The 72,089-nt window shown below is 47.5% G+C and overlaps 1 protein-coding gene across 1 annotated transcript; it reads left to right on the forward strand.

Moving 5' to 3' along the window:
• Positions 1-15,437: 15,437 nt before the first annotated feature.
• On the forward strand, positions 15,438-40,291 carry LOC144098035 (calcium-activated chloride channel regulator 1-like). The gene is made up of 4 exons (XM_077630601.1): positions 15,438-15,513; positions 38,878-39,105; positions 39,680-40,000; positions 40,286-40,291. The coding sequence occupies exons 2-4, from the start codon at positions 38,911-38,913 to the stop codon at positions 40,289-40,291; spliced, it is 522 nt and encodes a 173-aa protein (XP_077486727.1). The 5' UTR covers positions 15,438-15,513; positions 38,878-38,910.
• The last annotated feature ends 31,798 nt before the right edge of the window (positions 40,292-72,089 follow it).

The following is a 72,089-nucleotide window of genomic DNA, read 5'->3' on the forward strand; positions in this document are numbered from 1 at the left end:
AATCGCCGACACCCAAACAATAACTCTCTCTAAATAAGGACACCGCGTGCGAAATGATGCAGCGAGAACGCTGTCACGCTGTGTCAAATGCAGGCTTCGCACCAGAAAACTGCGAGGGCTGGAAATGTTCTGCTAAATTTCATTGCTTTCCGCCTGTATCATACCATGTGCAGAGCCTTTTCTTTCTCGCCGTTCTATCTAGAGCATCACAGTGTGACAACGGGCCTTGAAGATATGTGTGAAGCCATAGAAAAGGTCTACAGCTGTCACAAGAGTCCTCTGCGTGGAGCCGTGGTCGCCTAAGTATGCCTGACGGAGAAAATGTGACATCTTTGACATCGAAAAAATATTACATCAGTAATCATGATGTCCCCCATGCTAACCAGAAACCTCCGAGTGATATGAAAGCCAGTTATCTAGTAAATGTCAATTACCGTAGTTATTTTGTGCGCATCTACGAACTTATTCGCGAACGACAAACAAATGAGGCACAAATAAACGAAGCTGACGCTCACATTGTATCCTTTAAAAAATTTCATGAAATAATACCTGTAAATAAACAATTTAGCAGCTAGCGACCCTTCATAGCAATTCAATCTGAACCGCACAAAACGGAGTTTGACATGAACTCTCAATCTGGCAGATAATACCAGCTCAGTACGTGAGGTTTCCGAGAAAACCGTTGTAATTGTGTAAGTTCTATGGTGAAACACCAATATCCCAATAATTTTTTATTTTTCCTACATCACCTTTTTGTCAGTCGCAGAAATATCCCACCAGCACAAGGAAAGAGTTGTGGGCTGTTGTTTTCCATTGACGGCAGTGTATGTAAATAATTATTTTCTGAAAAATCCGGACCGGAAATCTATTATCAATTCTACAGCACCGCTCTGGCCTTTCTAATACAATGTTTGCAGCATTCCGGCTGGTTCGTGAGTGGGCTCGCTTCCGGTATGGCGTGTTCGATGAGTTCGGCGAGTCCGGAAGTGAACGCTACCCTGCCCTTTACTGCAGGAACGGGAAGGTGAGCTACGTCATCAAAACTGTGCCTAATATATTTTCACTACCTTTGAAATTTTTATCGCTTTATTGCCTACATTATTCCTCCAGTACAAATCTGTATGTCAGACGCATCAATAAGTATTCACAAAATGTACACTGCTGTTCGTCATAAGCAAAAGCGTTCCTAAAGAAATAATTTTGAGCACAAAGCCTATCGCAGTTATTCCTTGCCAACATATATCCAGTAAAAACCTCCTTTATTTGTTAATAATCCCTGCTTTTCTAGGTTCTGGCTACTGGCTGTGGCATCGGAGAGTTCATTATGAAGCCTCCAGAGGGCACCGCTTGTCGTATGATGCCTGGGTGCCGCTTTGGCGTCGACTGCTTGGTCGAGTTCACACGCGACAAAGAAGGGGATCGAAGTGCATCTATCATGTCCGTACTGGAGTCGACTCACGTGAGTACAGTCCAGTGCATGTTTTGGAAAGAGAGGAAGCAGTACATCAACTGCCTCTGAGTTGGTTATGTTGCCACTAGTACTGAATTTAGGACGCCTGCGGAAATACTGGGGCCATATCTAGTAACTACGCGTTTCACTGCCCATTTACTTGCTCATCTTCCTTTGGTGAGCGCCTTCCCGGTTCCGCAGGCCCGGATGGACCGCGCCATGCTTGTCTGCGTAGATAAGCTCATGGCGCGATTTAAACATACAGCGGCGACATAATGGCGATTAAGGCATTACTTCAAAAGAGAAAAACAGCACAGCCCACCGTTTCTTAGTGTCTGGCCGAGCGGCGCCAGCGCAAATATACCAGCGAGCACGGTGACGATTGGACATTACCAACAATCGTTATCGGCTCTTATGAGCGACGCCCTTCTCCAAATCTTCCTTAACCCCCTTCAACTTATCACGATAAACCGTACGTCACGCAAATTCAATAAAATAAAGCTGACAATAGATGACAGTGCCATGCCCACAGAAACCAGCGCAGACATGCACAGAACACAAGAACAAGAAGTACCAAAGGACAGAGCACAGAATTTCTTCAATGTGTGAGCATATCGACTCCTTCCAAAACGCATGTATCGGCTTCAACGCTGAAGGCAAAGAAAATTTCCTGAGCAGTCTCAGTAATTCCGGAGCTGACAATCCTTGTCCGGCGGAAAACTTGGGACTTCGGCTCAGCAAGCGCTGTACGTCCCCAGGTAGTGTGACGCCTTCCATGAGATACAAAGGGCTTCTGCTCGCCGGTTCCTCTTGGGCACCAGTGTTCACAGGTGCGGAACCATAAGTGCCACGTTTTAAGCTGTTCTTGTACGCGCCGCAGTATTTGTTTGCGATTATGGCTCCCATTTTACTCGACAGTGTAAGGGTACCATTCTGCATAAAAGCCGGTGTCGACATACCGTCGTCGTGGTTGTTACCGAAACATCCGGATTCGTCAGAGGGCCAGCTATGAAGCTTCCATATCCCGAGGCGGTTAGACGAGGTTCGCGGTGCTCTGACAACTTATTCAGTGCCTTTAAGCGACTATCGAGTCAAAGTTACGGGAGCAACCGCGAGCAATGCGCCAAGTGCCGGGGTTATCGGCAGCAGTCTTCCTATTCGCCTCGTTCGATTGCAATACGTTCTAACCGCTTAACCGCGCCTGGTACAGTTCACCGCCAGGATCCCATCCCCTTGATCGCGAAGGCTACCGAGCGCACGCCGACCGCGGCGGGTCTTGCTTCGAGGGAAACAAAAGAACGATAGTCAGGCTGACACAAAGAAGACATAACGTCAGCAGAAAAAAAAATACGCTAAGGAATCAAGGTCGGCCGACTCACCAGTAAGGTTACCAGTGAACGTTCGCCCGAGCTAAGGCAAGGGAGAAACTCCCAGGCCGGACGGGACGAGCTGGCAGGAGAATGTTCCCACCACGAGGACTCGCCCGGCTTGCAGAGGGCGGAGCGCCGCGCCGAACAGTCCTTGCACGTCGAGTTCCCCAGCCGAAGAGAGAGTCCTCCCCGCGTGCGCACGAACCACGCCGTCCATGGCGCTCGTGTCGCTGCGATGCAGGCGCCCTCTCTTCGTTAACTAACAAGGGAGGATGCATAATTGCAATGCACACCAAAGGCGACGAGTCCCCCCCCCCCTCCCTGCCTTGAATACACCAACGCGCCTTAAAGTACATGCTATGTAGGAGTCTGGAAGTCTCCTTGTATTCATGCACTTGAAGAAAGTGTTGCAGTTGAGGTTAGGCGGACAGCGTCCCCGCAGACTTCCGGGGTGTTCCGACGGCTGCGTGAAGGTCTCCGCTCGGACGACTCTCATTCTCCGGGGGCCACGTGTCCGCCGGGCCGCGAATAAAAGACCGGTTTAAACCGCAGGCAAAGATTCTGCAAAAGTCGCGAGTATAAAAGCAGCCGGAGGTGACTGCTGACTATCTCGCCACGGCTGCCCCAGATGGATGCGCTGAATACAGTAGGATACAGGCAGCTCCATCGCAGCAGGCGGCAGCGAGACGAAGTGCACAGGACAGCCTTGATGGCTCCAGGGGATCTGCAAGATTGCCGAAACGCTATACCCGTGCTTTTAACGTAGATCACGGGACGGGAAACGCCGGCCGCAAAGGCCTCGTGGTGTAATTCTTAACTCACAAGCACAACGTATCGGGTGCTTGTGCAAACGCAAAGTTCGAGTGAACAATGCCCCTTCTTGATTTACACGAGAGTGCTCATTTCGTGCTGGGTTGCAAAATAGGTGTGGTTGCAATCTGCGCCCTCTCGCAACACCACGGTCCGGTAGTCGCGTCTTTTCTGACGTAGTGCAGGCAGCTCCGAAAAGGCTGAGGGCTAACTATGACTCTGATAACGGCGGTCAACAAAACGAATACCTGAAAGGGTTACGCGCGCGGGACCTACCCCGGTCACTGCAGGAAGCAGCTTTTGAGCGGTAGGCGACTACCGTATCAGGCGGCGTCGGAACGCGTGATGCCAAGTTGCAATACCGGCGAGCTTGTAGCGGCATCCGTTACCCCAGGCCACGCAGCTCCCGGAGCCGCGACTCCCAGAGTCGAAAAAGCGGATGTAGAGAAAAATATGTCCATAAAACTCTGACCATTCACACGGCTTCCGTACACACTCCCTTCTGGCTCGGCAACTCCCTCGATGCGGACCAAAAGGTTCTCGTACTTAATGCTCTGTGAAAAAAAAATTGGAAGAAAAAATGTGCTGAACATGCAAAAAAGTTCAAACATGCCTCAGTGGAATTGAGCTCGCACTCAAGAAAGAATGCGCAGGTCCTAGCGATAAAAATTCACAGTAGGCCTAGCACATACCAAGTCCGGATAAAGAGCATTCCTCGAACCGAACAGACAGTCGTCCTGTGTTCTAAGAGCAGGCTTCACGTTGGGGGCCCAATGTGAGGTTGTAATAGGGGGTAAATACGTTCTCCCCGCTTAACCGCGGCTGACACAGATAAAAACCTCGCGGACCCCACCCAGGGATCGCGCGCGCTACCGAGCGCACTCTGACCACGACGGACCTTTCTCTGAGAGAAGCAAAGGAAAGAAACTTTGGCTGACACTAACAAGACATTTATCGCTCCAACAATAACGCCAGCTAGCAGCAGAATGTGCCAAAGAATCTAGGTCGTCAGACTGACCAGCAAGGTTACGAGCGAACGGTGGCCCACGATAGGGTAAGGGAAAAATACCGAGCCGGACGGGACGAGCTGGCTGGAGAATGTCTCACCACGAGGCCTCGCCCGGCTGGCGGAGAGCGGAGCGCTGCTCCGAACAGTCCGTGCACGTCGAGTTCCCCAGCCAAGATAGTCTCCCCCGCGTGCTCCGCAGTAATCACTCCGTCGGTGACTTTTGTGTCGCTTAAAGTCACTGGAGTTGCAGTGAATTTAGTGTCGCTGTGACGCAGGCGGCATCTCTTGTTAGTTAGGGTAAGTAATTAGTGAGGATGCATCGAGGGAAAGCAAACCATAACCTTCATTTAAGCACGCGGCAAGCAGACGATTCGCTTTCCAAGAGCCGCTTCTCAAAGTGCTACGCAGCAGACCCATAGCTGTATCCCCTCACCCTTGGGCTGCGAGTCAGACATGCAGCACTAAGGCACGCAGGCACGTTCGAAAGGCTTGGTTAATGCGGGGCTTTATATTCATGTCTTTCACATAATGTTTGTTGCGGTGCAAGAGTAATCTGTGTCTGTGTGCGCAAGAGGAACCGTTGCCGTGTCCTGTTCTCTTTAAAGGCTGAGCTTGACTGTCGCCTCAAGTGTCGCAATAAGAGGACACGCTTTGTATTCCATCTGTAAGGATGTGCTTCAGGCTCTGCAACTAGCTTCTGTTTCCTCAAAGCATTTGAACCTCTTAATGATTCGCTTTACGGTGTTCAAGCTTGCATCTAACCCTCAAATTCGAAAATAACGAAATAAATCGCTGCGCTTAACGTAACTCCCGTAAAGGCTCGTTCGCTTCCAATACCCCGTTCCTTTCGTCCAGATCGACTGAACGACTCAATGAAATAGAAAACAAGAAGAATAGTGCTAAATACACCCCATTATTTGCATTTCATGGAGTTGCAATTTCTTACTCTTGTAGCCTTTCTAGATTAACTCGCATGTATTTACATTTAAATGTTTGCGTAATTCTGCGGACTGGAAAATGTGCTAATGGCAGAAAGTGGAATGTGCATCACATTCCGCATTTCAGCTAACAAGATCAATCTTGCAAAGCCTCAATTAACGTTGTGTTAAATAGACGTTAGGTAACTAGAATGGAAAAATTTATTCAAGAAATCAATTGTACCCTTAGCAAGCAGCAGCTAAAACCGGATGGTCTCCAGTTCAGGCAGGATGCATTCGTTTTTCTAAAGTTCCCTCTACGATTGTTGCTTAAAGGGGCTTTTTTACCATGCAATTTCAATCCTACATAAAAAAACACCATTTTGTTAATCACGTTTGCCTGAATGGAAGAACTAAATATCAATGGATCAAGACATGAGCATTTATCTTCTCAGTGCGTGACGCCTGACGCGTGCACTACTGAATAATATCGCGACTAAACAAAGGATTCGAGTTATCGACCCAATACTGTAACTCGGAGTAGAATTTGATACCTTCGCACATCAATTTTTCAGTGTGAGGTTCTCTCGATTTCTCTCTGTGCTAGGCTTGTAAGGCACTGTAGGCTAGTAAATACTAGAGGCATTGTAATGGAAGCATTAAAGGTAATGCTCCATTCTTCCAATGCGCAAAAAATCTTTCCTTTTTGAAGTTTGTCCATCGCTCGCATCTAGTAATTAAGACTGCTATAGAAAACCAATGGCGAAAGCTTTTGACGACAACAAAAATTTCAGTAGCGAAAAAATGCAACTACCCCCATGGGAGAGCTGCAGATGCATTGTAACCGGGCATTCTTATGATTTATGCAAAAATTGCGTTCGTAAACAACTTCGCGTTGAAAAATGCACTTGTCCAAAATATCTGAGTATGATGCCATCTAAACTCTCCCTTTTCTCACTCGCCGTCCAAAAACAAAAGAAAGCTGCACTCTCATTCAACAGAAACTTTGGCGAAAAGATTTAGACACACTCGCACCAGTTGTGACGTAGGAGTATCCAGCCACTAGGTCAAGCTCTAACAGTGGGAAAACATGAAACACGTGGCGTAATTGCGACTTGCGATCACTGAAGCTAAATTGCGTCGTTTCGGCAGCTGCTCAATCTGAAAACAATGTGGCGTGTTTCAAAGGGTGCGCTACTTGTTAGAATAAACTTCTATATTTAAATCACAGGGCGCTGATTCGTTTGTGCAGGCAGTGGTTATTTCTTGCTCGTTAGTTTCGACTGACCAAATTTACATGCGCCTTTGAGACAGAACATAGAAGAAACTTTCCGATAAACTTGGAATGCCAGGATAAGCAAAGAATCAGTAGCGTCCATTCAAATTGAAGACGGGCCATTTTGGGTGTCTGCGACAGATAGGCATGCCTTCTCTGAGGTTTATCGATGTACACTGATTGGCTCCATGGCTGGAGCGCTCAGCTCTAGCAGCTTCCTCGCTTAAGTAGACGGTCGTTATTGTACTGTGCGCAATAGTTTCTATATTTTACCGCCTTTCCATCTTGCCCTTTGCTAACTAGTTTTGTTTCATGCGCGCAGGACCTGCAATTCTGCAACAACGAAAGCCACAACGCAGAAGCTCCCAACGAGCATAATCACCTCTGCGGCGGTAAATCTACCTGGCATGTCGTCTCACACAGCGAAGATTTCAACGGGTTAGTCCGAAGGAGTTGTCGCAAAGATGTTTAGGCCTTATCGATCAAATGAAAATTTGTCACGTTGTCTTCACCTATGAAAGTGACATTAAATATACCGCTTGCAAAGAATATCTTAATTTTCCAACTAATTAGAAGCTACTTTCAGAACATGAAAATTCTAAATAAAAGGTTTTTGAGCTCAAAGCTATGTTTCTGGGATAAGTAGCTAACAAGCTGCGTGGATACAACAGCCTCGCAAGTCTCATGAGACTCAATTCTCGTCTTATTGTGACGCTGATGTGGCCGTGCCCTCCTCTCTTTCAGACTATTTTTCAGAGTGTCTTCTGGAATATCATTAAGCTAAGGCTTCATCTTATAAAAGATGTGTTCAAATTTTGTGCCTATGCGTCCCGAAGACAATATGATGAGTGATGTGAAACGAGTTTAAGAAATGCAGACAGCAGGGGGAAAACAAAGCGTCTTTATTAACACACTGCTATATATTAGGCTTAGTCGTTGGGTGAATCCCCGTTTCCGGAAGGCATTGGCAGGAACTGCCCTCGTTGCTCAATCGGCCAAACATTTGAAACCGTCAGAGTCCGCGTCGGATGGGCTTGCTTCTCATTGGCCGATGGATAAGTCTTGGAGGGGGGAGGGGCATGTTGGGGCTGGGTTGACAAGCCCATACCACTCCGTAGATGTGGCTGGGCTCTCTCAGCTTTGAAGGAATTCAGGGGTGAACTCATTGGAGTACACACTTCTTCAGGAGTTGTAGTGTGATGAATGTGTCATTTTGTAATCTACTGATTGTGTTCTCCGTGCTTCATAAAGTTGTAATAGCGTTATCACGTTTAGAGATTTCGTGGGGTCTGCTACGACTCTTGATCATGGCGCCACCTGTGGCAGCAACTACTCATCACGTTTCGATATTTCGTAAGGTCTCCTACCGGCTGGATCGATGGAAGGTAGGAGCATCCCCTTTGAAACGGGGCAGTGGTAGTTGCCACCATGCTGTTTTTTCGTTTATTTTTGTTTAACTCTGCTGTAAGTTGTAAATACCATTTTCTTTAAAATACGTCTTCCTACACTTTAAAACTTATGTCACCTCTCTGCTTTTGAGCCAGCAATCCTCCAGTCGCTTTTTGCTCATTTCCACCGCAGATTTATTTAGATGACTATTGTTATCTCCAAACCCTAAAGCCTCAGGAAGAGTGACTGTGCCTGCATTGACATCGGGAAGGATACCATAACATTTTATAATACGGTGTTCTATTGTTTCTACAGATTTACCACACACAGCACATGTGTCATCTTCGTTAAATTTCTTTTTTAGCGGCGCGTTTTAAGACACCCTGACCTAGCTTCAAAGAGGAGGGCACTGCCTCTTGAGTTATCATAAAACGTTTCCTTCCTGATCGGCCTTTTCCAGCATCGATATAGTTCGACACTATGCTTCTTTTTCATTGAATTTATCCAACTTTAACCTTCGATGTTTCTAACCTGTCTTTTAATGCTCTTTCTTTCTCCTTCCTCGTCTCTGTCAAACTTACTGGCCGGCTTTCTCGTTCGTTTCCGCCCCTGTGTGTCAACGCTCTTTCTGTACAGGTACTTAAATACCTTAGCTGCCCACCTGTTATAATCCAATTTCCTCAGGCGTTCTTCGTATAGGACTTTACTCTCAGCTTCCCGTGCTTCGCCCGTTGCCCAGCCCATATCCCCTGTACTGCCTCGTTTGTGGTTTTCCCGTGGGCACCTAGTGCTAATCTCCCAACAATTCTCTGATTTACTTCTAATCGCGACTGAACTTCAGCCCTTAAGCATAGAACCGCATTCCCGAAAATAAGCCCCGGCACCATTATTCCTTTCCAAATACCTCTGAGGACTTCATACCTGTTGTAGCCCTCCAATGCCGTATGTTTCATCACCCCGGCATCTATTCGCCCTTTTGCTATGAGAGACTGTTCGTGCTTTTCCATGTACATATGCCCTTCGTTTACCCATACCCTGAGTTATTTGTATTCGGCCACTCGGGGTATTTCATGGCCTTGTACTGTAAGCTCCTGATCAGTTGTGCCGTTGAAAACCATCACACCCGACTTAGTTGCACTAAAACTGAAACTTAGACGGTCTCCTTCGTCTCGACAGCAATTCACCAAAGTTTGCAAATCTTCCTGGCTATCTGCTAACAGTACAATATCGTCCGCGTACTTTAAACCCGGTAGTCGTTGCTCAACAACCTTTCCGCCTAATGTGTGCGACAGATCATAACCTAGATTTCTTCCTTGTAGCCTTCTATTCATACTTATTTATTTATTTTATTTATGTACATAATGCAGACCACAGTTAGGTCCAAGCAGGACGGGCACTGTACAGAATGAGTGAATCAGAAAAATCACATGCCAACTTGCAGTTTACAAAAAAAACATGCATACAGTTACAAAGCATGGCTCATGTCAAATATGCCAATGTTGGTCCGTGGGGGGCAGAGAGTTCCAGTCCGCTATTGTGCGTGGAAAAAAATAAAATTTGAACACATTTGAGCGTGCGAACTATGGTGCTAATAGGCTGGTGCGATAGTGGCGGGTGCTTCTTGCGGGCTGAGGGAAAAGATATAATGACGGTTCAAGTCCCAACTTACGTTTGAGCAAGAGGGAAAGAAAATCTAAACGGGTACCTTCACTAACATGCCGTCTGCCACCTTAGTGAACCTTTTCGACGACACTCAAGGCGGGGGGGACACCATGAGACTGCATTATTTCGGAGGGTGAATCAGATTTGGAAAATTTGGAGAACACAAACCTAACTGCCTTCCTTTGTATTTTTTCAGTCTTCTTTATGTTGGATGCCGTATGCGGATCCCAGACTACACACGCGTATTCGAGTTTTGGCCTGATCAAAGACAGATAACTAAGAAGCTTTACGTTGGGAGGGGAATTCCGAAGTTTGTGTCTCAGGAAACATAGTTTTCTGAACTCAGATGAACAGATGTTGTCAATGTGGGCGTTCCATGACAGATCATGAGCGATTGTCAAACCCAAGTACTTGACCGAAGTAACTTCCTTAAGCGGGGATGACCCAAGAATATATGCATGTTTTATCGGATTCCTTTTACGAGTAATGCAGAGAGAAACAGTCTTGTCCGGATTTAAAGCCCTCCCCCAACGACTGCACCAGTTCACTATATTAGTGAGGCTATTTTTCAGGTCTATTTGATGACGAGCACTCGAGTTTTCGCGAAATAACACACAGTCATTGGCATATAGTCTGATCTGAACACCGGGCACAACTTCATTGATAATATCGTTAATGTACAGTAAAAACAGTAAAGGCCTCAGGACGCTTCCTTGGGGCACACCAGACGCAACAGGAAGAAAGCCGGATTGTTGTCCACCAAGAGCGACGTATTGTTTTCGGTTATTTAAATAATCACTTATCCAAGAATAAAGAATATGCGGGAGGCGAATGGAATGTAGTTTTAATATAAGGCTGCTGTGTGGGACTATGTCAAACGCCTTGCTAAAATCTAAAAAGATTGCATCAATCTGACCATTAATATCTAGTACTGAGGCAAAGGAATGAACTACAGATACTAGCTGCATCACGGTAGAGTAACCTTTCCGGAAACCGTGTTGGAAATTATTTAGTACCGAATTACTCTAAAAAATTCGTTAATGCGGGTGGCGATAACATGCTCCATCATATTGCAGCAGGACGAAAGTTGATATAGGGTGGTAGTTTTTTAATACGAGTCGGTCACCTTGTTTAAAAATGGGCACAATTCGGGCTGTCTTCCATTCGCTTGGCACTTTCGCTGACGACAATGAGGTGCGAAACATAATAACAAGGAACTTGGCAACAGATTCGGCATATTTGTGGAGAAAAATGTTTGGAATATTGTCAGGGCTTATAAAGCATGAACAGCAGCGGTGATAGAGGAAAACATTGCCTTAATCCTTTGTGTACCTGGACAGTTGGTTGTTGTACTCTTATTTCCTTCCCATGTTATTTCAACTTCATTTTCTCGATATATTTCCTGTAGAAAATTAATAACCTCATGACTGACACCTTCACCTTTTAATATGTTCCAAAGGAGTTCCCTGTTCACGTTGTCGTATGCACCGCTTATGTCCAGGAAGGCTAAATACAGAGGTTTGTTTTCCGCCTTAGCTATTTCTATGCACTGGGTAAGCACGAACAGGAAATAATCTAAGCGTCTACCACTTCTGAACCCGTTCTGAAGTTCTCCGAGCATTCTATTACTTTCTACCCATGACTGCATTTTCATTTTCACCGCCTGCATCGCCTATATGTAACTGATGTTATCGTAATCGGTCGGAAGGATTTTATGTTCGTCTTATTGCCTTTCTCTTTATATATCAAATTCATTTTACTCTGCTTCCAGCTGTGCGGAATTTACTGATTTGTTACGACTGCCTCCAATGTTTTTATCAGCGTTTCCTTGCCTCTTGGGTCAAGTTCATTAATTAGCTTGATTGGAATTTCGTCGATCGCTGCGGACGCGCATCTTGGAATATTTGCTTCCGCCTTTTTCCAGTTAAGATTCGTCAGTTCCACGCTGTTTTCTATTGTGCTGTCCTGTGTTGCTCTCTCATTTGGCATGATTACTCTAACGTCTTTCTTAAATGACTCAGCTATAACTGATGAAATGTAGTTCACAGCATCATCTCCCTCTAAACATTATACGCTTATGATCGCTACCGAGGCTGTACTTCCCCTCTTCGTCTATTTTCATCATTGCGAGCTTGCTGTACATCCCCTGCGAGATTAAGCAGTAGTCAATGGTCGTTTGCCTGTTACGGGATACCCACGTGATTTGTCCCTCACACCTAGTTTCTCTGTTTACAATAACTAGGTTGTGTCGCTCACCGAAGTCTAGCGTCAACTTCTCATTACAATCTGTGTATCCATCCAGATCCCCGAAGTGACCATTCATGTCCCCCAACAGAATAATGTCGGCGTCTTCTCCAAACTGCTTTATATCGTCATTGAGACACGCAACTAGATCCGTGTTCTCTTGCCTGCATTTGTCCCCTGTCCCTAAATAAACTACTCCTAGCCATGTCCTTTTACCGGCAATTGTACCCGATACCAAGACATGTTCTTTGCAAGTTGACTTTATTCTTTGCCAATTTGTGCCTTGATGTATCAGCATACCTGCTCCTCCTCCCTTCCTCTTCGTTGTTGTTCTGTTTCTCCCTTCCCAGACGTAGCCATCAATATACGGTGGGTCTTCTAGATCCCTGAATGTGCCTCGCATAACGCGTATACACCTACTTCTTCGTCCTTCAACTGCTGTTCTATCTCTAACCACTTCGCTTTCTTTATACCGCTTTGCATGTTTATGTACCTGATCCTGGCGTTAAATTTATTTTTTGTAGTTTTCTTTTCGGACCTCCTAGTGGCCATTTTATTGGCATCAGCCGTCATTGCTACACTTTCTACTTTGCTTCTACCTACCCCTATGGCCTGATTCGCAGTGGAGCCCTAAAAAAGCTACTGCCCGGCCTGCCAGGCGTCACCCGATTTCAGCTCCTAGCCCTCCATTAAAGTGGATGCCATCTCGTGTAAAGCCTCCGCCAAAGCGTGCTCTATGCACTTCCCTGTTTATGTCTGCCACTTCAAAGCCTTTCTCCTGGCTTGACTTCCTTATCTCTCGATTAACAGCCACAACGTCCTTGGCAATTTCTTTGTTCCGTCCTTGCACTTCCGGCACTGTGCACACCACGATCTCGACTTGCTGTGCTATCGTCCTTAAATCGTCAACTCCCTACGCTAATCTTTCCACTACTTTTGCGACTTCACCATTCAAGACATCATTTAGCCCCGCAGCTATCACAACCAAACTGCGCTCTTCAACATTCTTAGAAAGTTCGTTTTTTTGTCTCTCTGAGTGCTGCGTTCATTTTCCTTTCTGGGAATACCCCGACTGCTACCCGCTTATCACCCTTTACACGCTTCATTATAGTTCTTTTGCACCTACTCATATTTAAGTCACCACCGATAAGCACTTGCGTATTCCCTTCCTCCATCCTAACTTCCGGATTATTATGCCGCCTCTTATCTGTGACTGCGCCCTCATTCCTGGAAGTTAGCTGGTTCCCCTTCTCTCCATCTCATCCAGACTTCCTAGCTGCCACGTGTGCGTAGCAGTTCCTGTCTGAACCTGCCTGACCTAATTCTTTATCGCTGTGTGTGCCAGCGCAGGCCCCTTTCACGTGGCTGGCGCTGGAATGTCCGCCAATGTGGCTTCGCTTGGCGGTGTCAGCCATTTTTGCCTCCAACACTTGACTAAGCTGTTCTTGAAGTTTCCGTTTCTCTGCCCTCTCTACCTGCAGCTCTTTTTCTAGGGCATCCATACATAGCGCTAGGCTGGTGTTCGCTTCGTCAGCCCTGTCCAGGCGTGCACTTAATACGCATCATTTGCACATAAAATCCGCGCCTTCGGCCTCCTCTGCAGATTCGAACCACGTTTCTTTCAAATTCACCGACGCCTCACACTCCTTGCATTTAACCTTCAGTTGCTTGACCATCTTAGCAGCACTCTATTATTTCTACCACAAAATGCTAGAAAAGAAAAAACCCTTGCAACCACGTGCTCAAATAAAATTCTGCCTACCGCAATGGCCAATCACCTAGAAAGGAATACTAACTGCCTGTCTAAAGCAGTTAAGTCCCAAATGAGCCCGGCAAATCAATAGCTGCCGGCCGGAAAACGCCCTGTCGTTAGGTCACTGACCTGCTCTTTGGCGAGCCCTTCACCTAACTAGCCTAAATCTAAGCTCTCAAAATATTATAGGAAAGAACTCATCGATTTGTCGTAGTCACGGCGCTCTCGCAGTCGTCCGTCCGTCAGATCCCGGTCACCACGCGTAATCCGAAGAGCACCGAAACAAGCGTCCGCACCGCACGGCTGTCAACGGAGATCAAAGCGCCATCTGTGGCTGCAACTAGAAAACAGTGCATCTCGCACTGAGACTTGTAGCGCCATCTACAATAGCATTGTAGAAACAGCCACCTGCCGCATGTCAATGATGACGTCACGGCCCAATATGGTGAATAGAGGTTTAACTATTTGAGTATGACGTCCGGAGACGAAATGGCTACATAGTTTCGGTTTCTCGAATCCAAGATAGCGGCCATTACAATTGTTTGTGCCTTCATATCTTAACAAAACACGTGTGGGGGCTAGTTGGTGAAGCATATTTTCTGGAAGTTCTTTATAGCGCTACAAAACACAAGGACACAGGAAGAAGCGCCCGTCCTGTGTACTTCTTCCTGTGTCATTGTGTTTTGTAGCGCTATAAAGAACTTCCAGAAAAAAAGCCCTCATATCTCTTCTTCCCCCTCCCCCTCACAAAAAATATCTTAAAACAAATAGGAAAACTGTCCCGTTATAGACAGCTATACATGCATACATTCGTTCCGCTATATATACTCCAACAACAACGGGCGCCCATCCGAGGACAGTTGTATACCGAATTTGGAAGGCAAATAAAACCCTATGGGTTGTGGTATAGAAATAAAACCACCCTTAAATAATAGCTAAACATTGTATACATGCACTTACTAATTGAAGCGTTACCATATCGCACCGCAAGCCGAATTCTGGGCCCACCTTGACCTCCCAAACGAAACAAATTCCGTTTGGGACGTATCTTGGCGGGGTGCAACTCGACAATGGGTAGACGTTCATCGTAATTTCTCTGGTAGATGGCGCTAGGGGTCGATCAGTCCGCTAGGCGGCGTGCGTGCACGCGCAGCCGAGCATGGTGGCAATCCACCCCGTCTCAAATGGTATTACATTCCGTTTCTCGAGACGAGCGTGGCGTTCTTCTTCGCTTTCTTAATCTAGTAAACCAAACAGCTAACGCTCGTTACTTCAACGTCTTCCAGTCGGTGGCGCTCTTTTTTTTATAGAAGATGCAGGTATTTTTTTACGGTTTGTGCGGTTCTTCATGGTGAGTTCACGGTATGGGACTGTGGTGTGCAGAGCAGTGTGTACCTTCCCCTCTGCACTGTGACGTCATAGATTTGTAACTGATTGTAGCTGTGAGGTTATCTCATCTCACTCGAGAGACCAAATAACCAGTGAACGCATTCTGCTTACCCTAACTTTAGATCTTCCTCACAGGTTGCGACCGGCTGTCGGCGCTTCTCCGTTTCCACCGACGTTTAGACTCATCCGGGTGGACGGTACAGAGCGAAGGCGTGTGGTCTTTGTACTAGGCTTGTCGGCAAAGGTATGGTGAATTTTGTTTTCGAAAATAGATTACGATCACGGGGATTTAGAGTGTTGACTCAACCACGCGCTTTTCGGTAAAGCTTGATAAGTGCCGCAACATCAATACCTATTGAATGAGCTACTTCTTGACGTGTGAAAGGTGGGCTTTTGTGTGTTGTACTCTGGCTGAGCAGCGATGGCGTAGAAGTAGAGCATCCGTCTCGCGTGCAAGAGGACCGGGGCTCGAATCCTGGTGCCGCGCAATTCTCCACCGGGTTTGAAAAAAAGATCCGCGTGTCGATAGAATTGCATCACCAGGCCTTGGGTGCGGCCTGATCTCGGTGAGCATAACCGACAACGCACTCCCTCACCTGAACAGGATCTGGTCAGCCTGGTTTAGTACCTAGCCACAACCTTCTATGATCAAACCGATTAACCGTTGGCCCTCAGTCCCAAGCGGCTGCGGAGCAACTGGCCACGGCGGCGGAAAGACCTGGGATGCAGCAGAGGGAGCTAATAATTTCTGGCTCCGTACAGGCCGCCATTGGAATCTGAACCTGGCAACGCTTAACGCTAGAACTTTATCTAGTGAGGCTAGTCTAGCAGTGCTGCCTGAGGAACTAGTGGGAATTAAATGGGATGTCATAGGGCTTAGTGAAGTTCGGAGGGCCGGTGAGGCGTATACATTACTAAAGGACGGACACATACTGTGCTATTGCGGATTAGCGGATAGACGAGAACTAGGTATGGGGTTCCTCATTTATCAGGATATAGCTGGCCACGTAGAGGAGCTCTACAGTATTAACGAGAGGGTAGCAGCTATTGTGATTAGACTCAGTAGGAGGTACAAGCTGAAAGTGGTGCAGGCCTACGCGCCCTCATCCAGCCATGATGACGAGACCGTTGAAAGTTTGTGTGAAGACGTGGAATCGGCAATGAATAAAGTAAAATCACACTACACTGTACTGATGGGCGACTTCAATGCGAAGGTGGGCAAGAAGCAGGCTGACGACCACGCGGTAGGTGACTATGGGATAGGCTCTAGAAATACCAGGGGAGAGTTATTAGTAGAATTTGCAGATAGAAATAATGTACGGTCATGAATACTTTCTTCCGCAAACGAGAGAACAGGAAGTGAACCTGGAAGAGCCGCAATGTTGAGACTAAAAACGAAATCGGCTTCATACTATGCGCTCAAGCTGGCATCGTTCAGAATGTGGCCGTCCTCGGAAAGGTGCGCTGTAGCGACCACAGAATGGTAAAGTCTAGAATAAGCTTAGACTTGAAGAGGGAATGGAAGAAGCTAGTAAAGAGGTTAGTGAAGAAGTTAGCGGTAAAAGGGAAAGTACAGGAATTCAGGATATCACTGCAAAACAAATTTTCGGCTTTAACTGAGAAAGACGATCTTGATGTCTATACAGTGAACGATAATCTGAGAGCCATCATTACGGAGTGCGCAGTAGAGGTAGGCGGTAGGACAGTTCGACAGGATACCGGAAAGCTATCTCAGGTGACGGAAGATCTCATCAAGAAACGCAAAGCATGAGGGCGTCTAGCCCTACCGAGAGAAAAGAACTGACAGAGCTATCGAAGTTAATAAATAAGCGCAAGGTAGCCGACATAAGGAAGTTTATTATGGAGAGAATCGAGCATGCTCTAAAGAGCGGAGGTAGACTAAATACGGTGAAGAGGAAACTAGGCATAGGTAAAAACCAGATGTATGCGCTGAGAGACAAGGAGGGCAATTTCATTAGCAATACGGATAAGATAGTTAAAGCAGCCGAAGAGTTCTACACAAATCTGTACACTAGCCAATGTAATCATAGCGTTAATGAGAGAAACAGTAGCGCACAGCAATGTGTCGTCCCGCCAGTAACCAAAGAGGAAGTAAAGAAAGCCTTAGGAGCAATAGAAAAGGGAAAAGCAGCTGGGGAGGATCAGTTAACAGCAGATCTGTTGAAGGATGAAGGAGAGATCGCTCTAGAAAAACTAGCCACCCTGTATACGCACTGCCTTATGACCTCAACCGTACCAGACGCTTGGAAGAATGCCAACATTATCTTAATTCATGAGAATGGAGACGCCAAGGACTTGAAAAATTATAGACCGATCAGCTTACTATGTGTTGCTTACAAGGTATTTTCTAAGGTAATTGCTAATAGAGTCAGGGCAACCTTAGACTTGAATCATCCAAATGATCAGGCAGGCATTCGTAAAGGATATTCCACAATAGATCATATTCACACTACACGGATCCGCTAGGTGGCGCCGCCCTGTTTAGCTGGCTGCCTATCGAGCTCCGCTTTCACCTGCCCCTGGCCTAATCCAGGGCTTCGCCCGCCCCTGGATTTCCTCTCCATCGTTTCCGGAAGGCTTCCGAAGCACGTGGATACCATCGGCATCACGGCCCGCTGCCGGGCTGGCCCTTCAAGCGCCTCCAAAAGTCTGAAGCAGCGCGGCGCCTCGCTAGCCCTAACGCGCCGCGCCTGCACCTCTGCAATGCAGCGTCTGACGAAGCCCCTGCAGCCCAGACCCACTGATGCCGCCACCGCGGGGCCTACTCCAACCGCCCACGCCACCGCGCAAAATCCTGTCGCAACCAACACTGTGAGCGACGCTGGGAGCTCCGGTTCGACGGCCGCGGCGCAGCCGACAGCGTTCGTCGTCGCCGCAGCGTCCACTGCTCGCCAAGTCCACGCTCTAAGAGACGTCAACACCTTTGGGCCCATAGACGCGTCGCAGCCGCCTGCGTTCGTCGACGCCGCCGGTGCCGCCGCGCCTACACCAGCCACATTACCCGCTGACACCAAGACCTGCAGCCCGGCACCAGCGTCGCAGATTGCGCCTCAGGCTGACGATTCGTCGGCAGACATGGACTTCATGGCGTCCCCGGTAGACGACACTCCATCCCTGGAAATCGGCTGGAGCACCATCGGTGCCAGCCGTAAGCCTGCTTCCGCCACCCGACCCCGCTCCGAGCTCATCACTGTTGGCATACAACTCCCTCCTGGTACCCTCAATCCCAAGCTGCCTCTCTACGACGTGCTCGCCGCAGTCACCTCCGCTGCACAACTTTCCTCCAAGACCAGTGCAGACATCACCCTTCAGGCCAAGCCAGCCCAAAGCCTTGTGTTTTTAAAAACTCATTCTCCTCTCACCGCCCACCTCCTACTTTCTATCACGCACCTTCACCTTCACGGTAAGCCTGTCAGCATCAAAACTTATTCCCCCCATCCTCCCATCTCATGCCTCGGCGTCATTCATAACGCCGGTGGCCACTTCACTCCTGATGAGCTCATGCATGACCTAGAATCTTTCAAAACAGATATTCTCGCTGCTCGCATGATGGGATCCACTCAATCAGTGCTCATAACGTTCGCTGGTACCGTCATCCCCCACTTTGTATATTTCAAACGCGTTGCCTTCCGGTGCCGTCCTCATAAACCTAAGCCTCCCACCTGCACCCGTTGTCTCACTCTAGGCCACCGCGCCCACCAATGCCCCCAGCACAGCGTTCCGGCAAAGTGCCGTCGCTGTGCTGCTCCTCTACCCGCTGACCCTTCCGCTCATGTGTGTGCCCAGCCCTGGTGCGTTCATTGCCAGGTGAACACCCACCCCTCCCTCGACCCCACTTGCCCCTTCCTCCTTGCTAAACAACGCGAGTGTGCTAAAGCTGCATACCTCCGACGCCTAGCTTTGCGCCGGGCCACTCAACCCACCACCCCCTCCTCCTCCTCCCCTCCTCCTCCTCCTCCTCCTCTAATCATGAATATCCATCAGCTCCGATCACGTCACCACCAGGCTCCTTTGCCGCCATAGTTAAAGGATCCTCGGTGCCAGCGTCCCTCTCTTCCACTACACCACCCTCTCCATCCTTGACTGACGCGAGCCGCTCCTTCGACCTCCGGCTCGCAATGCTGGAACGCCAGCAGCGAGAGCAGCAGCGCATTTCCCACGATCTACAACAGCAGATACATGCCTTGACTCAAACCCTCCAGACAACCACCTCCTCTCTTACCTCCCAGCTTAACAAGCTAAATGAGCACCTTGCCACGTTCCCCACTCCCTCCTCCAGCGCCCAGGTCGCCCCTTTGGCTGACCTTGTCGAAACCACCACACAGGCACATCACACTCGCTTGGTTCAGCTGGAAACTTCGGTTCTCCAGATTCTTACCACCCTCCAAGCACAATCAAAGCAATTGGAATCTTTCACATCTATGCTCCAATCCGTCCATGAGTCACTGCCCCCGGCAAAAAAGAAGGAACGCGTACCATCGCGTTCCTCTCCACTCTCATAATGGCGTTTGGCGAGGACCTCGAAATTGTGCAGTGGAACTGCCGAAATCTTTGCCACAATAAGACCCCCCTCCACCAGTACCTACTCACCCGCCCCTCTCTGCCTCATTTTCTCCTTCTCCAGGAGACCCGGACGGCCCGCAATGTCCCAGGCTACCGCGCCTACCATGCCACTACGGCCACGCCACTTGCGTCTATTTATGTACGCAGTGACGTGCTCGTAGAGCAAATTGACATCCCCTCCACCCTCCTTAAATATTTAGTTTGTGTGGTTTATTACCACCCTTCTTCCCGCATCTCACTCGTCCTTTTGTCTTTTTACAACCCCCCTGTCACTTCCTCTTTATTCTCTGCTCTGGGCAAATTCCTTCACTCTCTTCCTTCTACCTCCCATCTCCTCTTTGGTGGTGACTTTAATGCCCCTCACACACTCTGGGGCTACCCACAAACCCTCAAACCCGGCCGCCTCCTGCATTGTCTGGCCCAGGAACGCCACCTCACCCTTCTTAATACTCCTGGCTCTCCTACTCGAGCGGGCATTGCCTCACAACGCCCCACGACACCCGACCTCACTTTCTCTCGGGGTTCACTTTCCTTTCACTGGCAGGTGACAGCCGAAACTCTTCTAAGTGACCACTTTCTCATCCATATCACCACCTCTCTTTCCCACATCCCTCACTGTCATCCGGTTATTCACACTGACTGGCATGCTTTTCGCACTAATCTCGCCTCCGACTCCTTTCAATCCTACGACGACTGGACGTCGCGCATCTCTGCAGCGCTCACGTCCAGTAGCCGTCGCGTTCGCTCTCGTTACCCAATCCAGGACCCAGATCCATACCTTATCCGTTTATGGCGTCGCCGTAAACGTCTTAAACGCTCCTTTCGTTCCCAACCACACAATGCCCAACTTTCCTCCCGGATCACTGCTCTGCGGGCTGAGATCGTCGCCCACTGCGCCTCCCTCGAGCACTCTCGTTGGAGTGCTCTTTGTGATGGCCTTGATTCTGCATTGCACTCGCGATCCGCATGGTCTCTCTTTAAATCCCTCCTTGGCAATAAGCCTGCCCTTGCTCCCACTCTAGCTAAAGCCCTCACTCAGGGGACTCCCTCCGAAGTTTTTGATCAACTCGCCTCTCTCTACATCCCGCCCCCTCTGGCACCCTCCTACCCGGTGTACTCAGGTGGACCTAACCCCGATCTGGACCAATGCTTCACTCTCCGGGAGCTCGAATCTGCTCTGGCTGCTAATTCTACACGCTCGGCTCCCGGTGAGGATGCCATTACATACACCACACTTCGTAACCTTCCTGACTGCGCCAAAGAATTCCTCCTTGAAATCTACAATGAGGCCTGGGAGAGCGGCTGCTTGCCGAGCTCCTGGACATCCTCCCTTATTTCTATGATTCCAAAGCCGGGCAAACCTCCCTCTCTCTCTAACCTCCGCCCAATCTCCCTGACGTCGTGCGTTGGTAAGACCCTTGAGCGAATGGCTCTGACTCGCCTCTCTGATTTTCTTGAGGCACGGGAATTTTTCCCCCATTCTCTCATTGGCTTCCGACGCCGTGTCTGTGCACAGGACATGTTTCTGATTCTCCAGCAAACGTTCCTGTCCCCTACACCCACTCAAATTTACGCACTTGTGACTGTCGATGTTCGCAAGGCCTTTGACGGTGTTTGCCACGATCACATCCTTTCTCAACTCGCCTCTTTGGATTGTGGCTCCCGCATGTACTCCTATATCCGCTCATTCCTCTCTAAACGTGTGGCTCGCTTTCGTGTAGATACCCACTTGTCTAACCCACACCACCTCACCCGTGGCACTCCTCAAGGTGCTGTTCTCTCTCCTACCCTTTTCAATCTCGCTATGGCCCCTCTCGCCTCCCAGCTAGCTGAAATTCCCGACCTGCATCATATATTTTACGCCGATGACATCACTCTCTGGTGTTCATCTGGCTCTCCCGGTCACGTACAGGACACCCTGCAACGTGGCCTAGATCTCATCGACTCCTTTCTCACCACCGCTGGCCTCTCTCCTGCTCCTGAGAAATCCGAGCTTCTCCTTCTCAACCATTCCTCCTACCAGCGCTCACACAACCACTTCGTCTCTCTCCACCTTTCTGGCTCTCCCATTCCTGTCGTCACACAGTGCAAAGTTCTTGGCTTCCCTTTGCATGCGGCTAAGAATGTGCAAGCCCTCCACCGCGCTGTCACCACCTGCCACTCTGTAACTCACCTCCTGCGGCGCGTGGTCACTCGACGCTCAGGTCTCCACGAGGCTCACGCGTGCCGCGTTGCCCACGCGCTGGCCCTCAACAAAGTCTTGTACTTTGCACCCTACGCTTCCTTCAATCAGACTCAACTTAACACTCTCGAGACTGCCCTTGTGGGCCTCTACAAGGCAGCTCTCAACCTCCCTATCACTACCTCTACCACTAAGCTCTTTGCCACAGGCCTCTTCCATCCTCTTCGTTCTCTTCTCAGTCTCCATCGTGACTTGCAACTTTCCCGGCTTTCCCTTACCCGTCAGGGTCAGTGGTTATTGACTCAAGCGGGTATCTCGCCCATTCCAATCTCCCCGTTTACCTCTCCTATTCCCACCCCCGCTCCCAATCTTCGTATCCTTCCCCTCCCGACCAACATGTCCCCCGTCCTGCACGCCGGACGTCGTCACGCGGCCGCACAGCACCATTCCCCTCTCTTTGATACCCAGGGTGTAGCTTACACGGATGCCTCCTTCGTGGCTCCTCGAGGTTCCTGCGGCTACGCCCTGTACCATCCACACCTCCCTGCTCCTGAAACCCACACCAGCGGGCCGTATCTACACCCTCCAGACGCATTGTCCCTCGAGGTCCTCGCCATTGCGCATGCCCTCCAGTCATTTGCCCTCCTTCCCTCTCTCCAAGAGTACACAGTCTATTCAGACTCACAAGCCGCTATACACCACATACAGAAACGCACCCTGACCCCTTCTCTCCAACAGGAGGTCGAACGAGCGGTCTCCGCACTGCAGCCTTCCATCGTTTTCCTCCGCTGGGTCCCTGGGCATTCAGGGATTGACGGCAATGAGCTGGCTCATCAGCTCGCCCGCGACACACTTTTCCGGGCACCGTTGATCCCCTGGCCCAAGCCCTCGGAGAACGGTGGGAGGCTCACCCTTCGCCGCACCATAAAAGAGGTCTACCTTGAGCTCCGCCTCGACAAACGCCTTTACCCTCCTCCTCATCCATCACCCACGGTGCCGGAGTCTCGCCTTCTTCGGCACATTCAGATGAATGCAGTTATCACCCCGTCCCGCCTCTTCCTCTATCGCTATCGATCGGACCCTTCTTGTCCCAACTGCCCCTGCATCTATGCGGACCTGGCCCATTGCCTCTTCTATTGCCCGGCTGCTCAGCAGTCGGGTTCCTTCCCCCCACCCTTTCTATCCATCACCACCTGGCTCGACTGGCTTGGCGCTGAAGGGGAAGAAGAACAGCGACTTCTGGTCGCCCAGGCGGTCGACATGCTCGGCCTATAAATTATGGTCGAATAAAAGTCTTTACTACTACTACTACTACTACTACTATTCACACTATCAATCAAGTGATAGAAAAATGCGCAGAATATAACCAACCTCTATATATAGCCTTCATTGATTACGAGAAAACATTCGACTCTGGAATCCTCAGCAGTCGTAGAGGCATTGCGTAATCAGGGTGTAGAAGAGCCTTATGTCAAAATACTAGAAAATATATATCGCAACTGCACAGCTATCGTAGTCCTCCATAAAGTCAGCATAAAATTCCAATAAGAAATGGCGTCAGACAAGGAGACACGATCTCGCCAATGCTGTTCACCGCCTGTTTACAGGAGGTATTTCGAGGCCTGAATTGGGAACAGTTGGGAATAAGAGTAAATGGATAATACCTAAATAATCTGCGATTCGCTGATGACATTGCATTTCTGAGTCACTCAGGAGGTGAACTTCAAATCATGATCAATGAGTTAGACAGGCAGAGCCCAATTATGGGTCTAAAAATTAACATGCAGAAAACCAAAGTAATGTTCAACAGTCTAGCAAGGGAACAGCAGTTCACAATTCGCAGTGAGCGCCTGGGAGTGGTAAAGAATACTACTTAGGGCAGGTAGTGACAGTTGATCCGGATCATGAGGGGGAAATAATTAGACGAATGAGAATGGGGTGGAGCGCATATGGCAGGTTCTCACAGATCGTTGATGGCAGTTTAATAATATCCCTAAAGAGAAAAGTGTACAATAGCTGTACATAGCTGTATCTTATCGGTGCTCACCTACAGGGCAGAAACGTGGAGTTTAACGAAAAGAGTTCAGCTTAAGTTAAGGACAACGCAGCGAGCCATGGAAAGAAAAATGGTAGGTGTAACGTTAAGAGACCGGAAGCGGGCAGTGTGTGTGAGGGAACAAACACGGGTTAATGACATCCTAGTCGAAATCAAGAGAAAGAAATGGGCTTGGGCAGAGCATGTCATGCGAAGGCTAGATAACCGTTGGTCCTTAAAGGTAACGGAGTGGATTCCAAGAGAAATTAAGCGTAGCAGGGTACGGCAGAAGGTTAGGTGGGCGGATGAGATGAAGTTTGCAGGCTGAGGGTGGATGACGCTGGCAAAAGACAGGGTTAATTGGAGAGACATGGGAGAGGCCTTTGCCCTTCAGTGGGTGTAATAAGGCTGATGATGATGCCGATAATGATGATGATGACTCTGGTAAAAACTATGAATGAAAGCTTTCTTCTATGAACTATGGAAGCTTTCTTCAAAGGTGAAGTTTGAGTTCCCGTGGCAGTGTGCAGAACTGCACTTTGTTCTTGCGCCAGGCAACTGTGTGTCTCCTAAAGCATCTTAAGATCACAAAGAAGGAAGGAAAATATTATGCAGTAGCATAGAAGCCTCGCTTGAGCAAAAACCAATCATCCGCCGTAATCGTCGTAGTCACCCCTAAGGGCTGTGATATAAAACTTCAGGATTAGAATAGAATTAGAATAGAGAAACTGAATTAATTTCACGCAGCATTTCCCAACGCGCCTAATGAAATACTTGCCTTATATCTTTCGATTTTAGCACCATATTGCTCGGTGAGACGTTTCTGGCACTAACATTATGGGCCCCCAGACTTCTGCTCAAGTTCGGGCCTAGTTGCTTTAGAATCGACGTGAGATCTAGCACAGAACTGCTAGTCGTAAATTCAGTCGACAATAAATCCGGAGTCGAACCATCAACCAGCACGTGCATGCCCTACTGAAAAATGTAGAAGAGATATGTACAAGACTTCTGTAGGTAATTATTGTTGCACAGACGTATTCGATCTAACGCTTACGCGATCGTACGGCTATGCGATCGTATGCCTATGCGATCGTGCGCCTATGCGAACGTACGCCTATGCGATCGTATGCCTATACGAACGTAAGCCTATGCGATCGTTCGCCTGAGCTATCGTTCCTCTGCGTGACTGCAGACGTACAGGGGTGAGCAGCTCTGTCTAGAGTGCGCCGACAATGCTCAGCGGAGCAAGTCAGCACCATCTAACGGTAAGCTCTGGGTTTGTATGAGTCCCGTGCGCAGGCGCAGCAAAACCAGAGCGATGCCTGCTCATCGCTTCCTTGTCCAGCCCCCGCCTTGCGTTTCATGTCGCCAGGGCCGCGCAGCCTGCATTTGTGATGCTCCGGTGGTGGCCAGGGCGTCGCCATGCCGCCGTGTTTCACGCGTGTAACAAGACGGCCAGGCAAGGAAGCGCCAGTGATAGTGGATCATCGCGCGTTTCTGCATCCAAGTTCCTAGATCTGTACGAATGCCCACTGTGGTGTCCTTTGTAGCTGATAACAGAGCGCAAAGACACGCTATCAAACAATACGCCTGCAACGCAGCGTGCGTGTGGTGCACAACCTTATACGGGCAAGACGAAAACAGACATCAAACAGCCAACTAGACCCAATACACGCGCACTCAGCCTTGTGCATGTTTTAAATGCGCGATCACACGATATCCCTTTCACTTGCTTGCCAATAGCCGCCTCGTGATTCGCACTAAACGTGGTCGTTTACCGGCCGCTGCTGCAAATTATTCAGCACAGCCCTGGCGGCGTGAAGCGTAAGCACTTAGCGGCAATGAGGCTGAGAACCCATGAGCAGGCACCGCTTTATTTTGGCCGCGCCTGCGCACGGGACGCATAACTAAAATCCAGAGCCTAACGTTAGATGGCACTGCCTTGCTCCGCAGGGCACCATCGGCGCACTATAGACAGGGCTGCTCACCACTTCACGCGAAGTGTACGACACATACATGAAGTTTGCATGATTGCATATCTCACGTCACAAAACTAAAGCTGGTAATGTTGCAGAGCTATGTATTATGACCTGTTGTAGACTGGTACTGCCCTGTACTGCAAAAATGGCTTGTAAAGGTGGACACACGACGTACCGTTGGCCACTTTGTACCAGGTGTCAGGTGAAGTCCAATTTAATTCCGCTTTGCGAGATTCGCGTGTGGCCTGCGCACAGAGAAAGGCCGCAGGCATGTATAACTGGTCTAATCCACTTATATCCACCTGCCACAGTCTTCACCTTTGCACATGGCAATAAATGGATTAGGCATGCACAGGGCCCTCCGTTGCGAGTTGCACCATCATCACTGTCCAGGTGCGAACCTCAAGGAGCGGAAAGAAATACTACATGACGCCTGGCCCATGCAAGGGCAATGGTCCCTTTTTTAATCGACCTCAACCTTTGGTATTTGAACAAATAATGCTTTGCAAATCTGCATCGTAAGCTTGTCGCATTACTGATGTGCAAGAAGGTTGCTGTTTCAAAGCTTATCTTGGACAATTCCAGTGCTTCGGACGTCAGCCTCCTTTCTTTACGGCACATCCCGAAGCTGCTCTCCTCCCTTAGGATGCTTCTTGCTGGCATAGCCTTGCACATATACACCATAGGGCTATGTAAATAAATCATACAAACCAGAAAACAAATTGAAGTCACGTTACCAAGAAGGACAAAAAACCTCGGTATGCAACTGAAAAAATTTTTTCTATATTTTGTCCCTCTTCGCAGAGAAGCAATTAAGCACAGGCCACTAAAGTGGTTTACTAGCCACTGATTTTTACGGACAAATCGATGATCTTCAGCATAATGCGCACTTTGTGTTTAGAATGGCAACGAGCAGGCACCCAAAGTCTGGACTCTTGGATGGCAGTTAAAAAAGGCGTCCAGAACGCCCCAGAGCGTTCCAGCGACCTGGCAGTTATTCTCTTCTTCGCCAGCTTGGCAGTGAAAACGATGAAAAAGATTTAACACTCCCGGCCGCGAACTATATATCACGCGTTCAGCTCCAGGGGCACAAGCTTCTCTATGGCTCTAGTCTGCGCGGTGTGTGGGGAATCTCCGAGGTTTTCTCTTGATGAACATTCTTCATCTTGCTATGATCATTATTAGGGTCAAGCATTTTCTTTCTACGATGATGTAGCTCAGCTTCAAGAGCCTTCTGGCCAGGACTTCTGGTTGAAGACGAAGCCTTGCACTGTTGGCATGCCTGCTTTTCATGCACGGCTCTTGATTCGAGTTATTCATTTCGGGCCCCTGACTATACCCCTATTTTTGTCGCCGAGTTTCTGGCCATTGAGTTGGCCTTAATTTGAATTCCCTGCATTATATCTCCGGTTATTATACTTTCAGACAGCCTTTCCGTCTTGACAGCGTTCGAAAAATCGAGGAATACCCCTATGAGCCGTTCCCTTCGATTTTTTCTTCCACCACATATTACAGAATTTCGTTTTCACTGGGTCCCTGGGCACTGTGGCGTTGTTTCTAATGGGAGGGCTGATTTTTTTGCTGAATCCGCCCTTGGGGGACCTATTGTTCCATTCGTCCCTAATGCTGTCTTCTTGACTGCAGCACACTTCCAGCGATTCCAGCGTCTCCACTACTTAAGCCATGAGCCTCTCCTTGCTGTAGCGGATTTTCAACACCTGGCATTTCCTTGGAGTGTGCGGATGTGCAGTTCGAGGAAATGTGAGGTGTCCATCAATCTCTTGCGTTGCAGAATACCGCGACTAAATCTCTATTTATGTCGATCAGGGTTATCGCTGACCAACCTTTGTGAGTCTTGTGGCGAAATAGCGTCAATAGTTCACTTTTTCCTCTTTTTCCGACGGCTCGCTTCTCTCCGCAGAACATACTTGGAGATCCCCCTCGCTCGAATGGGGCTCCCCCTATCTATTCCGATCCTACTCTTCTTTGTGGCAAGCGCCAAGGGATATATATGCCTTGAAATCTGTGTGCGATTTTATTCACGGGTACATAATTGCATCAGGTCGATTCTTATGCTAAAATGTGAATTCACAGCTTTTTCATTTCGTTTTTTTCACCTTTTTTCATTCAAATTTGCGTCTTCACAAAATTATCCAATTACTCCACTCCTTACCCATGTGGGCGTTTGTATCAACAATGTACCCTGGCCAATCCCCCACCGTGGGTACGTGCCATTCAGCCAGGGGCCATCATCATCATCATCATCATGCAAGGACGCTCGCAGAATCTTGTCGCGCTCCAGTGCAAATTTCTCTTTTTTCCAGATGCTTCCGCCGACCGCATTCAGCAGAATTCTCCCTTTGCAGTTGCTCTAGCTTAGCCCTTCAGGCACTCTCATGCCTACAGAAGATCGGCCACTTGCTCCATCTTCGAGGGTATTAAGACTACATCATCATCAGCCTGACTACGTCCGCTGCAGGGCAAAAAACTTTACCGTGTGTCTCCAATTAATCTGGTCCTTTCCCAGCTGGGGCCACCGCATCCCCTTATCTTCTTAATGTCATCCGCCCACCTAACTTTCTGCCGCCCTCTGCTAAGCTTGCCTTCTCTTGCAATCCTCTCCGCTACTCTTAGAGGCTCTGAAAGAACTTCCAAGGAGAGCACATCAACTCGCTTAATCACTGCATTGCGTTATCATAAAAATCTGAGCCAAATAATACATGTCTACACAGCGGGGAGGACCCGAAAACATGAGCGAAAGTTGGTAAGCACTTTCCGGCGACTTTTGCATCGTCGCAGCCTCTTCCGTCGCTCGCAGCTGCATATACGAGAAATGGCGATTGGTTACATTCTTTCAGGCATCAGGCAGCTACCAAGGCCCTGGCGAATAAGCCTCATAGCTCCGGAGAGTGAGGAAGCTCTGCCCGCGGAGAAGTGCTCACCTTCCAGCCTGCAAAAACTGACAACAGGATAGAGAAAGACACGAAGACGATGACAATGAAATTCTGACTTCAAATAACTCAGCTTCTACAAAGCGCATAAAAAAATTCTTGCTGGACAATACACCCCACGTATACCACAACTTTATTAACGGCCCTTTCAGAGCCCCTTTAAGGACCAGCGTCTATCTTGCCTTCGCATTACATACCCTGCCCAAGGCCATTCATTCCTCTTGATTTCGACACGAGTGTCATCAATCCGCGTTTGTTCTTTCCCCTACACCTATCAATTTTATTTCCACAACTCGCTGCGTTGTCCTTAACTTAAGCTGAATCATTTTCGTAAACCTGCAAGTTCCTGCCCCATGGGTAAGTACCGGTAAAATACAGCTGTTGTATACTTTTCTATTGAGCGATATTGGTAAACTGGGTTTCATAATCTGAGAGAACCTGCCAGATGCGCTCTAACCCATTCTATTTATTTCACCCTCGTAATCCAGATCTGCAGTCACTACCTGCCCTAAGTGCCCGCATTCCCTTACCACTTGCACTAATTCGCTACCAACTGTAAACTGCTGTTTCGTTGCGAGACTGTTGAACATTACTTCAATTTCTGAGTGTTTAACATTACTAAGAATACATCCAGTTGATGTTGATGTTCTGCTCTTACTTGACTGTGATCTTTGACGCTGTTCTGGCGAAATTTCTCATGCTCATTATATTGTGCTCGCATTTGTCCTAGGTCTCCCGTTTGTTTCTCAAGTTGTTTGTCCACCTGGTTCTTTCTGCCTTTCGGCAATTAGTACCTTGATTGTTTCAAACAAGCAGTGCTGCATCAGTGAGGCCTTCTGGTCGGCATGTTCAGATTCAAGCTGACGTGAGAGGTTACAACTTGCCTCCTGGTCACGATGATTATGGTGAGCATGGGATGATGCAGCACTAGATGATACCAGCAAATCTAACACTCTGCTGGCAGTTCCCCTCTCAGGATTCCGCAAATAAAACCCTTGGCGTAGCTGGTCCACCTGAGCCCCCAGTTCATGATTTTCCCGTTTGAGAGCTGCAGCCTCCTTTTTTGCCGCTGCTAGACGGGATCTCGGCAGACGAGCTTTCTCTCATGTCTTGTTGCGTTCGGTCACCACTTTTTCTACTTCTCACGGCAGTTGGCTGTGCAGTCAGAGTTCTTCAGCTGAGCTGTCCAAGCACGTGACGTTTGCAGCAAGCCCCAGCAGCGTAGGCAATCGGCCCAATAATAAAAATTCATTGGCAAAGGCCGGTTCTATAAAGGACCAAAATGAAACCAGCCATTTCCAATACTGAACCGATTACCTGTGCTGCCTGGGGGACGCACGACGAGGATCCGATGGAGGCACATACAGTACTGTCGATGTTTACTGTGTCGTCGCTTATACGTGTCGTCCGGGTCGCACCAGCGTCGCACATAAGTGAAGCGTGCCGCCCCCGCAGGTGTTGCAGGTAATCCTGCCAAGACAGTGTCGCTCTCGGTGCCCGCTTGTGCAGCGAAAGCATGGCATATGGCACAGGTTGTTTCTTTTCCGGAAGAGGAAGTTCGGTGGACTTGCAAAACGCACAGGTCTCGGCGATCTTTGAGTACTGGCCAAGAGGAACTGCGGACGCTGGCGTTGAATAACGCGCTTTACGTACACGCTGTATGAGTACTGTTACCGGGTCTGTGATGGGATTACCTGGTCTCTGCGATCCTGGTAGGCAGTTTTCTCTAAGCTGTCGATATCAATTTCCAGGAACCCCAGCAAGCGATCCAGCTCGGACGCCGTCGGAGCGACGTCTTGGTCTTCAGTTGCACATGATCTTTGGTACTGAAGGACCATGGTGCGCGGTAGCGTACGGAGAAGAATGTGGCAGAGCATCGGAGGAAAATTATGTCTTGCGCACACCCAAAGTTTCTAGCCCTCTGATGTTGATCAGTACTTGGTCGTGGAGCTTCGGAGTCCCGTCGTATCGGTCGGCGAACGAATGGGTGGCAACGTGCTAATCCTGGAGAAATGCTCCTGCTGCAAACGTGTCTCGTCTCTGAAGCGTTTCTTAAGCATTGAAACTGCGTGATCGTATAATGCATCGGTTGTGGGGAGGCTCAGAGGCAGCTTTTTCAAGAAAGGACGGTGTGCGATTCGGTGCTTTGAGCGTTGGCACACTTGTGAAAGCCTGGAATTGTTTGGTGCGACAAACATTTAGTAACATTTATAGTTATTGTTTTGAGAGCTCTTCCTGCATCCTTTATTACCCTTACATAGCCGATTTCTATAAAGCACATATGCGTACGAAAGATTCTACATGGAAGAAAAACAGTTTTTACGGTGTTTTTATGCTTTGCGCCAACCAACCTGCCAATTCCTTGAATAAACAGAAAACTAGTCTCTTGGTACCGTCTCTTGAAAAAATGCGTCCGCAAGGGAACTAAAGCTAATCGTTCGTAAAAACGAATCATAAAAAACACAGAGAAACGTTCTGAAATAAGCTTTATAATTGCGGACTGCTTCACTGCTGGTTTCTGGGGGTTTAACGTCCCAAAGCGACTCATGCTATGAGAGACGCCGTAGTGAAGGGCTCCGGAGATTTCGACCACCTGGGGTTCTTTAACGTGCACTGACATCGTACAGTACACGGGCCTCATAATTTCGCCTTCATCGAAATTCGACCGCCGCGGCCGGGATCGAACCCGCGTCTTTCGGGCCAGCAGCCGAGCGCCATAACCACTCGGCCACCGCGGCGGGTCTACTTCACTGCATAGTTGCGGGCAGTAAGTGGAAATTTGGGCAAACTTGAAAGCCCCAGGTACATTATTTTTGGTCGTCATTATCTTTAAAATCGTGCACTGTAGTGTTTGAAGCTTTTAGCATGTTTGCAGTGCCTAGTGTTCATGAGACGCGTGATGAAGCCTGTTGGTGTGATAGAGTATCTGCTGCGACTTTTGTATACGCAAGAAGTGTGTACTCACTCGGCTAACAGTTGCTGAATGTGGTTTCGAAAGTACTGCACAGAAAGAATTTTTTCGCAGCTACGCATGCAATGCGGCAATGAGAACGCACGTCGAATGGCAAATTTTCACTGTAAACATAAAACCACACACACACACACACACACACACACACACACACACACACACACACACACACACACACACACACACACACACACACACACACACACACACACACACACACACACACACACACACACACACACACACACACACACACACACACACACACACACACACACACACACACACACACACACACACACACACACACACACACACACACACACACACACACACACACACACACACACACACACACACACACACACACACACACACACACACACACACACACACACACACACACACACACACACACACACACACACACACACACACACACACACACACACACACACACACACACACACACACACACACACACACACACACACACACACACACACACACACACACACACACACACACACACACACACACACACACACACACACACACACACACACACACACACACACACACACACACACACACACACACACACACACACACACACACACACACACACACACACACACACACACACACACACACACACACACACACACACACACACACACACACACACACACACACACACACACACACACACACACACACACACACACACACACACACACACACACACACACACACACACACACACACACACACACACACGCAAAATAGCAATTACTAAGGTATTTGCACTTTCGCACTTCCTTTCGCGGGTGTTCTCCGCTGCAAGTGCATGAGGCGAAACATCTGACAGAAGCACTGGGGATATTGTTCTCATAGCTCTATATGTTAACAGGACAAAATTACATGGGTCCCTATGAGGTCGGCTCATTTCTGCCCTGTCCAGTGTCCGGACCGCGAGTTTTCATATTAATGAGCCGCTAATTCATTGAAAGTGTTTGCTCCCCAGAAAAATCGTTCATAATTCGAGTCGTCCATATTAACGAGGGTAGTGTTAACAAGACACGACTGTAATTGTCTATGAAGAATGTCATGTGACATGGAGATTAGTAGAAGGAGAACAGGGTTGTCCTGCTGCTGCAATATCACCTTTAAATGCTGGCCTGTAGCCCCTCACGTGGTAGTAAACACCAAAGTGGTATTATTTGATGACGACCTATTGAGAAGAGACGTGCATGCATTATTTTAACAGAAGAATGTCAAAATATGCCATTGCCATTCTTGTTAAAAGAACAGACTGCAATACACTGATCTCGAAAGTCAGCTCTAAAAAAACAACTTCAGAAAACTCAATACATACATGTTCTCTGCAAAACGCGTTGAATTGACACAGGCAATGAAAATAGTCCCGCATCTGGTCTTTAGAGACGCCCTCTCCGATGACAGCTCTTTTCAGCTTCTTTAGTGAACAGAAGGCATTTCACCTGCAGAACATCATAATTTCCCACTGTCCATTCTCTGGAAGATGAAATATCCACAGTGCCTTGTGCTTACCGGTAAACTTTCGCACTGCTGCCATTTCACACAAATAGGCAATTTTTAAACACAAAAATTGAGACATACAACGTCAATTGCTCACGCTACTCTCCACAATAACCTCTGCACTCCTTGGGGTTCTTAGAACCAATTCAAAAATTACAATGCGCTCCTTTTCTCGAGCTAGTTCGTCAACATCGAAAACTAATTTTTTTCTTCCCTGCCGTCAGCCATTAAAATCCTTTTACAGCTGCAAGTAAATTTACCAAGGTTACGCAAGTGATCGATTGGGCAGTTTCCTGGTTGGTGAAGCCGCATCACTCCTTCCTTGACGCGTCTAGACAGCCTTAGAGGACGCTCTGTTCACTCTGCTTTTGTTCGCAATGCGACAATTCGCCCTCCACGGTAGCCAGCAGCGCGTCGCTCGATCTGGTCTTGCATAATCCGCCGGAGCATATGAGCTTCGAAGCGGTGTCCTAATATGGCTTCTTATGCATGGCAAATAGCGGATGGAGCAGATTACATCTCCTATTGAGCCCTCACGCGTACTCGCGTAGAAGATTATGCCACGCCAGAAACCGTGCGATACCGGCAACCGCGGCAAACGGATACCCGCGTCGATAGCAGAGCATACCTCAGAGCTTGACAAGAGGCATTATCGGGTTGCACAGGTGTGTTCTAAGCTCAAGAAGCCACATCAGGACTACATCGGCGCATATACATGTGGCGGATGACGCACTGCCTAACAGAGCAAGTGGCGCACGAAATCAACACAACCGCCGCGGATGGATAGTGGCGTTGAAAAACATGTGCATGCAGGCAGCAGCGCAAAATCACGCTCAAACAATGGATCTAGGCACACACCACGGCGATCGCGTCACAACGCATACATTGTGAACACAGACAGGTCAGCCACTTAGCGGCTGGGTGGAAAATGCAATTCAATTCGTTTATTTTTCAGAGTAGTTACAGACACAACTCTAGTCTCCTGTGCTAAATGTCGCACTTAGCAACTTGACGAGGTCCATGAGCCATAGTGCCAAACAGCACCCAACGCAGGTTATGAAACGACAACAAACTACACAATGATCAGAGTTGAAAGAACATGTACAAAGATTTGGTATCAAACACACACACACACACATACACACACCATGAAAAAGAATCGGTTATGATACGGAAGCTCACAACAGAGGACAAATGAATTCATCTAACAAATCACAATCAAAAATCAAAAACCAATAAGGCCTTTCAGAACATCAGGGTGACGCCTATCATTTATCTGAAGTTGAAAAAAAAAACATTTTAAATTCTTTCTTAAATGAAAAAGACTCTTTTGGCTATTTGTTTCGAACTGATGGCAGGTTATGTTTTAATGACTGAAACTTGTATTGGGAGCGTAAATTGGGAACTAACCAATATGGAAGGTTTCTAATTCACAAATTTGTTGTTCGCTGCTGTAATGATGCCACAAGTGAAAGAAAATTTGCAGATTCTGCGGAGGATAAACAGACCCGTTTTAACAACTGATGTTCGTAAATGTGTTTGAATCTAATGATGCCGTATTTCAGGAATATGTTCTTTGTGGTGGTATGAATGGCAACGTTCGCGAAATGGCGCAAAACGTTTTTTCTTAAGCACATTGATTTTATCAACCTTTTGTTTTGTTGAGCTACAAATAAGATTGCACTAATTTATATGAAGTACGAAGAGCGCATGTATAACTTAAGTTTAATTTGTTCACTTAATATACTGCTGCAGCAGGACAGAGTGCCTGCTACCGCAGAGAGCTTCTTGCACACATAGTTTATGTGGTCATCCCAACATAAGTGAGAATTCAGAGTAACATCAAGAGCCTTATGTTCGTCTACTATTCCGATGTGGTCATTCATATAACTGATGGAATTTTTCAGTGCAAACATTTTATCTCTTTGTCTAAACAGGAAATCTTTAGTCTTTGTAGGATTAATGTTTTTTGGGACCTCGGTAACAAGCCGAGGGGAAAAAGACGGGACAGAGCCTCGTCCCTTCTCTTTGTTCTCGTCTTCGTGCTGTTCGTTTATTTGCGATTTCACAAATTGCATGCCTTCCTGCGCAGCATTATGGGTCTTACCTGGAAGCTTATCTAGCAGTAACCACGTTTTTCACTTTTTTTGCGGTTCGGGTAAGATTTCAGTGGTTTCCATTGTTGAAAGTCGAACGCAATACCAAGACGAAAAGCACGCATGCTCTTCGATGTGGTAACTTTTTTACCAGGTACACGAAGGCCTTGAAGCTGTGCAAGCGGTGCCAATACCTACGATCACAAATTAGCTCAAACTCGAGTTTGAAGCAGTGACACTCAAATCAATAAGAAACCAACCCCATCCGAACAAAAAAAAGAAACACAACGACAGCATGGAAAAGACTGCAGCACGAAAGGCGTGATGCCTGGATGCCTGAATTGTCCGGATAACTTGACGTCACGCAGGAATAGTCTTGATTTCGTTTTATGGGATTTAAGGTCCCAAAGTGACTCAGGCTATGATGGACACCGTTGTGGAGGGCTCTGGATAAATTCTACAACCAGAGGTTCATGAACGTGCACTAACGCCGCACTGTAAAAGGGACTCTAGCACTTCAGCTCCATCGAACTGCAGCCGCCGCGGCCGGGATCGAACTCACGTCATTTGGGTCAGCGGCCGAGCACTATAACCATTGAGCCACCGCGGCGGCTCACGCAGGAATAGCGTCGTTTTACCACGTGAGCTTGAAGAGCGCGCTGAATTTGAACGGCGTTTGGAAGCCCGCAAGGCACAGACGCTAGGCTTAGCATTGAGCCTATCGCGGCAAATAATTTGTGCCAAGTGTACAGAACCGTTTGCTTTCACAGCACCCGCTTCCTGAAAGGCGATGAGCTACCCTAGGTTTCCCCTTTGCCTCTTCTTTCGAGCCTCGATCGTACTGCGAGAACTTAGAAAAGTGTTTCGACTGTTTAAATGTTTGTACTGGCAGCTTTATGCCTGGCGACAATAGCGCACGAGATAAAATGGGTTCAGATATGGGCAAAACAACCACAAGAAGACCGCAGGTATAGCAGCAGTTTTTATTATTGTTGTTATTATGAATTTAACAGAAGAGTTTTTCACAAGATTGAAACACGCAAGGCCTTGCTGTTTGGGAACGCCAAGTTTCATTATTAACCGTTTTATTAACTGTGCACCTGCTGTACAAGGCCTTCCGTGACGTCATTGTGATCACGTACGGACTTCGTGTATGAGTCTTCGAGACTCTCTTTCGGAGACTGTACATGGCATCTAAGTGATTTTATGCGACCCGAATGACGCCTCGTACCATTCTGTGTATCACCGCTACGAGAGTGATTCAGCTGTAATGGGCCGTATACGACGTCTACGTGTTCTCATGCGAGTTGTACGACATCTCTTAAAAGCTGTTTTGGCCCTCGTACATCCCCAGGAGTCAACGTAGACTCCTTGTGCAGCTCTACGAGACATATGAGAACCTCTACAAGACCGCGTAGTAGTCTTGTACGACTCGCTCAGATCGTAGAAATCTCGTATAGGACACGTATACCGCCTAACGTTCTCGTACATTTCGAAAAACTTTTTCAGTATGCTGGCGTCTATGAAATGAAATGAAATGTGCGAGAGCTCTCTGTGCATTTAGTGTTATGTTGTAGCGCATAAGGTGCACATTGATGCTTTATGCTATCGCACTGTCACGCGTAAACAGTGATTAAGTGTCCCTCTGAATTTTTTATAAGTTGCTAGGACTGGTCACTGCTGTTATATGTGCTACGCTTTTTTTATGCTTCCGCATTTATCTCTTCTGCCGAAGGTAATATTTCATTTAGGCATGCAGCGCCTAAACACCTGTGTACCAAAAAAATATAGATGTTACAGGTCGCTGCGCATTACCGCATTTTACTATATTTTCGTTTCCTCTGTGTGTCGCCGGCCTAGGCGTAATAGTAGGTTGCTCCACCCCCTACCGATGCATGTGGTTCTCACGTGTGTCGCGGTGACTTTATAGCTCTCCACCCTGCAGTACACAAATGAACAGCCTCACTTGCCTCTGATAGGAAAATGTTGATAATGCTTTTTTTATTCCGCGTTAAACAAAACCTGCGACAGTTTGATGCTATATGATTCCAAGATACTGCATATTCTCCAGACCCTGAGGAGGGAAGAAGTTGCCATGAAGGGCCAAAGAACTAATACTCGTATGACAGAGACCCATTTAGTAAGCACCGCGTGTTGACGTCTGTGTCAATGCAACAAACGTTACAATAATGCGAGCAAACAATGTGAACTCTCCCGCCCAGCCGGTGTCCAGGGAAGAAAGCAGCCCATTGTGTGGCTGGGCAAAGTTCAAGGCAACATTTATTCCGGTGCCTTTGACTTGACGGTTTTCATTGCGCTGGGCTTCATTTGCCAGAAACGCCACATTGCCTTTTACGGCAGTGATGTAAACGATAGAAGCAATGATTGAAGTAGGCGCTGCCTCCAAAAGTAATATAGTAGCGCAATAAGACACAGATCGCTTCGATTCTTCATGGTGAGAGCGTGCGGACCGCATATCCACTACGCAGAAAAACAAACACCATAGGCACTTATGCTGTGGATTCTTTTCGCACGAAACGTCTGCAAAACGTCTGTATAAGCATAAATATGGAACATATAAGTACGAAATTTTGCAGGCTGCCGTCGCCTGGTAGGATATTAACGTCGAGCACCTGTTTCAAGCATTAAATATGTTAGGAAGTCAGAATTATCTACTAACGTTTATGTTTATCAGCTTTTCAAACTTCATTTAATAACGTGTAAAACCTCAAGTATTTACTTAGTTTTAGAGAGAATAACGCAACCACTAATAGTGCCCTCTGCTCACTGTTCTGCGCTACCCTATGTAAGTACGGTTCGACACTATGCAGCACATTTCAAATGCAACTCAGCCACATCTCTCCATTTTATTCATGGACGGCTGCGCATTGCCAGGTACCCACTACTAGCACTCACAGCACAGCCATGCATTATTCGTGTTTAGGAATTCAATGTTGCGAAAACGGTTCCCCTGAGACTCATCACCTTTATAAGTGCTTTGTAAATGCACTTGATTTACCCGCTGAAGAGGATCAATAGCATCCGCACATGGATCGCAGGCAAAGTTAAGCTAAGTACGCATTGGAACTCAAGACAATGTATCTTTTTGTAATGGCAATTGGAACTGATGACAAAGCATTTTCACTTTACACAAACGTCCACCGTGGCGAAATTTGAGCCCATATCTTGTTTCATGAGAAGTCCCGTTGCAAGAGGCTTTTTTTCTCCCCTTGAATTGCACCGGTTGCAGGTGAAGAGTCGCATTGCGAGCTTGAAGAGAGCCATGAGCTTGCTGCTTTATGGAGGACTTCCGGCAAAGACCTGGGTCTCACTAATAACCTTCGATGGCGACCGAACTGTGCGCAGTCCGCTCTCCCCTCTTGACCATCGCACGAGGGCGGCTATTCTCCGACAGGTGAAATCCATGCAACCTTGCCCCCAGCTCTGCAGCAGCTGCGGTGTGTTGGCTGCTCTGCAGGTGCGCACTTTGCGAATATTCGCGCTGGCAATTAAATTTCTTCATCAGAAAACATGCTGCGAATAGCGGCCAGTGTTTCAGTGCCGTAACCATGATTGAACTAGGAACTAGGATCAAATACACGACAAAGCGCAAGCGAAGAGAAATAAAACGCGGCTGATTTCTCTAACGATAACACCGAAAACTAAACAAGACTATCGTCCACAACTGTGGGATTCATCACTTTTCTCTTCATTGCTTCTCACCCTACGATTACGCTCTGTCTGCTTGAAGCCTGCCATTCTTGTTTGGGTCAGACTTTGTAACTGTAACGAGCATGCTCTGCATTTGACGTGCTGCACTGCTTTGTTGATGTCGGTCGTCAGAGTTTCATGCACTCGGCTCTGGTACCGCAATAATGCAGGCTTCGAAGCCCCTTGTGACGTGCACAACATCCATACCATTGTGACCATTCACTGCATTGTGCACCACGACATCTGTTGCAGTTCTTGAAATGTAGCTATAGAAATACTGACACATTTAACTACCGCTTAGCTGCAATAGCTGAGCTTAACAACTGCGCTATTTTTCAAAGGTTCTGACTTCGGGCCCCACGAACCACGCTGAAGGAAGCACGATCATACTCGCTACAGACGGCCGCCTTCAGCGTGAGACCCCCGCCAAGGACCTTATCCCGCTGTTGCGTACGCAAGGCGTGCTCCTTCATGCAATCGCACTCACCGTTGATGCGCGTGCAGACCTTGAGCTGCTGGCGTCAGAAACAGGTGGAACATCTTTCGTGGCATTGGAACCCCGTGCGCTGTCAGCTGCCATCCAGGACGTGCTCTCCCGTATATTTGACGTTTCGGACAGGCTCGAGAGAGCTATCAACTGTCCAGCTGACCAGAGGCCTAAGGTAAGACTTCTCAAAATTTGTTTTGATTTATGGTTTATGGGGGTATAACGTCCCAAAGCGAGTAAGGTTATGAGGGACGCCATAGTGATGGGCGCCGAAAATATCTTTAACGTGCACTGACATCGCACAGTACACGGGCCTCTAGCATTTTTCCTCCATCAAAATTCGACCGCTGCGGCCGGGATCGAGCCCGCGTCTTTTGGGCCAGCAGCAGAGCGCCATAACCACTGATCCACCGCGGCGGCCCCACTCAAGATTTGAAGTGGGGACAACTGTTCCGTGCAGCTGTGAACTGATCTTTCTCGGGATGGTCAAGAAACATAGCGCATAGCAAATACCGAGATTTATGCTACAGTTTGTACTGTGACGACCCCCCCATAATGCACAGGTCCACACGGGACGGAGAGGCAAAGAGACAACGTATGGCTCAGTTTAAACAAACAGATATATTCAATAATTATACAGGATTATGATTATACATCAGAGGCTGGGATGTCCGAGCTTACGTGCCGACGACTTCATGGGGACGATGGAGGGGCTCCGGAGTTGAGCTCGAACGGTTGCTGGCAGAAGCTGCACGCCGTCGGGCTTCGGCGCTGAAGGCCCCCTTGGCGAACGATGTCGTCCTGAGCGTTCTTTCTTCCGTACTCTTTGTCGATTTTTATATCCTTCTTATTCCCCACATTCCCTAGGTTGAGGACGCCCATGCCGGAGTGGGAGGGGCCTAGGGCTTTCACTTGGGCGCACAAACACACCACCGCACTTATGGTCTCGCCCCCGTCACATGTTGAGTCCGAGGGAAAGAAGGTTGTCGTCGAGGTAGTGTCGGCTGTGGTAGACGGTCTCTGGCCCGCTGACGGTTCCCGCGGGTCACCGACCTCCGTTCTCCATCAAATGACACTCGCCACTCAAGGCCGGAACTCGAGGTCACTAAAAGGGCGGGAAAGTGGTCCCTTGTCCTAGGATGTGCTCGGGAGTGTTGGTGATGATGCCCGCCGTCTTGTCACGGGGCCAGGCCCACCGAAACGAGGCCATTTGTCCCCGGCACGGTCATGGCAATTGGGGAAGATAACGCCCGTCTCCCCGCGGCGGCGGCGGCGGCGTTCGACACGTGCCGACACTATGGAAAGGGGGTCCGGTTGTGCTTAAACCCCTTTGTTTTGGTCGTTCACTCTCAACGAGTATGGCTCGGTAACTGGACGCAGCTGTCACCTGGGTCTTCTCCGTGCGGTGCATGGCGGCAAGTCCGAAAGCAATCACACTCAAGTTGCTTGCAGCCATATACAGTAGAAACATGCGTGCTGGCTGCTTCCAAAACGAGACCGGCTGTCGCCGATCTCCTCTCTTCCAGCTGAATTGCTTTCCCTTGAGTGCTTTTGCCGCCACTGGGGGCTCCGTCTACTCCGCGCCGTCGAACGCGGACCCTCGTAGCACACACAAGGAACGTCACACTCGCTCACCCTCCAGAAGAATGTTCTCCGAACATTTGAGTCCATGCAGCTCCCGTTCGCTTTCTGAATCGCCTCGCACAGTGCGTCCGACAAAACACTTTTCGCTGCACTCAACACCACTGCACAACACCATATGCCTCAGCTGTCATAACTGGCGTCTCCAGGGGCAGGACTGATCTTCTTTTACAGATAAACATGAAACTCAGCACCCAAGCCTCTCCTTTCTAGTCCAAACTGGACGAAATAAATTTACCACAGTTACAAAGGAGCTCCCACTTCTAGCACGATCACGGCACAGATAAAAATATAGATAACGAAAGGAAGTAGGGCAGGTTCTGCATGCGCTCCGCATGCTCTCCTGTGAAGGTGTTACTTAATGACAGAAAGGTTTAACTACCAACTGCGATATCTTAACACATAAGCACATAGCAATGTTATGAGCTGCGGCATTACACAATTCTAACCAGTTCACAACTCCGCTCTGTTTACGCCATTAGTCCGACTTAGCTTTCCGATTTCGCAGCGGATATCGTCCTTCATGAGTCATACCAAGTAAGTCTGTGACCCTTTGTCTGCTTTGAGACTCGCGAGGGCTCGTGGCAGGAGCCTCTCCTTGCGTTCTCTGCGCGGCAACCTCGCGCGCTTCTTCTTCTAGCAATGCATGAAGTAAATCCGGTGGCATTCCGGCCGTCACCTCTGGCGCCTGCCGAACAAATGCAGGAGAGGGCGTTTCTTGCGAACTATCTGCGCGCCCCGCTTCACTTCTGTCCCCATCAAAATCCGCGCTTTCCCTTTCCTCATTTCGTGAATACTGAACCGGTGCCGACTTGAGGCGATTTGCGTGTATCCTCATCAAGCACCGGTTCACGTCTCGGACTCTGAAGTTTACCGGAGAAAGCTTCTCGACAACCTCGCACGGTCCTCTCCACTTCGTCTGGAACTTACGAGCTAGCCCAATCTGCCTTTGGCAGTTTTCAATGTACACGTTGTCTCCAACATCAAACGGCGCGTCTCTAGCACTGCGATCGTGCACCTCCTTCCTGCGCTTCGCAGCTTTCTTTAAGGCCTCCTTTGCTTTGTCCCTCGCCACTTGCAAGCGCGATTCTAGCTCAACCTTATAGTCGTCCAGTGAAGCGTATGGGACACGACAGGGACCCTCTGGCACTTCACTAGGCTCGTCCGGGTCTCGGCCGTAGAGAAGAAAGAATGGCGATTCGCCCGTGCTCTCGTGTGCTGCGGAATTGTAGGCAAACATTGCATACGGGAGCCACAAGTCCCAGTCCCGCTGGTCGCGCGAAACAAAATGCGACAGGAACCCGGCCACGGTTTGGTTCAGTCGCTCCACCGCGCCGTTGCAAGCCGGATGGTACGGTGTTGTCTGCTTCTTAGCGATCTTAAGCAGCTCGCAAACTCTCCTCATTAGCTGCGACACGAAGTTCGTTCCCCGATCTGTCAAGAGTTGCCTCGGGGGTCCATGTCGGAGCACGATCTGTTCGACAAATGCTCTTGCAACCGTGTCTGCCTTCTGATCTGGGAGTGCTACCGCTTCCGCGTATTTTGAAAGGTGATCGACAAATACTAAAATGTACCTGTTTCCGGAAGTGGTCGTGGCAATAGGCCCATTATGTCCATACCTCTCCGCTCGAAGGGAGCCGAAACCTCAGGGAACGGCTGAATTGGAGCTGGTCTTCGTCCCTTGGGTGTTTTTCTTTCGAGACAGGAATGACACTTCGCACAGTAGTCTCTAACATCCTGTCGCATGCCACTCCAAAAGTACAAACGCTCCACACGCCTGCGTGTCTTCGCTACGCCAAAATGACCGGCGCATGGCGCATCGTGAAACGCGCGAAGAACTCTTTCTGTCCACGACCGAGATATGACGACTCTCTCCCAAGCGGTTTTCTCTGGACTCCCTTTCGTGGTTGGCCTCGTGCGCCGACACAGGGTGCCGCCTTTGCCAATGAAATAACCTAGCTGTTCGGGGTGAGACGGTGCGCCCTCTAAGCTTTCGATTATTCGCTTCAGGTCAGGATCTTTGCACTGCTCTGTGCGTAATTCGGTGGGGTCGACTATGGGGACAAACTCATCTATAGCTGCCACGGCAGCTGTGCGGCTGAGTGCATCAGCATTCAGATGTGTCTTTCCTGACTTGTGCTCCACTTCAAAGCAGTATTCCTGTAGGTGTAGATTCCATCTAGCGAGTCGCGAGCTAGGGTCCCTGACACTCATCACCCATTTCAGAGGATGGCCGTCTGTGACTAGCTTGAATTTGCGGCCGTAAAGGTAGCATCTGAAGGGCTTTACTGCCCAGACAACGGCGAGGCACTCTCTTTCCGTAGCTCCGTACTTTTGCTCTGTGGAGCTCAGCTGTCGGCTAGCAAAAGCAACGGGATGTTCTTTGCCCTCGATAACCTGAGATAGCACGGCACCAACTGCGAACGTTGACCCATCTGTGGCCATAACGAAGGGCAAATCAAAATCCGGGTGGCGCAACAGTGGTGCACTCATTAGCTTCCTTTTCAGGGCCCCAAAAGCATCCTCCGCGTTTCGTCCCAGCGAAAGGCGACATTTTTGGCTGTTAAGGCGGTGAGCGGCTTAGCGAGCTTGGCGAACTCCTCTATGTGCCTTCGATAGTAACCGATCAGGCCGAGAAACTGCCGGACCTGGCGGACGCTAGTCGGGGATGGAAAATCCGAGACACACCTTAGTTTCTCAGGGTCCGGTCGCACGCCGTCAGCTGAAACAACGTGCCCGAGGTATTTCACCTCGTTTTTCAGGAATTGGCACTTAGAGGGCTTCAGCTTGAGACCCGCTCCTCTTAGTCGCACTAAAACCTGCTCAATATCGCGCAAATGGTTCTCAAAACGGTCACTGTATATGATTATGTCATCCATATACACGAAGCACAGCCTCCCCAGAAGACCTGCCAGGATAACATCAGCGGTTCTCTGCCAGACAGCAGGGCTGTTGGCCAGACCCATCGGCATTCTTTTCCATTCATAGTGCCTTGAGGACGTGTTGAATGCCGTTTTCTCGACATCTGCCGGTCTATTGCTATCTGCCAGAATCCAGCCGCCATTTCCACTACCGTGAAGTACCTGGCAGAGCCCAGCAGAGAAAGCGTCTCCTGTATATTGAGGATGGGGTATGGATCGATGCGAGTTACGGCATTTAGTTTGCGGTAGTCCACTACCAATCGATACGAGCCATCTGGCTTTTCCACCAATAGTGCTGGTGCTCCCCAGGGTGACTTTGAGTGTTCGACAATGCCGCGATCAATCAGGTCCTGCACCTGCCGCTCCATCTCCTCACGTTGGGAGTAAGAAATCCTGTACGCACGCTGGTAAACGGGTGATGAAGTGCCGGTTTCTATCCTGTGCTTTATAACGCCACAGCAGCCCAAATCCAGGTTGGACGCGGCGAATACCTCCGAGTAGTCGTTCAGCAAACCAGCCAGAGCCTCCCTCTCCCTGGATTTTACGTGAGAAAGATCGAACGACGCCTTTGGAGCAGCCGAAGGACTAGCACGCTCTACAGTTGCGAGTACCGTATCGGTGGGCTCACGTTTCTCTATCGCAGAGGTGAAGAAAGCCAATGTTTTGTTCTTGGGAAGGCTCAGTGGCTGTTGGCTACAGTTAACCACCCGTAGGGGCACTCTGTGGGCGTCATTAACTGTCACGAGGCACGCGGCTGCCTTCAGGCCATTTCTGAGAGAGTCGACCGGCTCAAGCACTCCCACGGCGCCGCTCTCTACATCTGAAGGCACACGCGCGTACAAAATGTGCTCCGACCAAGGAAGGACGACCGACTCATCGACCAACCTGACGGCAACCCGCGAATATACCTTCTCCAATGATCCCACTGTTTGACGGGTGTCAATATCGGTAATGCGAATCTCAGCTCCTCTCCTGTTCAAAAACGGAACTTTTGAGCCGCCCGCATTAACCTCTTCCTCAGAGAATGAGACTACTACCTTCCCTTTTCTCAAAACATCCTGCCCTAATATACCTGATACTCCGTTTGGCAGACACACCGTGTCCGGGCATACGTAGCAGGGGTGCTCCAATGCTATTCCGCCGAGAGAGAAGTGTAACAGGTAGAGTCCATTTATGCCAAGAGGATCCCCCGTTATGCCTACAAATTTGGTTGCCATACCACGAGACGCTTCCAACACCTCGCGGTCCCCCTTCCTTCGAAGCGTGTTAAAACTGCTCTCCTTAAGCAATGTCACCTTTGACCTCGTATCTATCAACAATTCCATGCAACAACCATTTAACTTGCAGCGCACAACAGGGCATGCCTCGTCGGCCGCACAAACCACCACCACCTCATCATCCACCGCTCCCTCCCCACGCTCCTCAGGATGGGGAGGACTATCCAGTTTTTTGTCTCGGTTTCTGGAGCCCCGCTGTAGGCTTGCTTAGGGCGTGTCTCGCCTGCTTCTCTTTTTGGCTCCCCACGGCGCACGTTTTGGCAGAACCTGGCGATGTGTCCACGACCCTGGCAAGCGAAGCATACGATTTCTTCAAAATCTCGCATACCGCGCTTGTAGATTTGTGGCGGTCTCCGGTTTCCAGCGAATGGGCGCTGTTGAGCGCGCGCTTCAACCTGGCGTTCCACCTGCTGAGATAGCAGCTGTTCTAAGCGATCTAACCGCTCTGTCAAGAGAGCAACCTCAGGGTTGAGCACCGCTCTCTCTATGACGTGTACTCTCGCTGCGGCTGTCGTTAACGCCTCATTTCGTTCCTCATCCAATGCGGCCGCCACGGCTTGGTCGAAATTGCTCGGCTTGCGCGAGAGCACGAACCGGCGCACGGGGTCTTGCAGACCAGCCACGAACAAAGCGGTCATTTCCTCTTTAAGTAGATCCTCCGCATATTTCTTCTTTAGCTGGTCTCCTTCCTCCTCCCTGTTTAACGTATCGCGTGCTAGGCGCTGAAGCTGCGACGCAAACGTTCGCATGTCCTCCCCTACCATCTGTCCGGCGTCACGGAACCTCTGTACCCGCACGTGACGTGGTTCAGTGTCGAAATGCTCAAACGCGAGCTTCTTAAATTCCGCAAATGATTTTGTGGATTTTACTTTTTCGTCTCACCATGCAAAATCATGAGCAGCTCCTGCCATCTTACACCTGCCATTCCCAGCATTTGAGCATCGGACCATCCCCCCATTTTCCCTATCTCTTCTAGCATGGAAAAGAAATCGCAGATTGGAACCCCTGTCTTATCTCCCGTAAACGTCGGAATGACGCTTCCTAATGCCAGCATGCTTGCTCCGAGCGACGGCTGTGGAGTGGGAGCTCCCTCAGATACAGACATAGCCCTCCGGGGCCTCAAGCCTCTAAATGGTGGTAAAAGTCCCACAATCAGTCCCGTGATTCCCTTTTGATTACAATTTTGAAGTCATGAATGTCGCAGCATTCAGAGGACATTTGCTTTTGAGACCACACTTCTGACACCAGTGTGACGACCCCCCATAATGCGCAGGTCCACACGGGACGGAGAGGCAAAGAGACACCGTATGGCTCAGTTTAAACAAACAGATATATTCAATAATTATACAGGATTATGATTATACATCAGAGGCTGGGGTGTCCGAGCTTACGTGCCGACGACTTCATGGGGACGATGGAGGGGCTCCGGAGTTGAGCTCGAACGGTTGCTGGCAGAAGCTGCACGCCGTCGGGCTTCGGCGCTGAAGGCCCCCTTGGCGAACGATGTCGCCCTGAGCGTTATTTCTTCCGTACTCCTTGTCGATTTTTATATCCTTCTTATTCCCCACATTCCCTAGGTTGAGGACGCCCACGCCGGAGTGGGAGGGGCCTAGGGCTTTCACTTGGGCGCACAAACACACCACCGCTCTTATGGTCTCGCCCCCGTCACGTGTTGAGTCCGAGGAAAAGAAGGTTGTCGTCGAGGTAGCGTCGGCTGTGGTAGACGGTCTCTGCCCGCTGACGGTTCCCGCGGGTCACCGACCTCCGTTCTCCATCAAATGACACTCGCCACTCAAGGCCGGAACTCGAGGTCACTAAAAGGCCGGGAAAGTGGTCCCTTGTCCTAGGATGTGCTCGGGAGTGTTGGTGATGATGCCCGCCGTCTTGTCACGTGGCCAGGCCCGCCGAAACGAGGCCCTTTGTCCCCGCCACGGTCACGGCAATTGGGGAAGATAACGCCCGTCTCCCGGCGGCGGCGGCGGCGGCGTTCGACACGTGCCGCCACTATGGAAAGGGGGTCCGGTTGTGCTTAAACCCCTTCGTTTTGGTCGTTCACTCTCAACGAGTATGGCTGGGTAATTGGACGCAGCTGTCACCTGGGTCTTCTCCGTGCGGTCCATGGCGGCAAGCCCGAAAGCAATCCCACTCAAGTTGCTTGCAGCCATATACATTAGAAACATGTGTGCTGGCTGCTTCCAAAACGAGACCGGCTGTCACCGATCTCCTCTCTTCCAGCTGAATTGCTTTCCCTTGAGTGTTTTTGCCGCCACTGGGGGCTCCGTCTACGCCGCGCCGTCGAACGCGGACCCTCGTAGCACACACAAGGAACGTCACAGTACTAAGAGCAACGGACAAACATGGGGACAATTCGCCACACCTGATCAACCTTGTTAGAAAGCCCAGTCCAATGGTCACATCGCGAGTCCCACGTGAGTAACATGACCGCACGGTGCATGCTGCCAAGAGCGCCCAATCTAGGGCACACCATAACATTATCGCGTCGAGCACATGAACGCCGTAAATTCAGTAACCACCAAGCTATCACAACTATTGAGAAAACGGCGCCGTCATTGCTTGCGTGAACAATGCCGGATGTGCAACAGCTGTGGTTATGCCTCGACTGTAACATCACGCTACGGGTAGTTTTGTTGTCCTGGTTTTTATTTCGAGGAAATTATTATTTTTGGTGGAATTTTTCACACTGTGAGGTTGTACACCATCGAAAGTACCTACTTGCTGAAGAACGCCAAGAAGTGGCCCAGTAAAGTCAACGTCTGCCGTTTTGTCATGAAGCTGAGTTTTGGTTACGGAATGCGCTTCAGTGGAAAGTTTCCCTTTAATAGCAGCCAGCTTTGCTTCTTTAACATGTACAGCCATTTCCGAGGGCACGAGAATTTTTCTTTTTTGAATTCTCCATAAATGGAAAGCAACCGCCACGGGGGACATTCAGGTTGTGACATAGTGCTCTGTAGCCGAAGGCCCCTTTTCTCAGCCACCGCTGCGCAATGCGGGTTTTATAAATTTTGACTGCAGCAAAGACTTCATAACCTGAAAAATAACGGGAACAATGAATCGTTCCCGCCATTCGAGCCAGATCTTAAACTGTTTTTGTGGAGAACAAAGACGCCTGAGATCTCATTACTGGTCCTATCCCCATTACACGAGAGACTAAGGACCCCGTGTCGCAGAAAGTCGGGGTCGGCGTATGTGATAGAAAAATTCGCATTGGTCGTAAAGGATTCAGTCGGAAGAGGCTCCCATGGGTGGGGCCATCCACAGCAGCGGCGCACGGATTGCGAGTCAGACACACTCTGCCACTAAGTCGCGCAGGCACATTCGTACCGCTTTGTTAAAGCGGGGCTTTATATGTAAGTCGTGTGGTCTTTCACGTAAAGATTGCGATAGCGAAAGTAGAAAAAGTGTTCCTTTCTACGTGGACTCTTTTGTTAAACCTTCAAACATGTAGCTAAAGTGTCCGCCCAACCCCGACCGCCAGCTTTTTTCGCAACCTTAAACTACGACCAACATCACGTTAAATATCAAAAATATTTTGCTTTCGAAGTCTACCTAGAGTCGGCATAGGTAAATTATGTATGCGACCTTACCGGTACTGTACCCTCCACATGCCCTCCTAATTACTGCTCTCGAGATAGTCCCAAATAAGTTCGTGCGTTTAATCCTCACTAGTTGCACCACACAGCAAGTATAACTTTCATGAAATCAAATGTTTCTCTTCCATCATTGACACTTCGTAGAAAAGGGGCTCCACATGCACTGTTTCAGAAGTTCTACCATCTCTCCGTATACCAGCCGATCACCTCAGTCCTCAACCATCTCATGTATCCGACTGTACTCGCCTACGCCACAAAGTCGGCATCGATTCATGCAATACTTAATGCTTCTACAAATAATTTTTGCGGCGCACTTCAAGAAACTTGAATCACCTTCTCCAGCTATTGTATGTATTACTAATGCTGCTCAGATTCACGTTGCAATAGCTTATATTGTATAAGAAGGTGCTATTCAAATATTTATGAAACTTGCTTGTTTTCTTCATGCTTGTGTTTTCACCACTCCCCCGCTATAATGCATTTGGCCGTGAGGGGTATAAAGAATGAAATAAAAGTTCCTAAGCCCCCACCTTCCATTTCAAAATAGTGTGGTAGCGAAACAAAAATAGTTCACCGATAATCCCTAACGCGATATTTCACCGCATTTCATAAGGTGCTGATTTTGCGCGCTTCTTCGAAGTTAGAGCTTCGGAACGGGCTCACCGACGGCGCTAAACGTTTTTCATATAAAAGGTGCCTTCTTTAACTGTTGCAGAATCTACAGGCTAACGAAAAGAGCTCAGCTCAAATTAAGGACAACGCAGCGAGTTATGGCAAGGAAAATGATCGGTGCAACGTTAAGAGACCGGAAGAGGGCAGCGTAGGTGAGGGAACAAGCGCGGGCTAATGGCATCCTAGTCGAAATCAAGAGGAAGAAATGGGCTTGGGCAGGGCATGTCATGCTTAGGCAGGATAACTGCTGGTCCTTAACGGTAATGGAGTGGATACCAAGAGAAGGCAAGTACAGGAGGAGGCGGCAGAATGAGGTTAAGAAGTTTGTGAGCATACAGTGGGAGCAGCTGGCAAAAAACAGGGTTAATTGCAGAGACGTGAGAGAGACCTTCGTCTTGCAGTGGGCGTAGTCAGGCTGATGATGATGACGATGATGAGACATTAGTTGGTGCAGCCTGCTGAGCTTGATTGTATGCAAGGCTTACGTTATGTACGTTATCATCATCAGCCTAACTACGTCCACTCCATGACAAAGCCATCTCCCATATCTCTCCAATTAACACTGTCCTATGCCAGCTACGGCCACCCTAGCCCCACAAACTTCTTAATCTCATCCGCCCACCTAACTTTCTGCCGCCCTCTCCTACGCTTCTCTTCCTTTAGAATCCATTCTGTTACCCTTAAGGACCATCGGTTACCTTGCATTCGCATTACGTGCCCTGCCCAAGCCCATTTCTTCCTCTTCATTTCGACTAGGATATCATAAACTCGCGTCTGATGGCTAGACCAATCTGCTCTCTCCTTGTCTCTTAGCAGTATACCTATCAGTTTTTTTCATAGATCGCAGGCTAGCCTTTAATTAACCGCTTTTCGTAAGCCGCCAGGTTTCTGCCCCATAGGTGAGCGCCAGTAAGATACAGCTGTTGTATACCTTTCTATTGAGTGACATTGGTAAACTGTTATTCATGATGCGAGGGAACCTTCCATATGTCCTCCACCCCATTCTTATTCTTCTCGTTACTTCACGCTTGTGATCCAGATCTGCGGTAACTGCCTGCCCTAAGTAGACGTATGCTCTTACCCCTTGCAGCACCTCGCTGCCAACTGTAAACTTCTGTTCCCTTCCGAGACTGTTGAACATTTATTTGGTTCACTGCAGGTGAATTTTTACACCCACTGTGTTTCTGTGCAAGTCTTACTCATTGAGCATGATTTGCAATTCGTTTCCTGAGTGACTTAGTAAGGCGATGCCATCAGCGAGTCGCAACTTACCAAGGTATTGTCCCTTAACTCGTATATATAACCGTTTCGAATTCAGGCCTCTGAATACCTCCTGAAAACAGGCGGTGAATAGCATTGGCGAGATCGTGTCTCCCTGCCTGAAACCCTTTCTTATTGGAATTTTGAAGCTGACATTATGGTGGACTATGATAGCAGTGCAGTAGTTATAGATATCTTCCAGTTTTTTTACATAAGGCTCTTCTACACCCTTAATCCGCAGTGCCTGCATGACTGCTGAGATTTACACTGAGTCAAATGCTTTCTCGTAATCAGTGAAGGTTATATGAAGGGATTGATTATAGTCTGCGCGCTTCTTTACCACCTGCTTGATAGTGTGAATATGTTCTGTTGTCCAGTACCCTTTTCTAAAGCCTGCCTGGTTATTTGGTTGACTGAAGTATAAGGTTGTCCTGACTCTATTAGCGATTACCTTATTAAATATCTTATAGGCAATGGAAAGTAAGCTGATCGGTCAGTAATTTTTAAATGTTTGACGTCTCCTTTCCTACGAATTAAGATGATGTTACCGTTCTTAAAAGCTTCTAGTACGGTCTAGGTGATAAAGCATTGCGTATACAAGATGGCCAGTTTTTCTAGCACAATCTCCCCTCCGTCCTTCAACAGATCTGCTGCTACCTGATCCTCTCCAGCTGCTTTATCCCTTTGCATTGCTCCTAAGGATTTCTTTAATTTTTTCGCAACTGTAAGATGTCCCAATGCAGTGCGCTGCTGACTCAGTCATCAGCTTCCTTATCACTTTGGCTGATGTATAGATTTGTGCAGGACCCTTCGGCTACTTGAACTATCTTATCTATATTGCTAATTACATTGTCCTCATTGTCCGTTAACGCATATATCTGGTCTTTACCTATGCCTGATATTTTATTCACCGCTTTTAGGCTACCTTCATTCTTTTGAGCATGCTCGATTCTCTCCACATTAAACTTCCTTGTGTCGGCTACCTTGCGCTTATTGATGAACCTAGTACTGCCATTTCTATTCGGTCTGTGCGGTTAGGCGCCTTCATGATTTGGCGTTTTCTAATCAGGTGTTTCGTCCTCCGAGATTGCTTTCCGTTATCCTGTCGAACCATCGTACCGCCTATATTATTGGGCACTGCGTAATGATAGCTCTGTGATTATCGTTGATTCCTCGTGGATCAAGGTTTGCTTTTATCAGTTAAAGTTGAATATCTGTTCTGCAACGATATCCTGAATTTTTCTAGTTTGCCCCTAACAGAAAACTTGGTAAAGGGCTTTCGCTTCACTAGTTTTTTTCATTCCCTCTTGAAGTACAGGCTAATTCGAGACCTTATCATCCGGTATCAACGCACTTTTCGGAGGACCTCCACATCCTGTTCAATGCATGGTGAGTGCATAATATGAGGTCAGTTTCATTTTAGTCTTACCGTTGGAGATGTTCCACGTCCATTTGCTCTTCTCTCGTTTGCGGAAGAAGGTACTATTGATCCGTAAATTATTTCTCGCAGCGAACTTTACTAATAACTGAGCCTGCTATTCATGGAGCAAATGCCATAGTCGCCTACTGCCTTGTCTCCAGCTTGCTTCTTCCGTACCTTGGCACTGAAGCCTCTCATTAGTACAGTGTACTGTGTTCTTTTATCTTTGTTCACTGCCTGTTCCACGTTCTCACAGAAGCTTTCTGCGATCTGGTCATCATATCTACATGCAGGCGAGTTGGGCCTGCGCAACCTTGAGTTTGTACCTCTTATTGAGCCTAGTTATGATAGCTGCTACCCACTCATTATTACTATAGAACTCCTCTATGTTTCCAAGTGTATCGTGATTAATTAGGAATCCACAACTCGTCTATCCGCTAATCTGCGATAGCTTAGTATGTGCCCGTCCTTTAGTACTGTATACGCCTCACCTGTCCTGCTAACTCCACTAAGCGCCATGACTTCCCATTTAATGGCCGCTAGTTCCTCGAACAGCACCGCTTGGCTAGCGTCACTACATGAGGCTCTAGCGTTAAACGTTGCCAGTTTCCGTTTCCGATAATAATACGGATCAATAATTACACAAATAATGGCCTCAAATTACCTCATAAACTTTTACGTTTCATTTTAAGGGGCGACGCTACATTGCGAAATTGACGGCCGTCAATATCGAAGATGAGCCCTGTTTTTAAATTTACTAAATCGACAACGTATTTGGATATATGGAACATCAAAAATACACGTTTGAAACCTCATTGATTGAGGCTTTCCCGCATTGAGAGTTGGTATAATGGCCTCTTCGACTTCTTATGCATCAGATATAGGCGCAGTATCTGTATTTGAAGGTGTAGAACAATTTAATTTGAATTCGTCGACGATACAATGCGCATCGACGTCAATTCTTAATTATGTAATGCGGTAAAAACAACCCAACAAGCTCTGAAATGCGCATTTGCCGTTCGATATTTCGAATCACATTACCAATTATGAAAGTTTAGAAGCCGGAATCGCCTTAATTGTTGATAGCCATCTATACTGCAATGTAACCTTGCCCCTTAAATTCGAAAATGAAAAAGATTACTTGTCAATTTTAAATCATTTAGTCGTCTAAATATTGATCGATGTCAGTTACATAATGTCCGTCTTGCTCTGCAATCCAGCTCAACACACCCTGCCGACGTATATCTTACAGTTTTTAAAATAAAGACTTGTTAAGTTTTAAAAAAATGACCTTGAATAGGGCGCGCCTCGCGTGCTCTGTTACCTCGCGCCAAAGCAAGCAAGCGCACACACAAAGCGTCCACAGTACAAACCCAATTAAAAAGAGCACTCTATAACTATGCAGATATAAAATCGCTCTCATGTTCTCCGCCTCATACATCGTTAAACAAAAATGACTTCTCAGCTGTCGTTGAATCTTGCAATACACAGTGGTTATAGCCCTGTGAGGTTTTTTTCTGTATGTATATTGCCGCACGTTAGCACCTGCTTCCATTTGCAGCGGTTCGTCCTCTACCTGGGGCAATATTCAAGGTGTATTGAGTTTGATGTCATTCCGAGTATGGCCCTCTGTCTGTCACTTTACTATTATTTTTAAGAGCCACCCTGCCATTTTTGTACTCTACTTGCAGCTGTGTGCCGGTTGGCCCTGGTGAAAGATTACTTATTAATGCTTGCAGGTGGACAACGCCATACGGAATAGATCTGTGTCCAGAATAGGTCCACAGCTGGCAGCCTCCTATCCATATGGCAGGTTCGTCATAAATGTTAATTACAAACCCCTCGTGAAGAAGTTCGATGATGCCCATTTCGTCGTCACTTTATCAAAAGGAACAGCCTTGATAATCAACGCCAGTGTCATTGCCACGTTTAAACTTCTCGGACAACCAATCTCAACGCTTCTTCTCGTCGACACAGGCCTAGGTGAGTGACGTACGTGGCATGCGTTCTTTCATAGAAACTGGTAATATTTGCGCCCCATGCAACTTTTCGTCGTTTCGAAAGTGACGCTGGCTCTTATTCTTTGGACACGAAATCTGGACCAGATAATACAAACTGCCGACGAAACATGAAGTCTGCTGATATTAAGCAATGAGTTTTAAGCTCCCGGTTCCAAAAAAATAACCAGACGACGAAAGACATCAAGTTAGCCAGAACAGCTGCTGAAGTTAGAAGCTCCTAACGCTCTATCTTACCAATACTCACCTATGTGGAAGAAACATGTGGGCCAGCGAGAAGAGTTCAACTTGAGTTAAGAACAGCACAGCAAGCTATGGAAAAGAAAATGATGGGTGTAACATTAGACACAGAAAGAGGGCAGAGTGTGTCAGGGAATAAACTCAAGTTAAAACATCCTATCAAATTGGTAAGGAATAAATCGCCTTGGGCAGAGCGTTTAATGCGAAGGCAAGATAATCGCTTTTTCTTAAGGGTAACATAGTGGATAACAAGACAAAGAAAGCGTAGCAGGGGGCAGCAGAAAGATAGTAAGGCGGATTAGATGAAGAATTTGCGGGGATAGGGAGCGCGCAGCTCGCACAGGGCAGGGTTCATTGTAGATATATAGGACAGTACTTTGTCTTCCAGTAGAGGTAGGAAGAACTTCCTACAGCTGGTGCTTTCTTTTGAGTCCCTAATTATCACATTCGCAGCGAACTTCGTTTCGATCACATATAGATGGTGTTCAACCTCATGGATCTAATATCCACCTGAAAGTACCGTTTATATTGCAATGGAACTGCGCTGGGATTTTAAGTCGGTTAGCTGAACTAAAACTATTCTTGAGAGGGACTTGTGTTCTAGTATTGGCCCTGTCTGAAGCTTGCCTGCCAAGCGGGAGATGTTTAACTGGGTATGTCGCCCATAAAAAACTGCAGCATAAAGTCATTTCCTGCAGGAAGTGTCGCGCTTTACATAAGAAGGCAAATTCTAAATGTTTCTTTAAGCGTTACCGATCTTTTCACGGATGACATTAAGGTAGCGGCTGTGAGAATACACCTCGGCTTTCGAACCCTTTCTATTGCATCCGTGTACGTGTCGCCGCGGAAGATTGTAGCATTGAATTTGTTTCTACAGCAGCTCTGCGACCGCTGCCCAGCTCCTCTAATCATCTGCGGTGATTTCAACGCCCCTCATGCCGTCTGTGGTGACAGGAACACGGATTCCCGCGGACGCAAACTCGTAGTCGTTATTGACAGTATGGACCTTTGTGTTGCCAATGACGGAAGCCCGACTTTCTTCCGGCCTCCAGCCGCAGCGACAGCTATAGACCTGACTTTGCATTCACCTCACGTCCGCGTGAGGTTGTCAAAAGCGCCTCACCTCATGGGATGTGATCATTATCCGATTTTTGTGTTTGCTGCCGACTTTCGTATGCGTGGTCTTAAAATTAGCAAGTTAGACAACTGGGACAAGTACAGAGAGCACCTAGAACGCGTTTCTGGTGATGTTATTGACAAAATTATTTCTAGTAAGATGGCAGCAACCACGGCGGTCAAGTTACCTTGTCATATTTCAGCCCCGGATTTAAAACTCAGGGACATTTGCGCAGCGAGAATAAGGGCGGAGCGACAACTCATGCGGAAGAAGGACGACAGGGAATTGACGATGACCTTAAATAGGCAGAATTCTGCTATTCCACAGCACACGAACAAGCTGTACAGGTCACAAGGGTCCTCATTTTGCGTTTGCGCTAGTTTGTGTTCTCACCGATGACGAGAATACGGCGAGTTATTGGCAGCCTTGCTAGAGAATCTCACCCTTGGAAGCCTTCTGAAGCTCTTGCAATACGCAAGGAAAACCTATTGCGTGCTTGGCAGATGACTTCGCCGACGCACTCGTACGTGCTGATTCTGGAATGGATTTACATACACCACCTGCTCTCTCCAGGTCTATCATGAACGTCCCGTTCACGCTTAGGGAACTTCAGACTGCGCTCAGTGGCATACGGCGCCGTTGTGCACCAGGTCTTGACGATATCACCAATCAAATGCTGCATAATCTGCCCCTGGAACTCAGGAAGGAGCTCCGATTCATTGCAAAAAAATTGCAGGCATTGTGCGTATGTTAATATATGCTGACGACATCTGTATTTGGATTACTGGCTACCAACCAAAGCGACTAGCCCTGATAGCTCGACAGGCTCTGCTTTCGGTACAAGCTTACCTTCAAGGTGTGGGATTGTCTCTATCAGTAGAAAAATCCGGCTTTGTTCTCTTTCCAGGTGTAGGAAGACGTCAAGCGCAGTTGAGATAGACCTTGGTCACTTTTGCATCCGCCAATTCAATCACACGCGTTTTCTTAGTGTCATTATTGACTCCCGTCTACAGTGGCGAAAAGCTGTCGACGCGATTGTTTCATCTCTATCTTCGCGTCTCACTGTGATCCGTAGAATTTCAAGTGAGGAATGGCGAAACCATCCTACGTACTTCAATGGTCAAACTTCATGAAGCTCTGGTGGTCAGTCGCATAATGTATCAATTACTTTAATTTCTTCTTCGGCGTCACAGCTTGAACGTCTCAAAGTTTTCCATAGAAGGGCCTAAGAAGAGCCATTGGAGTTCCTCAGGCGGCTGCGAACAAGGCAGTACTTCATGAGTCACTACCGAAACCTCTTAGCCTTGTCGCTCCTCAGAGACTACTAGTGCATCTTGGCCGCCTAGGAGAGACGGCAGCTGGGCAATCCCTTCTCCAGCGGCTCTGCAAGAGATATGAGTCGAAGGCCTACTTGACACTTAATACTCTTAGTTCTTTGGGCCTTAATGTTAGAAGGCAAAGGAAACGGTCGAAACACCTCTGGTCTTTTCCAATCCTCGACTGTAAGGACACAAGTCCGCATGTAAGCGCAAAGCACAGCTCTCCTTTGGCAGCAACGCGTTCGCTCATACTTGAACATTTGGAAACAGAGTATGTCCGCCATATTCAGTTTCATGGATGGTTCTGTGGACAAGGTCAAACAAGCTAGCGCAGCGGCTTTTTACATTTATTCTTTGGACTGTAAGTGGCCTGTACGCTTTACTGCTGTCGTATCCTCCACAACAGCCGAAAGTGTTGCAATTGGGGTGGCTTTACTGAAGTTAGAGCCTTGCCCGGCTCAACCTGTTGTCATCCTAACTGATTCAAAATCTGCCCTTCAGAGGTTAGAGCGTGGTTTCTCTACTGATGCCTTGTCTATAAGCTCTCTATGCTTGGTGCAGAATCTGCGATGCAGAAGCTTTGCTCTATATTTCCAATGGGTGCCCTCCCACATAGCAGTCAGAGGCAGTGAGGTGGCAGGCAGTCTCTCCCATAAGGCTCTGTCAAGAAATTCATCAAAAAAATTACTTCAAGATGAAAAAAGACTCTTCAGAGAAACGGTTCTCGATCATTTTAGTACCCTGTGGAGAGCGCCTTACGACCGATGAGTGACGAAGGGACTGAGAAGATCCCAGGCCACTCTACTACATTGAGTTCGCACGGGCTCTGCTCGCACTCCTGCCTGGATGCATAAGACGGGTATGGCATCGTCTCAGCTCTGTTCTTTATGGGGTGTGTGCGGGGATAGAGAACATTATATTATGTACTGCCCAGAGCGCAACGCGGAAAAGGCATGTGATGTTTGCTTCCTTCAAGAAGACAGGAGGCCTTCGCAGTACAGTTCACACATTGTCTGCCCGAGTGGAAACCAGACATGCAGAAGGGAAGCTGCGCGCCTTCTTTTAACATGTCTGCAGGACACTGATCTTGTCTCGAAATGGTGACAGCAGGAACAGACTATGGTCTACTGTGATTGAATGTGTGCGTAGATGGTGTCTTCTGGAGTGGACTGTGTTATACTGTGAGTGAATGTGTTTATGGATTGTGGCACTGCAATGAACTATGTTCTACTGTGACTGATTATGTGCATAGATGGTGACTTCTGGGGAGGACTTTGTTCTGCTGTGAGTGAATGTGTGCATAGATGGCGACTGCGGGAATGGAATATGTACTATTATAAGTTACTGTCCGCACAGCGGGGCAGATCCGACAGGTTTTCAGTCATTATTAGCATATAAGTGACGCTACGGGGGATCAATCGCCGGCAGAATAAGCAAGGCTAATCCCACCTGTAGCATACAACAGCTCAACTCAACTAGAGGTAGTCAACTGCAGGCAGTACAAGGGAGCCATGCGGTTTCGGCTGCCTCAATAATGACACGAACAACTGCTCAATGTGTTTATCAAGCACTTTGCAGCGTCTGAATTACAGAGCACATATTCTGAAGAGGGCAATATCTGCAGGGAACTGCCATATTTATTCAACCTTCATTAACGGTTTTTTTCTTATTGTTTCAGTATTTCACTGCTGCGTCTGCCTATCTACCCAACCAACACTTTTCAATGTGCCAAAGATATAAAATATAGAACACCTTCCGCGGATTGCACAAAACTGTTCTTGTTATTTATATTGCACTCTAGACTCCACGTCAACTGGTCCGTGTTAACACGTCGGCAGAGGCTTTCAATCTGTCTGGACCAGTGTACACAATGACGCGTGTTCTGCGACCGATTTTTTTTAGGCGATGACATACGTTGTGTGCGTATGGTAATTTCACTTTCTTCTTTTCTTTTCCTGCTGTCGCCAGGTCGATTAGGACAAACATGCTCGAGTTTAAGGTCGTTGTTGAACCGATCAGTGACCGGAACTAGCAGGTTGGACGTGTAATCTACATCAGTAAGGCGGTCTAGCTCGTGAAGAAAACTATCTTAGGAGACATAAACGTAGCAGGACAGTCATGACTCTTTATCAAATTACGCTTAGCCGATTGGATTGAAAGAAGCATCGTGCACTATTGCGACTGTAAAACCGGCAGGCCCGTCTTTGTAGGGAGCACATGCATCTGTGTCTCCTCGCCGACACCCGACAGTGATGGGAAGCGTTACGCGACAACATGAGCGAGTCCATGGGTTATGCCTCTTCGGTAAGGCTGCATGCCAGCAACTTTACGAAGAAAAACACTTGGCAAGCCAGACACCTCAAAACAGGGTCCATACCAGTGGGATCGAGGTTCGGCCCCAGCCGCTCCGCGATGTTTTAGGTCAAAGGCAGAAGTTTACCGTCGATCCGAGGTAAACACCGGAGCTATTTGCTCTGGTACGACAAGTCGCGCTGTGCTGACTTCGGACAATGAGAGGGCCTTCGCTGTGACACCTAATGACCTGCACAATTCTAAGGCATTAGAGGCCATCAGTTCCGTTTTCAATAGACACGAATAGTCCGTTGGGAGGAAAGCAAATTTAGCTGCTAACAGTATATGAAGGGAACTCAGGCTTGACCGCCTGTGTTGGCTTAACCGCCTTCTGCGCCAAACGTGCGTCAGGGAAAAATGATCCCTTGACATGTTTTTTTATTTGTGAAAAACAAAAATCTAACATGCCACTGCGGGGTATAGTATACCTGGCCAATTCTTTAACAGTACCGTGCGAGCGTCGACCAAACTGCTTGTGAGCGCCTTATCACGGCGTTGAGCGGCGAAGCTAGCGAGAAAAACTGCGTGCGCTCAACCTTGCCCCGACAAATATGTTCGTCTGCTAGGCTCTTTCCACTATCGTGACACAACCCCGGCCGTGCTCTTTTCCTCTCCCCCGGCTGATGACAGTGGCGTCATGCGGAAGCAGAAGAGCAGCAAACGACGGGATGAGTAAATCTTTGATAAAGGTTTAGGCATGTCGCTAGCTATTATTACTCGGCCGCAAAATTCACTAAGAGGGCATCATTGGAGACAAAGCTGCTACGGTGGTGCATAAACTGCGGTCGCCCCGTCGAGTTTATTTCACTAGCCGTCCACGAGCACGAGAATGCCCCACGCATCCCGGAAGAAACGCGACTGCGTATAGCGGCACTGGCGAGGTCGGAAAAATCTCGAATGCAGATAGCTAGGAAAGTTAGGGTGAGAAAGGCAACCGGCAGCTTGACTTGTGCAGCTTTAATCATAGTTCAGCCTAACATCCGTGATGAAGGCCCCATTGGAGACTCATCTAGGTGTATAAAGCGCAAGATAACATCAGAGCAAGATATGGTCATTGATGCTGTAACTGCTGCGGATCCGTTCTTGACTGAGCACCGTATAAAGAAGATTGTCGGCTTGGGCACAAGTGACGAACTCGTGCGCAAACCGCAGCCTTTCCGCCTTGTTGGCAGCCGAAACCGGTGGTTTTGGGACCGCACCTCTGTTTGTGAGGCCTGCTTCACGTAGCCATTGTGCCCTACGCAGTAGGGCGCAATGCAGCAGACTAATCTTCTTTGGATTCTGTTGTTACTGAATAGCTATGCGTCAGGCACCCGCACCGGCTGCCTGGCTGGCTCACTTATAGGGACGCCACCATAAACAAGCAGCACCTCCACCAAGAGCTTGTGATGCACGCGATGAATTTTTGAAACTCAACAGGACTAGGTAGTGTATTTTCGAATTAGAATTTATTTTCCAATAAGTTACATAGAAAGGGGTGAGGAAAAGCTGCACGGGGAAGCTTGAATCACCCACCGCACCTGGTTACACGTGGCAGCATCGGCATGGCAGCGACTTATCAAGAATACAAAAAAAAATCGCAGAGTAGAATACCAATTTTTTTAACTGCATACAGAAGATAATACAACACAAAATTCATTCAAATACATCAGTGGCTATAATGTTGGCGCATTTATTTGCAGTGTTTGTTTATTCTTCAAATCTGCCGCCACGCCGCTTTATCGCTTTGTTTGCGATGCAAGACGACGCGACCAGATTGATCTCGATTGATCGCATCCAGGCAGAGCTGATTCTACGTTGTTCCGGAATGTTCTAGTAACTTTGCACGCTTTATCTCGAAAGCTCGCTATCAGTTTTAAATTGAGCACGGCCGACAGCGGCGGGCATTCTGTTGGACAACCGCCGAGCACGCTTGTTGCTACGCCGCCGCCGAGTAATTCAGTCCATTGTGGGCGCAAATCAGCCCGAATGAAGAGCTTTGTTTAGACGCCATTTTCGCAGCCGTTCTGATCCCTGCATTGCCATCATTACTACGGGACAATATACAATGAAATTAAAGAAACGCCTTATAGTAAAAAAAGAGAGAAGCCAAACAGCCGTCCGTTGAAAAATAAGGATGCTCATTCACACAAATCCGTACATCAGACGTAAACAGGATATTATTTCCTGTAAATGATTCTTTTAAGCTGTTTTAATGATAATCGCGATATTTCAAATGTTGTGCATCAGGTTTGTTAGAAGGCGCGGTAATTTATTGCATATGCTTCGTAAGTCAAAGTTCGTTCCACACGTGGGAACATTCCTGAGTTGACGTTTTCGACTTGGATAGATTGGAACATTGCGCGTGAGATTAGCAAGCCTGCGTAGGCTATCAAGATTTTTTTATGGCGTCCGTTGCATACCTCTTCATTAGTTTCACATCATAAAATTGAAAATTTCTGACATGTCATATTTTTCGAACAAATGAGCCGTGTGAGCCCTAAAATTAAGATTGTAAATGGATCGTAATCCACGTTTCTGCGGATAAAAAATGCATTGTTTATTTAGTGTAGTGGTTGTGCACCAGACAAACTGGGCATAGTTTAAATATAACATAAATAATGACGCATAGAGCAGCGATTTAACTTTAGTCGGCACCGATAAATGATGCCGATTCCTAACGCCTACAGTTTTTCATAACCTTGTTATTACACCATTTGCATGGTTGTCCCAACTGAGGTGACAGTTGAAATGAACTCCCAGTACCTTTATGGTTTCGACAATTTCTATCATTTACCTTCCAAGCTGGACATAGGGTGCAAATTCTAGGTCTTTATTCTGTGCCCTAAATAAAACTGATTTGTTTACTTGTACTTATTTTTAAATACTTATCGTCTGACCTGGACTGAAGTGCCGTCAGTGCAGCATCTGCTTGATGGACTATTCTTTCCGCTGATATAGAAAAGAACAGCAGTGTCACATCATAAGCATATAATACAACGTAAGCATCTGTAGATGATTTCAGAATGTCATTAGTATACAGATCAAAAAGAGGTCCTAAGATGCTGCCTTCCGGGACACCTGCCATTATGTGTCTGACTGAAGAATAGAATAGAACCATTAATCTAACCACTGGATAAATAACGAAGTTAGGGATTTTGCACCTTTTCAGTGGTACCGAGCCCTGAAAAAGCCTGTAATTTACAACACCTTTTCGTCCTAATTTGCGTCAGCAGAGCGGCTGTTCAGCATTTCCAAGAACACTTTAAATAATGTAATAAATGTGGGGCAAATCAAGACAAGGACACACCATAAAGGACATGAGAAACACGTGTGCTACATTTTTCACTTCACGACACACCAGCGCGTTCAAAACGCCGAATCTTGTAAGACCTGAGGTGATTCTAACAATTGTAAACAATATATCATTTATTTTGTAGATATGAACTGCAAAAATGAAATTTAATTATTTTTCGGAAGAAACTTTTATGTAATGCCGTTATTTTTCGTAAACGCTAATTGGTATTATATATAATTACCATTTTCTAAAATTTCCACAATGTCGCAATGTAATTCAAATAATATTCGAAACTCATTTTCTTATATATGCCTATCACAGAGTGCGGTAGCAATGGAAGCAGTGATAAGCGAGCGTTATATTATTAAGAGCTTGTGAATTCGTGCTGTCACAAGTAAATGTTCGTGAATGCAATGCTAGTGATTGATTTTGGCGTGGGACGTAATTATCGATATTGCGAGAAAGGAGGCCATGACTGCAATCTGGCTATTAAAATGTCGAAATGAGGCTCTTTTAAAATTCAGACTAATAGCCCTGTTTTTACTCACCACCATATCCATACTCAAGAGTTTTGGTTTAAGACTCCCTTCCTTCAGAAGTGTACACTGTTCACCTTTTTGTTCAGATTAGAAAGGAGATAAAAAAAATTATCTGGCTGTTAGAAAAGCCACTGACAATAAGTTCTTGTACGTGTCCTCGTTGTTTCTAAGCCAGACATTTTATTGACTTCTTGAACGCTGGCAGATTACGCCTCAGAAAATGTCCCGTATATGAAAGCAGATTTTAAGAATGCTTTCCTAGAGAGCAAGGTACATAGAGCGAAAGAATATGGGTTTCTTGACAACGCAAAGCAATGTACAAGGGAGGCGGGAACCCAAGGTTGCTTAGCAGACGTTTCGGTGACGTTTCTCGGCTCAGGCAAACTGGAACGACCGGTTTGGCCTGCATACTGTTGTCCGCATCAACGTGAAATTTGGTGCACAGCATTATGTGCCGACAATGTGGGCCGAGCCGGTCCTTGACTTAATTCCCGCCTTCGGGTACATAATCGCAATGTAAGAAAATAACATGGGCAAGACGGACAGCTTGATGATGATTATGATGATGATTATGGATTTTTATGGCGCTAGGGCAGCTATGGCCAAAGAGCGCCATGTCACAAGGTATTTTTTCTTTTTCTCAAGGTGAGGTCAGAGACCCATTTCCCAAGCATTTCACCCTAAATAAGCCGAGCACCAGACCAGGGGAAAGCTTGTACCCATTGTATCACCGGTGGGTACCCGGCGGCACTAGGGATCGAACCCCGCACCTCCCGCATGCGAGGCGGATGCTCAACCACTTGGCCACCGCTGCGGTCGCACAGCTTGAATAACTTTGGAACATGGGTGATAGATATAGGCCACTCCTGGATAAGTGCTTTTTAGTCGGAAAGGGCAGGCGGACACGAGAATCTTTCGAGGCGGAAAAGACAGCCAGACTAGAACGTGCTTATGTGAGCACTCCATCTGCCAATATCTTTAAAAAGGAGCATGATTACCTTCTTCTCAACTGACTACACGCATGTCGTTTGGTACCTCGGTAATCTATGACAAAATAGTTGTGCGTTTTCTCAATAAAGTTCTCGGAAGTTTGAGCTGTGTGTGCCCATCTTGTTCACTATCTCTTGACTTGTGGTGTGCTAGAACTGGAAACCTAATTGTAGGCGTCGTTATCCTAATTCACTTTCCCTAACACCTCTACATCGTGCACGATGCCGCGATAGGCTCACTGTGTGAATTCAGTTTCATTTGACTTCCCGTTCAAGCTCTTCTACACCCACTGAGGGCTTCCCATTTGCGGATAAAAGTATTCACGATTCGGAATCTATTTCGTTCTCGGAACTATATTAGTAACCCCATTCTGCTATTCCTCCAACTTATGCCGTTACCGCGTACCCCCTGGCCTCGTGCCCCTTTTTTGCCTACGTCTGCATCGGAGTCGCCCATCAGTGCTTTTATTTTGCGCATTGTTGGTTCCACGTCTCCTAGGAATCTTTCGATCAGCTCTCACACATGATTACCTGTTGGTTCCGAGGTCTGTACAACAACATGCATTTTTACTGCGCCTAAGGTTGGTAACTGCAACCCTCTGGCTAATGCAGTATATTTCTTCTGTGTTGCGAGGTACACAAATCCTTGTTGATGAGGAATCCCGTAGCTAGTCTCTCCCCTCCTTTTATATCGCGATAGACACTGTATATACTTAACCTCTGCTATTTACCTCGCTAAGACCTAATACATCCCAAGTAAGCCACTAGTTCCTCCAACAGCACTGTTTGGGTAGCCGCACTTCATGAGATTCTAGCACTTAATGCTGCTAAGTTCGCAGTCCAATGGCCCACTTTGGAGATGCAGAGGTTTAGACATACAATATTGATTGATTTATTGATTTCTACTTTCAAGCATTCATTACAGAGGCATGATTCTACTAACACTTCGATCCGTAGCTAAAAGCTAGTTGACAGTGAATTGCAGGCCGAACGAAAATTATTTACATACATATCCACTCATAAGGCTAATGGTTTGCAGTTGACAATTCAAATCTTTTTTTTTGTTCACAATCTCATGTCTACATCAAAGATATACAACAAAAATAAAACATTTAGAACACAACCATCTATACACAGAAAAGTAGAGGTACTCAAATTACTCTGGTTTATAATACTTTTTCAACAACACCGGGGAAGTATTGCTATGTTTTATTGCGTCTAGAAGGTCATTCCACAGCTCAGTCCCTACATAACCTATGGTCCTTTCTTCTCAAATTTTTTTTATTTTTTAGATGTGTAAAGTCACGAGTGATACTTTATGGCAGCATGAATACGGATCAGTGTGGCGGGTAATTGTTTTCAAGGCATTAATGTGCTGTTAGAGTCCTTTAGTGAAATAATGAGTTAAGATGCAGTATATACATCTGCTTGAATAAGAGGAGACGTGTGCGCGTTGTTGTTCGACTGTGTAATAAATCGAATTGGCCTTTTTTTGCGAAATATTAAGCGCCTCTAAATAGGAGTGGTAGGTGTTACCCCAGCATTCGGTGCGGTATGGCAACTGGCATCGAAAAATGGAGAGGTTAACCATTCGAATGTGCCATCCCCGAAGCAGTGACAGCATTTATACACAGGAAAGAATGCTGCACCTATTTTCTTACGCGGTGCCTGAATATGGGGCTTCCAGTGTACGTCCTGCTCTAGAATTTCTCCGACATAAGTGATGTTTACTACTGGTTCATTTGGTTTGCCCGGCCATTGCAGTGCAGGACAGTTTGATGCTATTGCTTTTCTGGGGATCTTAAATATAATGCATTTTGTCTTGTTAACGTTTCCAACAAGCCTGTTGGAGGAAAACCAGTTACACAAAGTTTCTTATTCTCGATTAGCAATATTGATTAGTTCAGCTATGTACTCATGAGCATATAGAAGAGCTGTGTCGTCAGCACACATAAAAACTGAGAAGTGATTGGTAAAGTGTGGTGGGTCATTTATATGTAGAGAGAATAAAATTGGACCAAGGAATCAAACCCGGGGCATTTTCAGGTAACTGGCTCAAATTCAGACTTTATATCGCTAAGTTTAATCATTTCGCGCCTGTTGCTGAGATAACTTCTGAAGAATTCCAAGCAAATTACCCTAAATCCTTAATGTAATAGCTTTGAGAGTAGAATTTTATGATCAGTGGTGTCAAATGCTTTTTTTATATGCAAAAAAAACCCTAGTCCTATTTTATTATCATTTAGGAAGGAATTTACTGAGATTGTTAAGGATAAAACAGCCGTTCCGGAAGATATATTTGGTCTAAATCCGTGCTCACTGGGAAACAGCAGGTCTTCTTGTAGAAACGTCTTTACTCTCTTAGCAATTAGGTTTTCGAAAACTGTGTTCATACCGCATAAAACAGAAATGGAGCGGGAATTCTCGATAAGGTTGCGGTCTTCGTTGTTATATATCGGCACTATTTTAGCCAGCTTCGGCAAGTATGGATAAATAGAGGAATAGAAGGCTAGGTTGTAGATTCTTTCAGGCTATGCCGACAAAACATCAATACATTCCATTAAAACAATGGAGACAATACCATCACACTCCGCTGATCATTTGGAATGAAAGTCGTGGGCTGTAGTGACAATCTCATCTAATGTAATATCATGGCAGGCAAACGACACTGAAATATGGTGCAGAGTTGCGAGGTATTCTGTGTAAGGAGAACTCTTTCCTATTTTTGCACCAAGACTGGAAACTATATGTTGATATTATGCAACAATATTAAGAACAGACTTTTACCAGTATTAATGCAGCGATGATTTGTAGGAAAATGCCGGTAATATCGAGGGTGCTTTGTAGTATTAGGCTGGCACGACTCTCGTCAATAGAAGCGGATACACTACGTCTCTGACCAAAACACAAGATGCTCGCACGGCAACGCTGGCCGGTCTGTTGATGCACTCCTATGAGGTTATGCGCAGGTCAGATTCTCTTCAGCAAGCAAGAATGCTTAGACGTCTGGCACTAGCTGCCGGATCTGGCATCGATGCCATAAGGCACTGCGTTAAAGTTTGCCGCGTTCACTGAAGCGCCGTAATACATGACTTGCGAGAAGTGCCAGCACATTTAGGATCACCATGGGGCACTCTTATGTTACTTGCTTGCGCTTGTATGCATGAGCTTACGCCTTCTGTTGAAGTCACACATGGCGTGCGTCTCTGTTGTAGACTGCTGTCAGCCAGACGGATGCCTCTAATGATTCAGAATGCGTTGTCGCGCAAGCAGGGGCCCAAGCGACTAACGGCTACAGTTTGTAGGCAGTAAGTTGACATTCTAGTGCAAACTGGAGAACTCCAGGTAATCAGCACAACTCTAAAATCCTGTGGCACTGTGTAAGCATAATAATATATTCTGGCCAAAAGAACGCACTTTTTTCTGTATTGTAAGGTTCTACTATCCAAAAATCAATATATCCCACATCTCCCCTGAGAGGATTGTAGCTTTTATTACCGAGTTTGCTATGGTCAGAACCCATTGTTGTTCCGTTAGCCTTAACTACTTGATGCGAGCAGAGTAAAGAAATATTTTACTACGCATCCAAATACTGGACCATAAACTTGAATATTTCCTTGACGGTGTCTAAAAATATTTCACAATTGCTTAACAATTATAAACGATGTCCAAGAACCTTAGACTTGTATGCAGGGCCGGACTCTAGCTTTGGCTCTTCAATATGCGTTTTTTTTTCCATTTTGTAATAACCTCGTTGTATTATTGGAACTCATTGCAATTTTGGACCCATCCTTTTTTGCTTTGTTTTCAGGTGTGGACAACAGGAAAGACGACGGCGTGTACAGCGGCTTATTCAGCAAGTTCGTCGGGAAAGGCCGCTACACTGTTAACTTTTACGCCGCTAGCACGGCGAACTCCGTTTTCCTCGAATACGTCACACTTCGGAAAGAACAGTTGCAAGCGCAGCCTACAAAAGGTAATTGGTAGAATAAAAAAATTGAAATTACTCTCGCTTCTATCGCACATCAAGTATGCTCTCAAAGAAAATCCAATAACTGGGACCTGTACTTATCCACTGAGGTTTTAGCTTTATACACTGCTGGATAATCTAATTAGTGTATATAAGTGGTGATCTGACAGGCCAAGGTACTTGACGTTCCGGACATCTCGTCTGTAAGTACAATTTCGGAGGCCCTGTGGAATGCAATCTCCGCCGAAGACGCTTCGAGTGTGCACTTTTGACGAGAACTGAAGTTTGCCTAGGTTGATAGACAACAGCACTATAACGCAAGAGAACTTCTCGTAAGGGAAAAAAGGAGCTTTCATAAGGTACAAAAAGTCCAAAAAAGGCAACCACAGGTGTCGCCTTCACCGGCCAGTTTCGCAAGCGAGCTGTCTGCTTCGGCACCAAATTTACAAAAACAATTGCGGCGTCCAGGCTTTTTCTGTGTGGACGACACGAGTTTGATTCAAGGAGTGACAAAATATTTAAACTCCATTTTCTCTTCCATAACATTTTTTTCATGCACCTGCCATCACACATAGCTACTGAGGCTAACTTTCAATCGGTGGAGGGTTCGTTAAAGCAAACCATGGATTCACAGATTTTGTATTGTTGTATAATGTGCATTATAGTATTACTGAGTGTTTTATTTTGCGTTGTTTGTTGTTTTATTTGCGTACTTTACTAGCGTTATTTCATACTTCGTTACTGCATGCATAATTTGTTTTATTTCAAGTACCTGTACCTATGCCGTACTTTTATGCTTGTATCGCCCCCCCCCCCCCTATTTGATACCCTCGTACAAGTGCCCTTAGGGGTACCGTAAATAAATAAATCAGCCTGACTACGACCACTGCTGGACAATGGCCTCTCCCATGTCTCTTCAATTAACCCTGTCCTTTGCCAGCTGCGGCCACCCTATGCCTGCAACCTTTCTAATCTCATCCTCCCACATAACTTTCTGCCGCCCTCTACTACGCTTGCCTTCCCTAGGAATCCATTCCGTTATCCTTAAGAACCAGCGGTTATCTTGCCTTCGCATTACATGCCCTGCCCAAGCCCATTTATTCCTCTTGATTTCGACTAGGATGTCAATAACACGCGTTTGTTTCCTCACCAGCTCTGCTCGATTCCGGTCTCTTAACGTTACAGATATCATTTTTCTTTCCACGGCTCGCTGCGTTGTCCTTAACTTGAGCTTAACCCTTTTCTTTAGCCTCCACGTTTGTGCATCACAGGTGAGTACCGATAAGATACAGCTATTGTACAGATATTGTATACTTTTCTCTTTAGGAATATTAGTAAACTGCCATTCATGATCTGTGAGAACCTGCCATATGCGCTCCACCCCATTCTTATTCTTCAAGTTATTTTCCTCTCATTAGCCTTCTCAGCGCCCTCTACCTGTCTGAAGTAGACGTATTCCTTTACCACTTCCAGCACCTTGCTGCCAATTGTGAGCTGGTGTTCCCTTGCTAGACTGTTGAACATTACTTCCGTTTTCTCCATCTTAATCTTCAGACCCACCGTTATGCTCTGTCGGTCTAACTCACTTATGATGCTTTGCAGGTCATTTTCTGATTGACTTAGGAAGGCAATCTCATAGCGAATCGTAAATTACTAAAGTATCATCCAGTAACTCTTATCCTGAACTGTTTCTAATTCAGGTCTCGGAATACCTCCTGTACACAGGCGCTGAGAAGCGTTGGCGAGATCATTCCTCTCTGCCTTACACCCTTCCTTATTGAAATTTTATTGTTGATTTTCTGAAGGACTGTTTTAGCAAGTAATTATCTAGATGTTAGCTTCATTGCAAGCTCGTGGTAATATCGAGATCATGAGGCATTGTGTATACAGGGTGGCTAGTTTTTTTAGCACAATCTCGCCTTCGTCCTTAAAAAATCTGCTGTTGTCTGACCCTCACCTGCTGCTTTCGCCCTTTGCATTGCTCCTAAGTATGTACTTCCTCTTTCGTTACTGCCTGGATTTACCATTGCTGTGCCCTACTGCTTCTTTCATGAACGTTGTGATTACTTTGGCTTGGTTTATGGAGGTTTAACGTGACAAAGCGACTCAGGCCGTGAGGGAAGCTTTGAAGAATTTGAACCACCTGGGGTTCTTTAAAGTGCACTGACACCGCACAGTATACGGTGCCCTAGAATTTCGCCTCCATAGAAATTTGACCACCACGGCCGGGATCGAACCCGCGTCTCTCGGATCAGCAGCCCAGCGCCATAACCACTGAGCCAGCGTGCGTTTTGTTCTGATTACTTTGGCTGCTGTATAGTATTGTGTAGAACTCTGCGGCTACTTTATGTTATCCCTATTGCTGATGACATTGCCTTCTTTAGCTTTCGACATACACATGTGATTTTTGCGATTGTCTAGCTTCCTCTTCACCGCTTAGGAGCTACCTGCGTTCTGTAGAGCATACTCGATTCCTTGCATATCAAACTTCTCTATGTCACGTGCCTTGCACTTTCTGATTAACTCTGTTCTGCCAGTTCTATTCGGTCTGTGGGGTTTGATGACCTTAGGCTTACGCGTTTGTTAATCAGAGCTTTCATCTCCTGATACAGCTTTCCTGGACCCTGTCTAACCATCCTACCGCCTATTTGTATGGCACATTTCGTAGTGATAGCTGTGGTATTATCGTTCATTGTCTGACCATCAAAATTGTCTTCCTCATTTAAAGCCGAGTGTCTGTTCTTCAGCGAAATTCTTACCTCCCACCGTGGCTCAATGGCAGGTCAGAGCGCTAGGATACTAAGCCAGAGTAGCCGGGTTCAAACCCGACCTCCTTTGCCGCGTTTCGATGGCGGCTAAGCGCAAAAAGGCACCCGTGTGCTGTGCAATGTCAGTGCACGGTAAGGATCCCCTGGTTACAAATAACTGCGGAGCCCTCCACTGCGGCACCTCTTTTTTCCTGTCTGTTCTCGCTCTTCGGCATTATTATTGCGCTACTCAAGGTTAACACAGACAAGAACGACACATACAGACAGGGCGCAAACTATAAACTGATATTATTGCGTGAGAAATTCGTTTTATATGAATTGTTAAGATTAAAAGACACAAAAACAAGTAGCTTCATGGAGACGAGTAGTCCAATCTTCTTCTGCTGACAGTCATGCGTAGAGGACGGAGTCTTTTCACTTTAAAAAGTTTTTCTCTCGCTTCGTCAGCGCTACCGACGGCTCGCTTACGCAAGTGCTTTCCTTCTCAGACGTCATGCAAATGCTTCATATAGCTCCCTTTGCATTTTATCTTGGGATCGCAGGATGACAGCGGTGCTATCAAGCAGTGGCTTGCAGTTTTTGCACTTGGAGCAATGCGCCGCCAGATTACCCGACGCGGGAGTAAAGCCGCATAACCTGCGATGCTCCCGGAGCCGTTAATTCAGGCATCGTCCCGTCTGGCCGACATATGCCCTGCCACATGATAACGGTATCTTGTACGCGACTCCGGAGTTACATGCCACAAACTTGGTCGCGTGCTTGGCCCCACAGGTGCTCTCACTATTCCTTGGCTGTGGGTTGTTCACTTTAGCACACAAACTTCTCAGTTTGTTTGGCGCAGAGAACACGACTGCCACATTATGCCTTTCTGCA

Source organism: Amblyomma americanum, chromosome 7 (assembly GCF_052857255.1).
Source record: "Amblyomma americanum isolate KBUSLIRL-KWMA chromosome 7, ASM5285725v1, whole genome shotgun sequence".
NCBI lineage: Eukaryota > Metazoa > Arthropoda > Arachnida > Ixodida > Ixodidae > Amblyomma > Amblyomma americanum.

Coding starts and splice junctions, on each gene's coding strand:
- LOC144098035 (XM_077630601.1), top strand. CDS start 38,911: ATGAGCTTGCTGCTTTATGGAGGACTTCCGGCAAAGACCTGGGTCTCA. Junction 39,106..39,679: donor GTGTGTTGGCTGCTCTGCAG/GTGCGCACTTTG, acceptor TATTTTTCAAAG/GTTCTGACTTCGGGCCCCAC.